Genomic DNA, 70,370 nt, shown 5'->3' with positions numbered 1-70,370 from the left:
AGGGCCTCTTGGACTGAGGGACAGACCAGCTCCCCTCACTCTGCTCTAATCCCAAGGCAATCCTCTTGCCTTGCAGGATTTGCTCTGTTCTCCCTGAGTGCAACAGAAATACTGAGGGTTTCTGACATCCCAAAACAATCCTCAAGCAAGAGAGGGGAAATTCTTTTTTAAAAAAATGCTTTCAGTCTGCCTTCTGCATTCCTCATTCCTTAGCACCGGGAGTGCAGATGCTGACAAGCCCTTCTGCATTAGGGATGGTTTCATCTGACAAAGCTGAATACCAGGACTGGACCCTGCTTCCACCATTCCCATGAACGCACTGCTGCACAACAGGGCTGACACCTCAGCAGCCCGAGGGCAGAGGCCCAGCTCCTCATGGCACATTCAACCAGCGCAAAGCACAGCTTCAGCCATGGAGCTGAAGGAAGGTCTCCTAAAAAAGGAAAATGTGTGTGTGTTTATGTGTGTTTGTGTGTAGCAAGGGGAGGGTCTGTAGGAAATGGCTTTTAGTTTTGCTCAGAAAAGTCTCCCCTAACTTGTCAATGACTTTTCCTCCTTGCACGGGTCCCCGTGCCCAGAGGCAGCAAATGTCCAACGCCAGCTCCATCACTGAGTTCCTCCTCCTGGCATTCGCAGACATGCAGGAGCTGCAGCTCTTGGACTTCTGGCTCTTCCTGGGCATCTACCTGGCTGCCCTCCTGGGCAACGGCCTCATCATCACCGCCATAGCCTGCGACCACCGCCTCCACACCCCGATGTATTTCTTCCTCCTCAACCTGTCCCTCCTTGACCTGGGCTCCATTTCCACCACTGTGCCCAAAGCCATGGCCAATTCCCTCTGGGACACCAGGGCCATCTCCTACCAGGGATGTGCTGCACAGCTCTTTCTGTTTGTCTTTTTGATGTCAGCAGAGTTTTCTGTTCTCACCATCATGGCCTATGACCGCTACGTTGCCATCTGCAAACCCCTGCACTACGGGACCCTCCTGGGCAGCAGAGCTTGTGTCCACATGGCAGCAGCTGCCTGGGGCAGAGCGTGTCTCTATGCTGTGCTGCACACGGCCAATACATTTTCACTCCCCCTCTGCCAAGGCAATGCTGTGGACCAGTTCTTCTGTGAACTTCCCCAGATCCTCAAGCTCTCCTGCTCACATGCCTACCTCAGGGAAGTTTGGGTTATCATGGTTAGTATCTTTGTGGAATTTGGGTGTTTTGTTTTCATTGTGGTGTCCTATGCGCAGATCTTCAGGGCCGTGCTGAGGATCCCTTCTGAGCGTGGACAGCACAAAGCCTTTTCCACATGTCTCCCTCACCTGTCTGTGGTCTCCCTGTTTCTCAGCACCGGAATGTTTGCCTACCTGAAGCCTCCCTCCATCTCCTCCCCATCGCTGGATCTGGTGGTGGCAGTTCTGTACTCAGTGGTGCCTCCAGCAGTGAACCCCCTCATCTACAGCATGAGGAACCAGGAGCTTAAAGACACATTGAAGCAGCTGATTCAATCAGCTCTTTTCAGCAACATTAACCTGCTTGTGTCTCTTCTTCAGAAGTGATTTCAAATTCATCTCCGGAACCTCCTGTGCTTTGGGCAATTGATCTGTGATAACCGTGTCTGTCCATGCCTGCATCCACTCCACTCCACCAGAGGCCTGAACCCAGCCTCTCTGACCCAGAGGCCTGTTCACATGTGGCCGGCACAATGGTACAGCTCGCCTCCCATGTCGCATCTCTGGAATAAAAGGGGATTTCCTCAGTGCTGGTGCCTGGAGGTTGGGCTCTTCTGCCAAAGCTGAGGTCAGGCTGAAGAAACTGCCCCCACAATGCCGTGCTGCTTTGCTTGGCTTCTCCATGGAATGGGGAGAGGAGGGCATGGGGCAATGTGTTAGAGAATGGGCCTGGGCTGAGCCTTCACCTGTGGGTGCCCAGTTCCCCCAGAGATGGTGAATGATCGACAGGGATCTGCCTGGGACATCACCCCATGGCTTTCAGGCACCACGGCCCATTCGCTCTGCAGAGCAGTACCAACAGCCTGGGGCCCTGTGGAGAGCACAGGGAGGGGGTAGGAGCGGCAGGTCAGGCCAGCATGGACAAACTTCCCTGGTGAAAGGCTCTCTGGGGGCAGGGACATGCCTGGAGAAGAGCAAAGAAGCACCTCTGTGCTTCCAGAGCGTTATAAATGACAAAGATAAATCTATTTCTGAATGCACCAGCTCGGGCAGGCTTTTCTATTGCTTGGGCAGCTGGAGGAGCCTGAGGGTTCCCTGGGCCAGGAGTCTTTTCCTGGGAGAGGGGCTGGCACAGAGTGGCTTGCTGGCAGTGGACAATAAGGATGTCTTGGAGACAGGAGCAGCCACTGGCTTCCATCTCCTCATGCCATGGCTGGTCCTCAGCCCTGCACCTGATGGGGAGGCTGAGACACCTCTCTGCCTCCCAGGAGCTACTGTGACCTTCAGGGGGGCGGGGGCTGTGGGGTTGAGTGTGCAGAGCTCTGCAGTACCCATCAATGGGCACTGCCATGGGGTCAGCCCAGAACGGGCTGCTTTTCTGGGCTGGACAGGGGGGAGATGGGTAGGGGGCGGGAAGTGATGGGGAGAGCCAGAGAGGGACTGGGCTGGGCTGGGAAGTGCTCAGGAGAGGAAGACACTGAAGTTAGCTGAGCTGTCCGACCTTGCAGGGTGAGGACTCACACCAGGGGTTGGTGGTACAGAGCCAGGGCTCGTGGAAGGGAGCTGAGACTTGCAGACGCAGGAGAGAGGAGGCTGCTCTGTGCCTTTGGTGCCATGGAGAGTTGGGGCAGGTGCCCCAGGGCATTTGTAACCCCCCAGCCTTTCTCCCTGGCCATTTCCAGCACTGGCAGCACACCCCAAGTTTATGGGTGAATTGTCCTGTTTGGCCGTTTCCATCCTCCTGCTGGGCTCAGTGCTTGAATCCCTCTGCTTGAAGCAAAGGACGTCCAAGATGGTCAGGGACTGGAGCACCTTTCCCCTGAGGAGAGGCTGAGGGAGATGAGCTAGTCCAGCCTGGGGAAATGAAGGCTGAGAGGACCTCACTGTGGCCTGCCAGTACCTACAACGACTTGATGGAGAATAGAGAGACAGGCTTTTCACCATGGGGCATGGCGGGAGGACAAAAGACAGGGGGTGGAAGGTGAAAGAGGAGAGATTAAGCCTGCAGATAAGGAAAGTCTGTTTCAGTGTGAGCTGAGCCAAGCGTTGGAGCAGGTCACCCAGAGATGCTGTGCAGACTCCGTCCTTGGAGGTTTCCAAACTCAGACTGGATCAAGCCATGAACAACCTGGTCTGACCCTTTTTTTTCTGACAGGTTGGACTGCAGAAGTCCCAAGGTCCCCTCCAACTTGAACTGATCCTATGGTGTCAGGCCCCTTCTCTGATAATCACAGAGCAAATGTTTATGGGGCAGGAATCTTCCTGTGCTGTATGTGACCACCTAAGCTAACATCTCAGCCAGCGAAAAGAGGTCGATACCCCAGTGTGACTCTCTCTCGGCAAAGACTGAGGGGTATCGCTGACAGTCCTGGGCAGGAACTGTCTTGGGGGCACAGGGCTCTGGGATGACCTTTTTTTTTAAATGTTGCTAGCCTGAAAAGAAAAATGTTTAGAAAATGTCAATAAACATAAAACAAAGAATTAAACACAAAGATGCAAAGCAAAGAAAATGTTTAAAAACACTTTTCAGCTTTTAGATCTTATTGTGGTTGGATGTAGGACACAAATGCCTTCAGCTACTGGGACACAGACACCTCCTGCCAGTGCAGATGCCCTGGGAACCCCCTGCCCAGCCTCTGCCTGCAGATTCTGAGGGGCTCTGCTCTCCCACACGCCCTGTCTGAGAGCTGCCAGCCCCTGGCAAACACCTCAGGTACACGGAGGCCTCTAAAAGCCGCCCTGGATGTTTTATGGTCAGGCAACCAAGGTCTGCCTGGAAAGGTGAACAAATCTGCAACACTGAGAAAAAAATAGGAGCCCATTTTCACCAGCTGAAACAATTGAGTACTTTTAATATAGTGGCAGCGTTTTCCCATCATGCCAGAGTGGGAATTTGCAGGGAGTGCATTAATCATAGGAGAAAAAATATTGATCTCCTGTACTTGCATTATGGCTGCTCTATCTATTATATTACGCTGCGTATTCAATCTCCCTTATCTTTCAGGTCTTCCCACCTCTCTTGATTAAATGACCATGTCTAAGGGCATCTTCTCAGCAGAGGTAGTGGGACATTTGCCCTTCGCATTTCTCTCCAGGCTCCCCCCTCCCCCTGCTTTTTGTTCATTCAGATGCCTCCCAATTATCTCGTCGCTGCTTTGAGCTTCAGGGACTTAGAAGCTCGCCCCATCTTTCAGGAGTCAAATTCACTCTTTCATCAGCTCCTTCCTTGCATTTATATCTATCCCTTCCTATCTCTCTGTCAAAAACAGTTCTTGTATGGCTGTCGTCGTTAGCCATCTCCACCCCAGGATGTCCTACCCTGTCCCACGCCTGTGCCTGTTTCCCTACAGGCTGTAGACACATGATCCACTTCCCCACCTTGCTCTCATCCTCCCATGTCCCTGCCTGTACCAATATCTCTCTCTGAAACAGAAAGCCATGGGCTGATCACAGACAAACACCACCACCACCAGTGACCCGTTGCACCACGCCACTACCCTTCAAGTGACATTTCATCTTCCTCATGCCCAGGCTCAGACTCCAAAGCCTTTCCTTCCTCATGCTGTTTCCTCTACAAAGGAAATCTTCATCCTCCCTGAAACCACCTTTCAAGCGATTGCAGGCTACTACAACCTTGCCCTTGGCCTCTATGCCATGAGGCCAAAGCAGCCCAGGTCCCTCGGTCTCTCCACACAAGCCATGTGATTCAGCCCCTTCAGCCCAGCTTGGCAGGCCACCTCTGGACCTTCTCCAGTTCCTCCCCACTCCTGCAGAACATGGAGCCCCACACCAGGACAGATTATTTCAGATGTGGCCACAACAGTGCTGAGTCAAGGTAACTCCCCTTGTTTGGGTGGTCTCGCTCATCCTAATTCAGCCCCGTGTGCAGCTGGCCTTATTCATGGTCAGCATGCTCCACTGGCTCCTATTGCATCCCTCGTAGAGACCACGGCCTTCTCCGCAGGCTCACTCCTCAGCTGGTCAGCTCCAAGCTTGCCCTGATACATAGGGTTATTCTGCCCCTGATGCAGGACTGGCCACTTCTCCTTGCCAAACTTGATGAGCTTTCTGTTGGCCAAATCCCAGAGTTTCCCAGGGTCCCCATGAACTGAATCTTCCTTGTATCACCTGTTCACGTGTGCGTGTAGGTGGCTCACCCTGTCCTGTGGTGCCTCTAACAAGATGACAGCATGAGGAATTGAAGGCCATGATGGATAAGAAAAGGAGGTAGTAGTTTAACGGCCTTGCTGACCAAGGTAAGAATTCCCAATGCTGCCAGCCCAGAAACACCAAAGGAGGGCAACAGGCAAGCAAAGCCAGGGCCAGCGGGTAAAGGGAAACCAGGGGTGAGCTTCTTGAATGAGAGGGATTGAGGATGACCAAAGGGAAGAACCTGGGAGGGGGGAAACAGGGAATAGGAAGGTTGGAGGTGAAGCAAAGGGTACAACCATGGCTGTTTGTGGGCACCTGTCAAGTAGCCCTCGGTCTCAGCAGGCAATCAGCATGTCTGGGCACACCTCTGATGGGCCTGCACAGGAATGCAGACGGCTTGGGGAGCAAACAGGAGGAATTAGGAGTCTGTTGGCAGTTATTGAGCTGTAATCTCACTTGGGTATCAGAGACATGGTCAGATAGCTCACACCACTGGAGCATGGCCATGGATGGAAGCTGCCTCTTTAGGAAGGATGGGGCAGGTCAGTGAGGAGGGGAAGGTGCCCTGTCTGTGGGCAAGCAGAAGGAAAGCATGGAGCTCTGCTAGTGACAGGTGAGGAGCCAGATGAGAGCCGATGGATCAGGATTAGTGGGCAGAGCAACATTACCATGGGTAATGTTGTAGTTGGTGTCTGCTGTGGACCAACTGTATTAGGAAGAAGCAACAGATGAGGCCTTCTTCCGACAAGTAGAAGCAGCTTCTCATTTGCAGGCCCTGGTCCTTGTGGGGGACATTACCCAGCTGGACATCTGCTGGAGGGGCAGCACAGCAGGGCACAAGACACTCAGGAGGTTTCTGGAGGGCACCAAGAACCTCCCGAGCATTCAGAGAGGGTGTTAGGAAAGCCAAAGCCCATCTCGATCTCAATCTGATGATTCCATCTGGACATGAAGGGCATCAAAAAAGGATTTAACAATGATGCCAGCAGCAAAAGGAAGGCTCAGGAAAATGTGGGCCTGCTGCTAGATGGGGTGGGATCCTGGTGACAGAGAACACAGAAGAGGCCAAGGTACTCCACACCTTCTTCCTCTCTGCGTTTACTGGTAAGACCAACCTTCAGGAATCCCAGGCCCCCAAGACCAGAGGCAAGGAGCAAGGAAGACTTCCCCTTGGTGCAGGAGTCTCAGCTTAGGGAACATGGAAACAAACGGCACATGCATAAGTCCTTGGGACCTGAGGGGATGCACTCGAGTGCTGAGGAAGATGGCTGATGTCCTTGCAAGGTGACCTGAAATCATGTTTGAAAGGTCAAGGGGATTTGGTGAGGTTCCTGAGGACGGGAAGAAAGCAAATGGAAACCTTATCTTGAAGCAGAGCAAGAAAGAGGATGCAGGGAGCTGTCAGCCTGTCTCCCATTCTACCCCTATAGACAAGCTGAGCAAGTATGGACTGGCTAAGTGGAAAATGAGAGGGACTGAAAACTGACTGAGTCCCAGAGGGTTGTGTCCAGTGGCACAAAGTCCAGCTGGAGGATAATCACCAGTGGGGTAGCCCAAGGGTTGATACTGGGTCCCATTTTGTTCAGCCTTTCATTACAGTCCTGGAGGATGGGACCAAGGGCATCCTGAGCAAGTTTGTGGATGATCTAAACTTGGGAGGAGTGGCTGATACACCGGCTGGTTGCACTGCTGCTCAGAAGGACCTGGGCAGGCTGGAGAACTGGGCAGAGAGGAACCTCATGAAGTTCAACAAAGGGAAACACAGAGTCCTGCCCCTGGGCAGGAAGGACCCCATGGACCAGGACAGGCTGGGGGACGGCTGGCTGGAAAGCAGGTTTCTAGAGAAGGATCAAGGGGTCCTGGTGGACAACAAGCTGACCACGAGCCAGCAGTGTGGCTGTGTGGCAAAGCAGGCCGACAGCCTCCTGGGCCGCATTCAGGAGAGGTTTGCCAGCAGGTCGAGAGAGGTGATCCTGCCCCTCTAGTCAGCGCTGGTGAGGCCACATCTGGAGCTCTACGTCCAGTGCTGGGCTGCCCCGTACAAGAGACACATTAACTTACTGGAGCGAGTCCAGCAAAGGGCCACAAAGATGATGAAGGCACACAAGAATCCCTCAGGAGGAAAGGCTGAGAGAGCTGGGACTTTTTAGCCTGGAGAAGAGAAGGCTCATGGGGATCTTATCAATGTGTATCAACACCTGATGGAAGAGAATGAAGAAGAGGGAGCCAGACTTTTCTCCGTGGTGCCCAGTGACAGACAATGGGTAGAAACGGAAGCACAGGAGCTTCCATCTCAACATAAGAAAACACTTTTCTCCTGTGAGAGGGGTGGATCACTGGAACAGATTGTCCAGAGAGGTTGTGGAGCCTCCATCCATGGAGATATTCCAAACCCAGCAGCACCCTGTATTGGGCAACCCCAGGAGGTGCCCTAGTCTAGACTAGACCAGGCAATCTCCACAGATACCATGAAGAAGAGTCAGAAGGAACCAATGGAGTTCTCTAGTGCCACAATCTGCTCTGAGTAGGGAGACCTTGTCCCTTAGATCAGGCTGGTCAGTGTTTTCTCCACTTGAGTTTTGAAAATCTCTGGGCCCCAGACCCAACACTAAGCAACTATAAAGGTGTGGCCTTTTTTCCTTAAACCTCATTTGAAAATCCCCCTCCTGCTTCTTGTCCTCGTTGTCTCTTGCCCTCCTCTTTCCCGCCTGACTGCTAGACAGATCCTGATGCCTACTCTGACCAAGGACAATCACAACCTTCTCTCCAGCAACACCGGGATCCCCTGCGACTGCACCGCCAGGCATTGGTGGACAGGTCCAAGGAGAGAGACACCCTGGGGATCCCTGCATGGGCTCAGAGGAGGGCATGTGGAGACACCCAGCACCTAACCGGGAGGGAATGTGGCAGTGCCTGTGGGCTGACACTGAGGCAGAGCTGGGGGCCGAATGGGGGAGCAGAGAAGACCTCCAGCAGCTCCTCTGCATACCTGCCAAGGGAGTAATGCACTTGGTGGTGCTTCTGAGAGAGGATGGTGGCACGGGAGGGGAGGTACTAAGAGCTGTGGTGCAGGGCACCGGGGCTCAGAACTAGGTCTGGGCTTCCCAGCAGGCAGTGCCAGTGGCTACAGCCCCCAAAGAGCCCTGAGCATGGAGAAAGCAGCAGCGCATCTCCTCCTGGCTGTGGAGAGCTGCTCTGGCTACAGAGAGGCTACTGGGAGTGCTGCGGTCAATCCTGGCTGCCCTGCATCTCCCAACCCAGCATGTCTCTTGGGTCCCCAGAGCAATTGCCCTGACTGGGGTGACAGCCCTGCCTGGCCAGGGACTGAGGGGAACTCTGGGTTAAGTCATGCTTCCTTCAGGGCAAGCGGGGTCCCAGCCTTCCTTTCGATGCCACACTTGAGGAGGGGCGATGGCACGACGGGATGCTCAGTCGTGAGCACCAGTCCTTCTTCATCCGCTTCCCAGGCCTGGTGGAGCTCCCGGACAGCAAGGACTTCTGGCTCTGCACCATGACCATGCTTTAGGGGACCCACACCCTGGGCATTGTCTTGGATTAGGCAAACGCTGGTGTTTTTGTCTCTGAGGCAATTTCCAGCCCAGGTCATCTCTGTTCTGATCTCTCCCTAACCCTCCTCTCATCTACCTGGCCATTCCTCGCCCCCTCCCCACCACCCCTGCAGGGCCCCGAGCTGGCGATGCTGCTCTGCAGGGTGATTTGGCTGTGGTGCCTGGGGTCACAGGGCGACTCCACACTGGCCTTGCTGCTCAGGGTGTGGGGCAGCTCCAGCTGGATGGGGATGGCTGCTGCTCATCTCCCCACTGCACGGGGGAGATCCCGTTTTATTACAGAGAGGCTATGGGGCAGTCAGCTCTGCCCCGGTGTTAGACACACTCTTACCCAGGCTCCAGGTGAGACAGAGCAGGTTCATGCCTCTGGAGAAGCGAGACAAATCCAAACATTTCTCTAGGAACACAATAACCACAAGTAACAATAATGGTAAAGTTAAATGATAATGACAAAAATAATGACAATACACCAAAGCACCAGGTTTGGATGGGATATCCTGGGAGTCGTTTGCAGAGAGAGATGGAGAGTTGATCACTATTGCAGAAACTTTTATGCAAGCCCTTTCCTAATTCCACCCTTGAGCTCCTGGTTCCTCATGCTGTAGATGAGGGGGTCACTGCTGGAGGCACCACTGAGTACAGAGCTGCCACCACCAGACCCAGGGATGGGGAGGAGATGGAGGGGGCCTTCAGGTGCTGATAAAGAGGGAGACCACGGCCAGGGGAGGAGGCACGCGGAAAAGGCTTTGTGCTGTCCCTGCTCCCAGGGGATCCTCAGCACAGTCGTGCACACTTTCCCACGAGACCCAGGAGGGTCCCGCAGCGTTTTTTTGGAGAAGGGTTGTGCAGCCTGGAAGCACAGGGAGGCGGGAAAGTTCTCACGTCAGGCGCAGACACTGAAGCTCTGACACCGCAGTGACCCGTTCTCTGACAGCGGTTCAAAGGAGCATTTTTACCTCACCACGAGCCTTCCTTGTGCTCAGTTGGGTCATGGCCCTGGAACACGCCAGGAGCACGGGCACCACCGCCACCGGAGGGCAGACACGCGCCATGCCCCGCCCACCAGCTGCCAGCAGAAGTCCCGCCCCTTCCCAGCTGCCTCAGGGGCCATTTGCCCCGGAAGGCACTCCCCTCTACGGGTCACGTGCTTGGTTGTGATTGGCTGGAAGGAGCAGCCAGCCCTTCTGGTTGACCCGGAAGTACATCTGACCCAGAAGTCTCTTCCCCTGCATACACCAGGGCTGCCATTTTGTTTTGGCCACCCTTTTGTTTAGGCTGCCATTTGGGGCGTGGTGGTGCCATTTTACAACATGGTGCCACCATTTGACGACAGTGAGCTGCCATGATCTTAAACATCACACTGCTCTGTGATTGGCTGACAACAATTGCTTGAGAGCATCAAACCCACGTCTTCTCAGGAAATCCTGTGACTGGCTGGCAAGAGGAGCCTCCCCTCCCGCTGCGCCCAGAAGCAGTCGGCAAGGGAAGCCCCCTGTCATTACGTACAGGGAGGCCGCCACTTGTGACAGCCTCATTCCCCACGTGATCTCATACTGCACTGTGGATGGCTGGCAGCCATTTCTTTGACACCGTCAGACCCATGTGTTCCCATGCAGCCCTTTGATTGGCTGCCTGCCTCCTTTGGACAAGGACATGCTCAGATAGAAAAATATGTACATTTATGTACAATATAAACATTTTTAGAAATATATCTAAAACTGAGTGTTCAAATAAGTATATACTATATTTTTATTTATTTATGATTAGAGACAGTATTTTAAATATATATACTTCTATACACATAGGCATGTGTATGCATTTATATATAGATATATGTTAACATTTATAAAGGCAGAGAAATTGAATCTATATAGCAATTGCAACATAGGTATCAAATGGATAAAACCTTCTTTAATAAGAGCTACTGGAAGGAATAATCAGAGTTTAAATGTGAATAGAAAGCAAAGTACAAGGGTGGGTCGAGGTCCCCCACTTTACCAGGCTGCAGAAGCAGCCCAGACATGTCTGGGGTGGGGGGAACCTCAAGAGGGTGGGGAGGACACAGCCAAGCTGGAACATGCCCGAGGGCTATGGCCCCCTCCCAGGAGGCCACCAAGGGGCCCTTGGCCCAAATCCTGTCAGCATACAAAGAAGAGCCCAATCCTGTGAATTGGCCTAGGAAGCTCCCACATCCCAGCCCGGCCCAGCAGGATGGCCATGCAGGGTGAACTGGGGAAGCCTCTCAGCTTTTCTCTCTGCTGCAAGACACAGGCAACGCTGTCTGCGAACATGAAAAAAACAGGACAAAATGCCAGCTTCAGAAGAATATGTGCATGGGGACCACATGGAAAAGACCCACAGAGGATCTGAGCAAAGCCCATGTGAACGAGAGGAACTAGCCAATGAGCCCATGAACAGCAAACTGGATTTTGAGGTGCCAAAGAGAGGGGAAGGGTGCTGGTGGGGAACTCCCTTTCCCCAGGGTTGTGGGGAATCTCACAGCTACCTGTAAGACCAGTGTGGGGTGTGGGCTGGTGATACATGTGATTCCGTGTCCTGAGGTTGATAATCTGACTGAATGCTTCAAAAAGCCTTGGCTGACTGAGTGAGGGGAGAAGTCAGGAGTGTGCTGGGACTTGTCCAGGTCCACCTGAGCCAGACCAGGCAAACCCAGTATGCTGTGTCTATGTCCTGTCAAAGGATGGGGAAGGGAGTGGTGGTGGTGGATGGAAATGTATTGAATACTGTAGGACCTGAGCGGGATGCACACGGTATGGAATAAGGGGTGGAGATTGTACTGGGTCCGGCTGGGATGAAGTTAATTTTCTTCTTAGCATCCCCTGTGGTGCTGTGCTTTGCCTTGGTGGCCAAAACAGGTTTGACAGCAAGCCGACATTGTAGCTACTGCTGAGCAGTGCGTGCACAGCATCAAGGCCTTCGCTGTTTCTCGCTCTGCCCCGACAACAACAACAAAAGCCAGGATAGCTGATCCCAACTGACCAAATCGATATTCCACACCATATGATGTCATGGTCAGCAATAAAACTGGGGAGGAGGGGGTGTTCTCCAAAGTGTCCTTTGCTCAGAGACTGGCCGGGCATCAGTCTCCTGCTGTGAGTGATTCCTCTTCCACTTATTAAACTGTCTTTATCTCGAACCATGAGATGTATTTTCTTGCTTTTGCCCTTCCAGTTCCCTCCTCCATCCTGTTGATGGGGAGTGAGCAAGTGACTGGGTGGGGGCTGCCACATGAGGTCACTCCACCATGTCAGCACACAGCAAATAGGTTGGTATGTGCTTGAGTAGATGATTGATAGGCTGAGAGCTGGCACATGGCTTGTGCAAGTGGTTGTGAGATTACTGATGCCTGAGTATCTGATAGGCCAAAAGCATGCATGTGGCTTGTGCCGGAGCTTGTGAGGTCACTTGTGCCTTTGTATCTCATAGGTGAGTGGATAGCAAGTAGGTGGATACGTGGTGGTCAGGTCACTGGTGCCTGAGTAGCTGCTAGGCAAGAGGGAGACACATGGCTTGGGTATGTACTTGTGATGTCACTCTTGGCTGAATAGCCGATAGGCCAGGGCCAGGTGCATGGCCCTGATAGGTGCTTGTGATGTCACCGGAGGCTGAGTACCCCAACAGCGAGTACATGGCAAATGGGTGTACATGTTCTTGTGAGGTCACGGGTGCCTGAGTAGCTGATAGGGCAGGAGCAGGCATCTGGCATTGTACTGATTTTGGCTGGGGTAGAATTACCTTTCTATTTAGTGAAATAGTGAGCGACTGTGTGGGACTTAGCTGCTGGCCGGGGTTAAACGACAACAGGTATGTGTAGGTTGTTTTGAGGTCACTGCTGCCTGAGTAGCTGATAGGGCAGGAGCAGGCCCACAGTTTCTGTAGGTGGTTTTGAGGTCATCGGTGCCCAAATAGCCGATAGGCCAGGAGCAGGCCAACATCAGAGGCAGATGCTGTGACATCATCTGTGGCTGAGTAGCAGATAAGCCAGGGGCTGTGTGTGAGCTTGCGATGTCACTGGTGCCTGAGTAGCTGATAGGCCAGGAGCTGGCACATAGCTCTTGTAGGTGCTTCTGATGGCACCAAAATAATATTTAGACCACGCCCAAATACGACTTTTTGAAAGAACTATCATCAGCAGAAGGCCATACACCGCACACACGTGTGACAGTGTAACTCATGCACACGCAGCATTGGCAGGAGGAGGGTGTGAGGTCACCGTCAGTATAACCCATGAGCACACAGAGGTGGCAGTAGGAGGGTGGCAGCGGTCACATCACCAATGGCACCCCATGGCTGTGGGGCTCGGTGCAGAGCGGCCGTGTGCTGTCCCAAGGGCATCACGGGGGCCGGGAGCTGCCCGGCCCCGTGTCTGCGAGGCCGAAGGAGCAGCCCCTGCAGCCCTGGCTGGAGCAGTCGGGGTGGGGGTGGCTCGGGGGCACCGCCGGGATGTGCCTGGGCACGGTGCCAGGAGGAAACCACAGACTTCCTGCCTGGGCGCTGCGCGGGGAGCGCGGGGAGCGCTGCGAGGCCACGTGGGCTGTGGTTTGTGCACCTGCAGGCTGGAGCTCCTGATCCGCCTGCGGGGAATAACGGCCCCTTGGTGACAGGCTGAGAGTCAGGGACATGTCTGAGCCTCTGGGCTGTGGGTCTGCTGCCAGGGCAGGGACATGAGGGACCTTCCATGGGGCTCTCCAGGGAAGGATGGGTGAGCCAGCACTCCTGGGATGGGGCTCTGGCCTGGGCTAAGGCCCTTTCCCAGCTGCTGCTCCCAGCACAGCGGGGTCTGTAGCAGGGTCAGGGGCTCCTTCCTTCCCTTCCTGACACAGACCCCGGTGCAGTCCCAGCCCTGTGGTTCCCATGGCATGGGGGCGGCTGGACACTCTCACCTTGGGCTCTTGGATGTGCCTGGCATAGGAGATGCTCAGTGCTCCTGGTCAACACAGCAGGGCTCAAGGGGTGAAAAAACCCATTTCCCCCTGCCCACAACCAGCCCTGTCCTGTGACAGCCCCCCACCACAGTGACGTGACACCTGCAGCAGAGCCGTCTCTCTTATATGGTCATGAATGGCACTGGAGAAGTTCATTGGAGGGCTGGGCTGTGTCGGAGGGGAGATAGCTCCCGATAATGTCTAAAAAGGTCCTGCTGCTTTGATTGGCTCGTCCTGTAGCTGGGCTGGGATCTGCAGAGATATATTGCCCTCCCGTTATCACTGTCCCCATGAGTCCCCAGGAGCTGTGGCAGGGAGTGTGGCGCGGCAGGGATGTGCTGGCAGGGCAGGAGGCTCCGGATGGGCACAGAGGGACTCCTGTCCCCTCAGATGCTGTGGCTGCTCCTCTGGGTACAGCTGTGCAGAGGTAAGTGCCAGTTCCATTGTCCCACAGCCCAGGGCCAGCGGGTACCCGCATGGTCATCGGGATCTGTCTGGGAATGGGGTTGCTTTGCAGGTGCTACTGAGATGAGAGTCAGAAGGTGCTCAAGTCCATGGACCCTGTGCCTGCCTGTCTGGGTGGGAGAGTACCTCCTTTTCCAGGGCTCCGGTGTTGAAGGCAGCCTGTGCCTGGCTGGATTTGTAGGCAGCCTGACCTGGGGCACCCTTTTGGGACCCCCTGTTGCCCAGCACTGTGCCTCTGGAGGCGGTGGTGGCCTAGCTGGTGACGGCAGCACCCAGAGATGCCCAGGGCACTGCCAGCCTCTGGGGTACCCCGGAGGGTTTGTGTGCTGCTGACTGCCCCCTTGTTCCAGGGGAGCCCTGACCCCATGAGGACAGTTTGTGCCCCGCAGAGAGAAGGGGACGGGGGCATCTGCATAGAGAGACATCCTTCCTGGGGGGCCCGGCCCAGTGCAGAGGCCGGGCTGACACCAGGGGCAAGGATGGGATGAGGGTGGGGGCATCATCGGAATCGTCTTGGTGGGAACACAGAAAGCCCTGGGGGTGGGGGTGGGGGTGGATGGTGCTGGGGCTGGCGGTTTGCATGGGAAGCTGCAGGCCTGGGTACACGGGGCTGTCGAGGGGGTGCTGGGCTGGGGAAGAGAGGGTGCCCTGTGCTGGGCACAGTGTGCAGGTGTGTGTGGACAGGGGGCAGGTGGCCGTTGGGGTGGGAAAAGGTGCCTTGTGTGATGGGATGGCGAATGACCCAGCAGGGCCAGAACTGCACACAAGCAGTCTTGCGCAGCCCATGGGGATAGAAGGGACCCCCACACTGCCCTGGGGACAGCCTGGAGGGGAGAGGGCTCCCACCCTGGCACCTCTGACATGGCCTGGGCAGGGGCTTCCCCCAGACCTGCAGTGCTGGGGCTTGGTGCTGTGCCTGACTGGTCCCATGTTTGTGTTTGAAGGTGCTGCGGAGGTGAGGCTGGTGAATGGTGGCAGGCGCTGTGCTGGGAGAGTGGAGGTGAAACACGAGGGCCAGTGGGGGACTGTGTGTGGTTTCTACTGGAGCATGAACGATGCGTCAGTGGTTTGCAAGCAGCTGGACTGTGGGTCTGCTGTTGGAGCTCCTCAGTATGGACACTTTGGGCAAGGATCTGGCCCCATTTGGATGTCTTATGTTGGCTGTAATGGCACCGAATCCGCCCTCTCTGACTGCCCACATGGAGGATGGGGTGAAAATAACTGTGTTCATCAGCTGGACGCTGGAGTGATGTGTTCAGGTAACAGAACAGCCTGTTCCTCCGCTTTGGGAATGTGACTGGGAAAGGGACCTTAGGTGTGCCCTCAGGGAGCAACAAGTGGGCACCGGATCACTGCCCAATTTAATCAGTCGCACTGCTGAACTGGGATTGTCATTGCTGGTGTTCCCAGTCCCTGGGAAAAGCCCAGAGGGAGCCAACCACAGGACGAACTTACCCAGCCACAGTGTCTCAGCCCCTCTTCAGTCTGTGTCTTGGGCTGCAGATGAATCCTCCATCCCTGCCCCGGGTTTTCCACTGATCTCCACTGGTCTCCACCCATTCTGCCAGTTCCCAGCCAACAATGCTGAGGGTCCCTGTGCTGGAGAAACCAGGGGGGACTTGCTTGGCACTCCACACCTTGGAGGAACGGCATGAGATGGCTGGTCCCCCAGCTCATTCCCCTTGACAGGCATGAGTACCTCAACTGAATCAAAAGGGCTTTTTGGAGAGCATGAGTGCTGGGCCCTGGGAGAGGAGCAGGGTGGCACACAGCCCTTCGCTGCCTGTCCCCGGGGCTCGGCTGTGTGGTCCAGCACTGCGAGGCTTAGGAGCTTGGCAGCTGCTTGACTCTGGCTGCTCCCTTCTGCATCACCGCATGCACAGGCTCGTACTGGGAGGTGCCTGGGGCTGTGACAGCCCCACAGGGGCACGGCCCCATGCAGGCAGCACTGACCTGCTGCCAGCCTTGCCTGCCTGCCCATGGTTCCCCACACTGCCCCATGAAACAGAGGCTTTGGCATCATTTACTGACTCTCATCTGTGCCTGCTGTTACCCTCTGAGCCAGCATGAGCCCAGGGGGGCATGCGGGTCTCCTGTCCCTCTGCCTGGCCGTTGTCCTGGGACCTGTGCACCTCTGGGCAGAGCACTGTGTGCCTGGCTGAGGACACCCCCTCCAAGCAGGCATCGGAGGGATCTGGACAGGCACCAGCCATGGTAGCAGCCGCACCATTTCTGTGCTCTGTGACATCTGCCCCTAACAGGAACCTCCCAATGCCCCAGAACACCCCTGGGAGAGGGGTGCATTTCTGGCTGCATCAAGGTGATGGTCCTGCCTGGTCCCAAGATCTGCAGGGGCTGAGCGGGCTGAGCAGGCTGAAGCCATCATTATCATCTAGACCAGTTCTCCCAGACCCAAACTGCTCACACCACTGCAGTGCTGGGGGGACCATGCCGGGCAGCACAGGGTGCCTTGTGCAGCAGCAGGTTGTCTGAGCAGTGCCTGGTGCTGTGACAGACACGTACCCTCTAGTGCCGTGGTGGTGTAGAGAAGGGGTGCAGGGGGGCCTGGATGTGTTTGTGTCACCAACACTCCCCCAACAGCTTCCCCTGGGATGTGCAACGGGCCATTTGGTCACGGCTTGCTTGGAGGTGATGCAGGATGTGGCCATGTATCTGTCAGAGGGCTCTGGGAACTCCCAGTTATTTTGGTTTTTTCCAGGATTTGTCCGGCTGGTGGAAGGGAAGAGCCGCTGCTCAGGACGGGTGGAGATCCATGACGGGCACCAGTGGAAAACTGTCTGTGACTCCCACTTTGGTCCCAAAGCTGCTGACGTGGTCTGCAGGGAGTTGCAGTGCGGCGTGGCCCTGCCTGTGGCTGGGGAAGCTCACTTTGGAGAAGGGATGAGTCCCATGTGGGATGGAGAGCTGCAGTGTGTGGGGAATGAATCCCTCCTCGCCTCCTGCCCCAGGGGTTCTCCCAGGGACCAGCCCTGCACCCACATGAACAGCGCTGTTGTCACCTGCACACGTAAGGACTCAGGGTGGGGTGCTGAGCACTGGGGTGAGCTCCAGCCTGAGGGGGGGCAGGTTGTGCCTGTGGAGACAAGGGACCTGGGGTGTCTGTTCCCATGGGCTGGCAGAGAGGTGACCTTCCTGGGGGATCCTAGACAAGGGCAGGGCTGGGCTGATGCCCAAGGACAAGGAGGGGGCATGGGTTGGGAGGGCTCACTGGGATCATCATATTGCACCAGGGGGGACACAGAAAGGACTGCGGGTAGAGGATGAGCTGGGAGATGCCCAGGGCAGGCTGTGGTGCAGGGGATCTCGGGGCCCTGGGGAGAAGCAGCAGTGTGTGCTTGGGGGAGCCCTGGTAGGGGCAGGTCTCTTCTCAGGGTGCTGTCTGGGGAGGGGTGGGTGCCCTGGGTGGGTGTGGGCCGGGGGCAGGTTGCAAGGGGCCATTGTGGTAGAAGGAAGTGCCAAAGTGTGTGGGGCCACAAATGACCCAGCAGGACCGGAGCTGGGCATCCCCAGCCTTACACAGCCCATGGGGATAGAAGGGGCCCCTGCAGTGCCCCGGGGACAGCCTGGAGGGGAGTGGGCTCCCACCCTGGCACCTCTGACTGCACCCAGGCAGGGGTTCCCTCAGACCCACAGTGCTGGGGCTTGGCGCTGTCCTGACTCATCCTATGTCAGTGTTTGAAGGTGCTGTGGAGGTGAGGCTGGTGGATGGCGGCAAACCCTGTGCTGGGAGAGTGGAGGTGAAACAACAGGGCAAGTGGGGGACAGTGTGTAGTGACGACTGGGACATGAACGATGCGGCAGTGGTTTGTAAGCAGCTGGACTGTGGGTCTGCTGTTGGAGCTCCTCAGTATGGACACTTTGGGCGAGGATCTGGCCCCATTTGGATGGATGATGTTGGCTGTAATGGCACCGAATCTGCCCTCTCTGACTGCCCACATGGAGGATGGGGTGAAAATGACTGTGGTCATGCTGAGGACGCTGGAGTGATGTGTTCAGGTAAGGGGACAGCCTGTTCCCCACCTCTGGGGCTGAGACAGGGAAAGAGATCTGGCTGTGCCCTCAGGGAGCACCAAGTGGACAGCAGAGCATTGCCCAATGTGGCCAGTCACACTGCCGAGCTGGGACTGTCATTGCTGGTGTTCCCAGTCCCTGGGAAAAGCCCAGAGGGAGCCTAACCTAAGGTGCCCACACCCTGCCTGGCCCCTGAGCTGGCTCAGGTGAATCCCCCACCCTGCCCTGCATTGTCTGTTGATTCCCATCTTTCTCCTCATATTCACCCAGGACCTGCCTGGCAGTGCCAGGGGCCACGTCCCTCCATGCCAGGGGCACCAAGAGTGACTCATGTGGCCACCCACAGTACTGGGGAAGGGCATGGGATGGTAGCTGCTTTGGGGTTGTGCTCCCTGGCAGGCACAAGTCCCTTGGCTGAAGCAAAGGGGTTGCTCAGAGAGGAGGAGTGCTTGGCCTGGCCTTTGGAGCAGGGTGGCATGTGGCACCTCATTCCTCTCCCAGGGTCACCCCATGAGAGCCTGCCCGTGGGGACATGGTCCCATCCAGGAGTGCTGACCTGCTGCCCAGCCTCATGTCTGTCCCAGCCCCTGCCTGCCTTGCACTTCTGGATTTGCCAGCATTGACTGGCTCTCCTCTGTGCCTGCCCTTGCACTGGGAGCTTGTGTAAGCCCAGGGCTGCTCTTCTGTCCACTCTCCTGCCCTCTGCCCGGCTGTTGGCCAGGGACATGAGCATCCAGCAGTGCACTCTGGCCAGGACTGAGGACCTTTTTCCCCAGCAGGCGCCAGAGCAGGGGGCTGGCACAGACATTGACCGCAGGTTGAGCCTCACTACACTTGTGCCCTGTGACATGTCCCATCTAACAGCAGTGCCCCAACAGCCCAAGACCCCCCTGGGAACAGGGCATGTTTCTGGTGGCACCAAGCGGTTCCTCATGCCTGGCCCTGAGCTCAGTGGGGCAGACCGAGCTGCAGCAGCCAAGAGCGCCTGGGCTCATTTCCCTGGACCCCAAGTGCTCTGGGTGCTGCAGTGCCCAGGGACCAGTGCCGGGCAGCCCAAGGTCTGTGGGGCAGCAGCAGTTTGTCTGAGCAGTGCCTGTGGCAGTGGGTTTGGGAGGGAAGCAAGCCCACAAGGGCTGGGCTGATTTCTGAGGAGCGGCAGGCGGGCCTTGCTCTCTTTGTGCCATCAGCACCCTGTGAGAGCAGCTGGGGTGGTCATGGGGCTATTTGCCTTTGGCCACCTTGGAGATGAGGTGGGACGTCGTCAGGGGAGTGCCAGAGGGCTGTGGGAACTCTCAGGGGTCTTTGGTTGCTAAGGGATCTGGCTGGCTGGTCAGAGGGAATAGCCCCTTCTAAGGACATATAGCGACCCATGATGGGGACCCTTGGAAAACTGTGTCTCACACTTTGTTCCCAAAGGCATCAACATGGTCCGCAGGGTCTGCTGCGGGTCTGCAACAGACACATACCCTCTAGTGCTGTGATGGTGTAGAGAAGGGGTGCAGGGGGGCCTGGATGTGTTTGTGTCACCAACACTCCCCCAACAGCTTCCCCTGGGATGTGCAATGGGTCATTTGGGCACGGCTTGCTTGGAGGTGTTGTGGGAACTGCCAGAGAGTTCTCAGTTGTTTTATTTTTTCCAGGATTTGTCCGGCTGGTAGAAGGGAAGAGCAACTGCTCAGGACGTGTGGAGATCCATGATGAGGACCAGTGGAAAACTGTCTGTGACTCCCACTTTGGTCCCAAAGCTGCTGACGTGGTCTGCAGGGAGTTGCAGTGCGGCATGGCCCTGCCTGTGGCTGGGGCAGCCCACTTTGGAGAAGGGATGAGTCCCATGTGGGATGGAGAGCTGCAGTGTGTGGGGAATGAATCCCTCCTCGCCTCCTGCCCCAGGGGGTCTCCCAGGCACCAGCCTTGCACCCATGCGAACAGCGCTGTTGTCACCTGCACACGTAAGGACTCAGGGTGGGGTGTTGAACACCTGAGCTGTGCCAGGGGTCGGGGAACAGAGCAAGGACCATGCTGGGCCAGGTGTGAGGACAGGAGGGGTGATGGGTTGTCTGCAGCATGAAAATAGTGCAAGAGAAGAAAGGCATGCTGTCCCTCTGGCCTCTGCGCCAGCTACTGAGGGTACAAGAGCACCAATCCACCCTCAGTCCTCCTTCTCTGTCCCCAGAGTACACAGGGTTCAGGCTGGTGAACGGCAGCACGGCGTGTGAGGGGAGGGTGGAGGTCCAGGTGCTGGGGACCTGGGGGCCCCTCTGTGCCTCCCGCTGGGATCTCTCGGATGCCCACGTTCTCTGTCGTCAACTCAACTGCGGGTTTGCTGAGTCCATTCCTGGAGGAGAGCGTTTTGGGAGAGAGACTGGCCCTGTCTGGAGAGACTCATTCCACTGTGACGGGACTGAAGCCCACCTGGGACAGTGCCCAGTGATCACCCTGGGGGCCTCACCATGCTCCCATGGGAACAACGCCGCTGTCATTTGCTCAGGTGAGTGCTGGGAAAGTGATGCATTAACTCCATTTGCCCTTTGTGTGCAACACGGCCACCCGAAGCAGGGGTCCCATGGCAGTACCAGGCTGAATTTCTCCCTGGAGAAACCCTTGCTTCCCCAGGAGCCTTCTGGAGGGCTTTGCCTGCTCAGAGTGACTGCTCTGCTGTGGGAGAGCAGGGGACTGAACGGAGGGAGGCATCTGCCCCAAGGGCAGTGGCTTAGGCCCTGGTGCCACTGGCAGGCCTGGGCTCCTGTGTTTTTCTGCTGTGGGATGAGCCCAGGACAGGGCTGCAGGGCTCTGCTCCGTCCCTCGAGCTGCAGACAACCGCAACCCATCCCCACAGAGAGCCCCGCAGAGCCTCCTCCCACCACTCAGGCAGGAGCTGCCTGGGTGCCCCCAGCAGCAGCAGACCTGGGTATGAGCTGCAGAGCGGGCCTGGGCTCTGTCCTTGCTTCTTGTCAGCACAAGGCTCAATCCTGTCCTGTTTGGTCGGAGAATTCCCCCTTGCCCTCCTCCCTGAAGGGTGCCATGTTCCCCGGTGCCTCCAGTGGCTGTGGCATCTCTGCTCTCCCCAGGCTCAGCCAGGTTTGCATCCCTGCGGCTGGTGGGTGGAGGGAGCCGGTGCGACGGGCGAGTGGAGATCTTCCAGCATGGGACGTGGGGCAGAGTCCTGGATGACCAGTGGGACGTGCGAGAGGCCAACGTGGTGTGCCGGCAGCTGCAGTGTGGACAGGCAGAGACAGCCTACAACCCCCCAAAGCCTGAGCGAGGGACGGGCCCCGTAGGGCTGCGAGGGGTCCGGTGCACAGGGCAGGAGACCAACCTGACCCAATGCAACACCTCCCTGCCCGAGAGTGCACTGGCGGCAGGGGTTGCGGAGGATGTGGGAGTCATTTGCTGGGGTGAGCGGCACTGCACAGGCCCCCCAGATGATGGGGTGGGTGGGCAGCCAGCCCCTGACAGCAACTGGGGTTTCTCCCCACTGCAGGGAGCCGGCAGGTGCGGCTGGTGAATGGGGCTGGGCGCTGCGCGGGGAGAGTGGAGATCTACCACCAGGGCAGCTGGGGGACCGTCTGTGATGATGGCTGGGACCTGTCTGATGCTGCCGTCGTTTGCCACCAGCTGGGCTGTGGAGGGGCAGTGGAGGCGACTGGCTCTGCTCGGTTCAGGGAAGGCTCCGGGCAGATCTGGCTGGATGGCATGAACTGCTCTGGGGCTGAAGCTGCTCTCTGGGAATGCCCTGCCAGGCCCTGGGGGCAGCACGACTGCGGGCACAAAGAGGACGCAGGAGTCATCTGTTCAGGTCCGTTGTGAGATCCTGGTTCCTGGGGAGGCGGGACGTGGGGAGAGCCTGGCACGTCCAAAGCTGTCCCTGGCTGCCTCTGAACTCCTGCCTGAGCCCATCCTGCAGACACCCATGCACGGGCACCCTCAGTCCCACTGGGGGACACTGGTGAGCTCAGCTGTTCCCCAGTGTTAGCGGGAAGGGCAGGGATGTCAGTGCATCAGGGACTTCTCTCTGCCCCTGGGTGCAAGAGGGATGTGCTGGCCATGCCCCTGCCTGGCTGAGGGCATGGGGTGTGCAGAGGCGTCCCCTCTCCCACAGCCCCAGACCAGCCTGTTTCCCTTGGTGCCTTTCCTTCCAGAGTTCGTGGCCCTGAGGCTGGAGAACAGCGACGGCTGCTCCGGGCGCCTGCAGGTTTTCTACAACGGGACGTGGGGGAGCATTTGCTCCAACTCGATGACTCTCGACACGGTGTCGCTGGCATGCAAGGAGCTGGGCTGCGGGGATGGAGGATCCCTGGAAACACGGCTGCCCTATGGCAGGCTCTCTGGCCCTGCGTGGCTGGATAACGTGCAGTGTGGGGAGAAAACAAGCTCCTTCTGGCAGTGTCCCTCCACTCCCTGGGACACGCAGTCATGTGAAGACCTGCAAGATGAGATCCACATCACCTGCAACGGTAACTCTGAGCCACTCGGGCACCAGTGTCACCCCAGCTCCTGCTCCCCGCTGGGCACAGCCAAAGGCAGAGAAAGAGTTTGGAGGGGCATTTCTTTCTATGTCAGACCCTACTCCTGCCGGTGGCACAAATGTGACCCCAGCCACACATGTCCAGCAGCGGTTGCCACCCAGGTTGCCAAAAGCGCCTGGGGAAGGCAGAGGCATCTCCAGGTGAGGTCTCAGAAGAGACCAGACAGGGTTCAGAAGAGCCTCCCCTCCATAGACAACACGACTGCTGCTCTGTGAACCAGGGACCTTTAGGGGCTGAGCAGTCAGGGTCCCCCTAGATCTGCGCGTGTCCCCTGAATGACTGGGATGCAGATGCTGCCATGACCAAGATGGCACAGGGAGGCACAAGTAGAGCTCAGCCTTGCTGTGTTCTGCACGATCCCCTGAACCAGCCCCCTTCACTACAGGGTTTCTTTCTTCCGAGCGACGCCCAGGAATGTCCCCGGCCCCGTTGGCCCCATGCCCCAACTCCACGAGCTGCACAGGTATTGAGCTGCTCCTCTGTGTACCCTTCTTGTCTGGCAGGGCTCTGCCTGGTGTCTGGGTGCCATGGGAGGTCTTTGCCTTCTCCAGACAGGGAGAAGATTCGTGCTGTGGGAGGCGAGGACGGGTGCTTGGGCAGAGTGGAGGTCTGGCACCGCGGCTCCTGGGGGACGGTGTGCGACGATTCCTGGGACATGCAGGATGCCGAGGTGGTGTGCAGGCAGCTGGGCTGTGGCCCTGCGGTGTCTGCCCTGAATGAGTCCGCATTTGGGATGGGGCAAGGCCCCATCTGGCTGGAGCAGGTGGAGTGCCGGGGGACAGAGCTGTCCCTGCAGGACTGCTGGGCCCAGCCTGGGGATGGCGGTGCTTGCCGGCATAAGGAAGACGCTGCTGTGCTCTGCTCAGGTGAGTGGCAGGGCTGGGACCTCTTGTTCAGGTGTTGGCAGGGAGCTGGAGAAGGCCGTTTGTCCACTTGGTCCTGGCATGGGCGCTGACCTCCCAGCAGTGAGACCATTCCTGAAGAGTGCAGGAGCCTGGCGCCAGGTGGGCAGCAGCCTCAGTGGAGCTGGGTGTCCTCAGGCCACTGCCTGTGGGGCCCTGCAGCCCCAGGGCTGTCCCCTGGGCTGCCTGTGCCATCCTGCCTGCCGCCCAGAGCAGAGGCCGTGGGCCCTTTCTAGCACTACTGGAGGGGCAGTTTGGGTGGGATGTGTCAGGGACATCTCCAGACACACCCAGGGCGTGTTGGGAAGGAGGCTCCCCAGTACCCGCACACCCGTCCTCTCAGCCCAGCTCTCCTTCTCCTCCTCTGCAGCTCCAACCAGGACAGCAGCATCCCCACCCCGAGCAGGTAACTCGTCCTCCCGCCTGAGGCTGGGTATCCCAGCACCAGGCTGTGACCCACAGCTGGATGGAAGGGGCTCCTTGCTGGGGTGTGAAGCTCCCAGGAGGAGGCACTGGGGTGGTGGTGGGAGAGTTGGGGAGGGCTGTAATTTCCTCAGCAGGGTGGAAGCTTCCCCATTACTCATCCCTGGGGTCTTCCACCCTCTGCTGCCTTTAGTGATGGGAGTCAGGACTGGTGCTGCCCCCACCTCTCCCAGGCCTGGTGTTTCCCTTCCATGTTCTTGCCCATGCAGATCCTACCCGGGGTCGTTTGACCAGCAGCGGGAGAGTCTCAGTGCCCGTCATCATCTGCATCATCCTGGGGGCCCTTCTCTGCCTGCTCCTGGCCCTCCTGGCTGGGCAAGTGCTAAGCGCCAGGGCTGGGCGCAGAGGTGGGTCCTTCCATAGCAGTCCCAGGGACCATGCCTCCTGGAAGGGCTGTGGGGTGCTGCGGGGTGTCACTGAGGGGCACAGGCAGAGCTGGGGGGATGAGACTGTGTGCTGCCACCTGTCCCATGCACCACCCCATTGACTGCCTGGCCATGGGGCACCAGCAGCAAGGGGTGGAGAGAGCTCAGAGGAGGGGGGAGGTAGTGATGGGGCGAGGAGAGAAATGGCAGAGTGGAGATGGCCAAGGCTGGCAGTGCTCTGGGTAGCGCTGGAGGGGGCTCTGGGGCAAGGGAGATGGCAGGAGGAGCATGGGGCAGTAGAGTCCATCTCCATGCTGTCAGGCCCCCAGGCTGTCCCTCTGCCCAGCCCTGCCCATCCTCGCCCATCCCCCGGCAGGGCAGGGGCCCTGCTATAGGCCCATGGGGCACATAAGGGGCAGCTCCAGGTAGCGAGGAAACATGGGAGCTGCTCCAAGGTCAGACAAGGGGGGAATGACGCAGGGGCCAGAGGGGCATGAGCGCTGTCTCCGAAAGGATGATGCGAGGGTGACGCTGCCCCAGATAATCTCCACAGCAATGTTGCCCTCACTGGGGATGTGGCAGCCGTGCCTGGACAGTGCAGTGGGGCTGTGCTGTCGGACCAGTCCTGGGCTGGCCAAAGGAACAGGTTTGGGGGAGCACAGTGGGGTCCCATCACCGCTCTGCCTGTCCCTGTGCCAGCCCTGCCTCTGTCCCCAGGCTCCAGGAGGGCTCAGGAGCTCTTCCCCGAGGCCGTGTATGAGGAGGTTGGTTACAGCCCGGTGTGGGAGAAGCAGGCAAGGTTTGGTCGCTCAGGTGGGTGTGGGTCCTCCCTGCAGGCCCATCTGCAGGACCCTTTCCCCTGGCCCCAACACAGGGCTGATCCCCTGAAGCCTCCCAGCCCATGGTCCCTGCAGCGCTGGGGCCGTGTGGTCTGTGGGGAGAGCATCCAGGTCCTGGGCCCGGGAGAGGAGCTTCCTCCCAACCAGCTTTGCCCATCCCAGCTGGACAGCCCCTCTCTTCCTGCTCCTGCACCCCATGTGACACCCGAGGAGTGAGGGAAGGGGCCACGCTAGGGCAGCTCTGGGAGCACCTTTGAGACGGTGTTTGTCCTGGGGGACCAGGGTGATTCCCAGCCCTCCTCCCCATGCAGCCCCGCCTCTGTGGGTCCCCCTTCCCCAGCAGCGCTGACCATGAGACAGGTCCGTGGGGCTCGCTCCATAACACCCTCTGTGCATCTCTCCAGGCTCCTATTCAGAGGAGTCCCTGACCCAGCTGCAGCCCTTCCCTGGGGACAGCGAGGAGGAGGATGGTGTGGGATCGGCACCAGGTAATGGAGGCAGGAAGGGGCTGATCTCCCTGAAGCCATGTGGTGGATACAGGTGTCACTGAGTGTCACCATCACAGATGGGGAGGACATGGGGGTCTCCTGTGGTGCTGCCACCACCAGTGTCTCATCCCTGTGTCCCTGTGCATCCTCCTGTCCTCTGCTCTGCAGGATGTGTATTCTCACTGTCACCAGCTGCCCTCTCCTTTCAGATGTTCTTGTCCTGCCTGGAGGTGACCCAGTGGATGGCTATGATGATGCCAGGGAGGTTTCTGACCCTGGGGATGATGCTGCCCCTGGGCAGGGAGCTTGGGAAATGCCCAGGGCACCAGAGGAGAGAGCAGGGCCCAGGGATGCACTCGGAGGTGAGAGGGAAAGATAGTGTTGCTGGTTCCTGGGGTACCATCCCTGGTGCCACCCAAGTTGCTACCGTACTGACACCCAAAGCTCCTGGGAAGGGGGAACCTGACCCAGGAGTTGTCCTTGGAGGGACTGGGGGTGGGAGAAGGAGCTGAATGTGGTGAGGAGTGGGGAGGAAGGTGATGCACAGACCCCATGGGGCAAACTGCAATGCCCTGCCTTGCTGTTTGCAGGGAGCAGCCTGCGCTCCCGGAGAAGTGCTGGGGTCCCTGGAGCTGAAGGAGACACCTCGTCCGTGTCCCTGGGGAGCATGGGCTATGATGATGCTGAAGAGGTGTCTGTGGCACATCCCCGTGAGGACACAAAGGCTGTGACAGCGGAGCTTGGTACCCAACAGTCCCTGAGCCCCAGGCCAGGAGAGCCCATCCCTGCTGTGCAGCTGGGTGCAGGCAGGAGGGAGGAGAGGCCTGTGCAGCTGGGAGAGCTGTGAGCACCAGGGAACCGTCTTCCTTTACCATGGGCAGCAGAAATGGCTGGGAGTTCCCTCTATTTTTATTCCCATTTTCACACTGTGCATCCATATTTGTTCTTATTAAAAGTCTCTGGGGGCTTTGACCCAGAGCTGCTGCTTGCCTGCCCAGGTGTTGGGTCATCTCCCTGAGGCTGATCAGGGGAGCAGAGAACAAAGACACAGTGGTAGGGAAGAGGCGCATCTCAGGGACAGCAGGCTCGGGGTCAGGCTGTGGGGCTGCGAGAGCCCCTGGTGCCTGGGGAATAATCCTGCTGACAGAGCCATTTCCATCCTGCTGGCCACAGGCAGTTTCTAGTCAAAATGGCTCTAACAATGGTTAGGAGGCAGCTCTGCTCCACACTGCCCCAGCACAGGGTGCAGAGCCACTTTCTGGGACACACAGGGCTGGAATTCCCTCTCCTCATGCTCTGCCAGGACCCCAGTCTCCATGGGCTGTTCCTGCTCTCTTGGGCCCTCACAGACCCCCGAGCACTCTTGTCACAGGCACAGAGCTGCCTCCTTCCTGAGCAGGGGCTGTAAAGCCCCACGGCAGCCCTGGGACCCCCTCCTCCTGCTCCCCTCCAGCCCCCACCCCTGCCCTCCTGCTGCCTCGCCAGGGGTGTCAGTTTGGATTTGTGTCGGGGCAGTACTTGTGTGCAGGTACGGGAGGGATGGGAGCAGGGGGGATGGGGGCACCTTTCCCTCAGCGCTGTTGGAGGGCCGGGGGATGGAGAAAGGATCCCCATGAGATGTGTGCTGCAGCCAAAAGCCGTGGTCTGGCCCCTGGGTTGGAGAAGGACCCATCCAGGAGGATGCTCATGTGGCCACATTCCCATGGCAGAGGAGATTTTGTGTCCCTCCCCTAAAACAGGTGGTGCCGGGAGCTGAGCCAGGGTCCCTCTCCCTTGGCTGGGGCTTTCACCAGCCCCAGTACCCATGGGCAGAAAAAACCACAGAAGACAGGTGGGGAGAAGAGTTTAATACTTGTGCAGGACCTGGAGCCCAAACTGCCCTCCGTGCTCCCACTGGTGGGTGTCCACACCCCTCCAGCTCTTCCCTGAAAGGCTCCTCTGCTGCAGGCTGGAAGGTGTGCTGGCTCCCTATGGGGAGTTGCTGCAGCTCAGTACTGCTGCCAACAGCAAGATCTGGCCCTAGAGGAGAAGAGGGGAGGGGGTGGCTGTCGCCAACATCCTCTCCCACTTCCACATTGCCCCATTCCCTGCTGGGAGCTCCTCCACCCCTGGGGGGACCCTGGGGGGATCTGGAGGAAGCCCAGGCTCACACATCCCTCTGCTCCATACCCTGGAGCCTTCCTGCTGGCAGCCCCCATGGGAGAGCAGCGTTCCCAGGGCGAGACTCCCACGGTAATGGGTGACATAACATGGGCATTGCAAGCACAGCCTCCATCCCCTGGAGAACTCCCACTGGGATAAGCTCCAGCCCTGGCATTCTTGGACGTGAACAGCCTGGCCCTGTGGGCTGGGTCTGTTCTCTGCAGCAAAGCAGGATTGTCACTGTGCCCCAGATCTGTGCTTGCTCCTGCAGCTCCCAAGGACCTACCTGAGGGGGGGTCACAGTGAGACCCCCGACTCTCAGCACTGCTGCCTCACACTGGGCAGAGCATGGCTGTGGAAAGCCCCCGGGAGAGCAGCCTTATTTCTCTTAGTTTGGGCTCACTGTTCCCGGGGGCTGAGCACCCTGCAGTGAAAGGCCGTGTCTCACACACCAGTTTGGTTGCGGGTGTTTTAGCTGGGGGAGCAGCCACTGCACCATCTGGCCCTTCCCGCCTGTGCACAGCTGTGGACAGGCCTGTGCCTCCCTGATCCCACCAGCGCAGCATCGACAGAGACACCAAACACCCCAGGAACAAAAGGTGGGCACCAGCCCCGTGTCTGTGGGCTGTGTCTGACCTCAGGAGCTCCACATGCCCTGAGCTGAGGCTCTGCTTAAGCCAGTGATGATGGTGGAAGGAGAAGGACCTGGAGACAGTGTCAGGATAAGAAATGTCATTCCTCCAGCTGGGAATCCCACAGCCCTGCCCAGGCTTGTCCAACTCAGCAAGCCCTACCTGCTGGCACAGAGGAGCGCTTCCCTATGCGGTATGGGATCTCCACCTGGAGACAGGGCAATCTCAGACCCTTATCCCTGGAAAGCCACCAGGGCAGTGTGGCCCTGATGCCAAAGGACGCCTGGACTGGACCAGCACCCTCACACCACATCTCTCAGTGCAGCCAGAAATGATTCCTAGTGTGCTGCTGACACCTCTCCCCTCCCTGAGGTCTCCCCACACTCTGCTGCCAAGCATTGTCCCTGGGTGGTGGGGTGGGTCTGTGGTGCTGGGCAGTGACCTGAGCTCAGGTCCAGCACAGCTGCCTGCTTCTCCTCCAAGAGGGGGCTCAGCAGAGGCAGCACACACAGCCCTCCCACAGCCCTCCTCACCTCACAGGCAAGCCCTGGGTGGGCAGGGCAGGCCCACAGGGCCTGGAGAGGACCAGTGCCCGAGCTCCAGCCTGCACCTGCCTGAGGTTGGGGAGTCAGGGCAAAAGTACCCCTGGAGATGCTGGGGATTGAACCCAGGACCTCCCACATGCGAAGCAGGTGCTCTGCCACTGAGCTACATCCCCTTGACACCTGCCAGCAGGAGAGGCACTCTCCTCCCGTGATGTGCCTATGACAAGTCCTGTATTCCCCTGGGTGCCCAGGGACCCTCTGCAGCAAACAGCACTTGAATCCTTCTGATGTGGGGCAAGTTGGGACTGCCTCTCTGCTGGGGCCTGATCCTGGCACAGGGCTGCACTGCAGAGCACTGCCCCTTCAAGGTCTCTGCAGGGCAATGGGGCAGAAGGAGGCTCTTGCTGCAGGTGCTGCTCCCACACTCTGGCCCACTCCGCGATGGGGCAATGGAGAGGAGCCTCCTCTGCCACCCAGAGCAATAGCTGTCTGTGCCACATCTGTCCCCTGCTCCACAGCAGCAGCAGTGCAACAGGGTGAGGGAAATGCCCTCCCTGGGCTGATGTGCCCCCAGGCTCCAATGACATCCTGTGGAGGGCACATGGAGGCAGAAATCTTATACCCCCTCCTCCAGGCAGGTGAGGTGAACAGCAGGCTTCAATCTCCATGGGGCTGGGGATGGGCGTTGGGCTCAGGGACCTTCCCATTCCTTCAGCACTGATGTCTGTCCTGACAGCAAAGCAGTGCCCGGGGACAGCCCTGGCTGGGGTCCCTGTGGCAGGGTGGGTGAGCGTGCTCAGCTGTTAACCCAAAGGTTGATGGTTGGACCACACGCAGGGATGGTGTCCTCAGGGTGGTACAGCTGGGGCAATTGTGTTGCCCAGTGCCATAGATTTTTCCCTGCTGAGCCCCTGCCTAGCAGAGAGGGTTTAGGGGAATCAAAACCAGAGCACAGTCACTGTGACCTTCTGGAGTGGTTGAGTGGAGTTAAGGGGATGGGCTGCTCATCTATTGTGCTCTGCACACATGGCCCCAAAGCCCATCCTCAGCAATGACTCTCCCGTTCTTGCTCAAGAAAGACCTGGAAGGACTGCTCTTTTGGAGCACTGATAATCCCACAGGCACTACCCCTGCAGCCAAGCATTTTCAAGCTCGCGCTCAAAGCTGACAAGACAGTAACTGTGCTTGGACAGACAGTCTCTGCCAGGTGGCATGGACACTGCTGATTCCCCACTCCAGAGTGGCAGAGGCTGGATCCCCTTCTCAGGACAGACTTCTTGCCAGGAAGCCACAGCCAGGGGGGTGCCTCACCTGGTTCTTACTGGCACTTCACTCAGCATCCGTTTTGGTGGCTATTTCTTTCTTTTCTGTGTCTACTCTTTCCACACACAGGAATGACAGAAAAACAAACATTTCATAAAAGCTTGTCAGAAAGCCCTTGTTATATAAAGGAAGTCCATCAAACCTGGAGGGAGCCAGGAACATTGCCATAAGCACCGAGAAGATTCAAGAAGCTCAAGGCCTCCTCTGAAGTGCAACCATGATTTGAGCCTGGAAGTGGGAAGGGATTTACGTCTGTGGGTGGAGGAGGAATAAGTGTGTTGTGGGAGTATGTCAGGGCTGAAGGCCCTTGCGCAAATCAGGGATGATGGAGACATTTCCATCTTGTGTGCATGCCTCAGCTTAGGAGATGGGGAAAGCCCGCTGCTGGGGGTGGATGTTCTCAGTCATGCCCCATGAGCATGACCTCACTCTCTTTTGCAAGAAAGAAGAAAACAGGAGGACTCAGGTTGCAATATCTAAGTCAGCCAGTGGGAAACAAATAAGTAATTACATTGGGGGAGGGGGGCTGGAGGGGGGTCAGATTAGGAGAAGGAAAGAAGTGGGAAGTAATGATTTCTGTGTTAAAAATTTGGGAAGCTGAGATCCAGCTTGTGTGTACCTTTTTTCTGAAGAAGGATCTACTTTTTTTTTTTTTTTTCAGAGGGGCTGGCCCTATCAGACTAGCTTTCACAGTTCTCCTCTGCTAGACAGTGCAGAGAACAGGAGGGATGGGATTCATCTACTCAGATTTAGACATGTCCAGTGGAAGGGCTTGATTCAACTCCCCCCTTCTCACTGTCAATATGAAGATGTCCTGAGGAATCCCAGACACGCAGAAACCCCACCCCTCAGCTTGGCTGGCTAACGGAAGAGAAAACAGCATGTTTAGAGTAAGTTTTCTGCCAGTCCTGGGCAGGTGTGGCATTTCAACAGCTCCCACTTGCAGGATCACAATTGTGGTTACTTTAAAGCAAGAAGAAAGCCAGGGAAGTTTTTTACACTCTTCAACACCAGACCTGTATTTCCTTAAGACACAAATTCTCTTTTCCCGCTTCTCATTCCCCAAACAGTCCCCAGATTCTGCACTTCTAAAGATATACCTGGTACACAAAATATGCACTTCTGAGTTGTCCACACTTGACACAACTGCAACCTGTTTATTCCTGGTGGGTCACAACTGGTAGGAGCTCTCGATGCAGGCCACCGTCTTTCTGAGGGCATTTCCAAGAGCCCCCTTGACTTGCCTGTTCCGCAGGCTGTAGAGGAGTGGATTGGCCATGGGCGTGAGGATGGTGTAGAAAAAGGATGGCACTGTATTGAGCTGCCTCAGTGAGGCTGTTCTGGGTATCATATAGGCAACGATGAGGGTACCATAGAAAGCAGTGACCATGATGAGGTGAGAGGAGCAGGTGGAGAAGGCCTTCTGCCTCCCCGTGGTGGCTGGGATCCTCAGGATCACAACTATGATGCAGATATAGGATACCAAGGTGAACACAAAGGGGAAGACCACATCCAGAAAGCAGATGATGAAAGTAACCAGTCTAAGCACCATGGTGTCACTGCAGGTGAGCTCCAGCAACAGGGCAAAATCACAGAAGAAGTGATCAATTGCATTGGGACCACAGAAGTGTAAGTTGGAAAGTAGCCCAGTGACTCTGGTAGACATTAGTAATCCTGCTAGCCAAGACCCAGCCGCCAGCTGGAGACAGAGCTTCTGCTGCATGAGGCTGGCATAGAGCAGGGGGTGGCATATGGCCAAGTACCGATCCTAGGACATGGTGGCCAGCAGATGGCACTCAGTACCTGCACAACAGCCAAAGAAAAAGAATTGTGTCATGCAGCCTTGAGCAGAAATGGTTCTGTCCCTGGTTAGGAAGCTGGCCAGCAGCCTGGGCAGGATAGTGGAGGTACAGCAGATTGCCACACTGGAGAAATTAGGCATCTGCTCTGAGGCCCATGAAAGAAGGAGGAGGAAACCTAAGAAAAGGGAAGGGAATGCTGACAAAGCTAACAAGATGAATTTCACCAAGCACGATATTAGTTACCCTTGCCACGCCTTCAACTGACCGGGTACCAAAATGGATCCTCACAACCATACCAGAGCAAGAATATTTTTCTTGAAGGCCTTTTCAGTCCTTCACGAGTTAAAAACCCTCCTCTTCACACTGCTGCTGGTGATTTCTCTGCTCGCTGTCATGGGGAATGCAGTCACCATTGCCATCCTTTGGCTCCACCACTAGTGCCACACCCCCAGGCATCCCTTGCGCAGCACCTTGTCCTTCTTGGATATTTGGTTCACTCTGGTCATTCCCCCTGACATGTTTGTCAGTCTCATGCTGGAGATTAAGATATCTCTGTGGCTGGAAGGTGTGGAAGGAAGCAGGGGATTACAAAAGAGATGCTGGATATTACTTATTTTGAAAACAAGAGACTCTCAGGGATTCCTAGTGCAAAAAGGTGAGTACCTCTGAAAAGTAGAAAGAATAGCTTTCAACATACACATTTGATTTGATTTGATGGTTTAGCATTTGTGCAATAGAAGAGATGAGTTTGGCACGTAGGTGTGACAGATGTTTGCAATAGGTCTGAGTGAATGTGGAATTTGCCAGGAATGGGGTGAAATAGCTCGCAGCCTCTTTAAAATCTTCTGCTCTGGAGAAAGAATCCTTTGGGAGTGTTTGAGAAAGGTAGAAAGGAAGAAAGACGACAACAAATTCTCTGACTCAAACTGAAATGCAAACCAGAAAAATCAGGGGGTGAGAAAGGCTTGAAGGACTCTCTCTCTCTCTGTGCTGTATAGGAGGAAGACTGCAAGCAAGGAAAGAAGCAGAGAAGGAAGGATTCCTTTCATCCAGACTGTGAAATAATCACACTTGGGTTTTGCCATCTTCCTGTCTCGGCAGGATGAACTGAAATTCAGCATGGGAGCAGAAAATGAAACTGCAGTTACTGAGTTCATCCTAGAGGGTTTCTCAGGGCTTGATCAAAGCCTACAGCTATTTCTCTCTCTTCTCCTTCTGCTCATATACCTGACAACAGTGATGGGGAACGCAACCATCATTTTCCTCGTGTGTGTGGATCACCGCCTGCAAACCCCCATGTACTTTTTCATCAGCAATCTGGCCTTCCTGGAAATCTGGTTCACATCCTCCACAAGCATCAAATTGTTTGTGATCCTGAGTTCTGGTAGGAGAACGATCTCACTAAGCAGCTGCTTTGCCCAGTCCTGTTTCCATTTTGCCCTGGGCTGTACAGAGTTGGTTCTACTTGCTGTCATGTCCTTTGACCGCTATGTTGCCATCTGCCAGCCTTTGCGTTATGCTGCCATCATGAAGCCTCAGCTCTGCATCCACCTGGTTGTTGCTGCTTGGGTCATAGGCATCCCAGTCTTGAGTTACCGTCTGGTCCTCCTCTACAAGCTGACTTTCTGTGGCTCGAACAAGATCCACCATTTTTTTTTGTGACAGCTGCCCCTTGTTCACATTGTCCTGCTCTGACCCCAGCCTGCTTTGGAAAACAGACTCTGTTTTGTTATCGTTTATCCTACTGGGTTCCTTATGTTTAACTCTGGCATTTTCCATGGGCATCCTTTTCTGTATTCTGCACCTGCCAGCAGCCGCTGGGAGGAAAAAAGCTTTTACTACATGTTCTTCCCACCTCACCACCTTGGCCATTGCATATGGGAGCTGCATTGCTCTCTATGTGCGTCCTTCCAGAGATGTTTCCTTGGAGACAAACAGAATTGTGGCTTTGCTGAACACTGTCCTGTACCCAGTCTTAAATCCATTCATCTACAGTCTTAGAAACAAGACTGTGCTACTGGCCCTGAATGAAGCCATTGCCCGTGCAATAACACAGCTTTTCCCCCAATCCTGATGCATTTCTGGACAGCAATTCCAATGAGCTGCTATGTTAAATATGCTAAATAATACCAGTGCATAGGTATGTAACCTGCAAATACAGCTGCCTCAGGAGATGCATGTTCTTGTTGGGTTGTGTTAGGTTAAGTGAGAAGAAGCTCATCTGCACACACAAAGAAGGCACTACCAATGGCAGGAGGAGTAACCCAGTCAATACCCTGCCCCAGCTGCTCCCAGAGCCATCACAGGAGAGCCACCAGCTCATCAAGAGCCCATCTCCACAAAGCGAGAAGAGCACAGAGGCACCGTGGCAGGTGGGAACCCAAAGGACAGGCTCCTGAGGAAGGAACATCTTGTCCCACCTCCTTCCAGGGCTGCCCTGGGAGAGCTGTCAGCCCCGTTGTCCAGGTGTGAAACCCACCAAGAGGAGTCACTGCGAGCAGCTCTCTGGATCACCATTTGGACTAAGGGAATTGTTGCCTAGGGGCATAGGACACATTATGGGATGCAGGGGAAGAGCATTTTTGGATTGCACAGGATTTATTATGGGAAGTGTAGGGGAGGACCCCGACCAGTGCAGTCTGTCCTGTTTTTCTCATTAAACTTAATTTCTAGCTCATTCCTGTGAGGGGGAATCTCTCTTCTGCGTGAACATGTGAGCACAGGGGGATGAGTGCAGCAACTGGAGAAGGACCAGGGGGTCAGACAGCCTGTATGTCATTAGTGCCAGCAACTGAGAGACCAGAGTGACTGGACTTAAGAGAGAGTGTGTGTGTGTGTGTGTGTGTGTGTGTGTGTGTGTGACTGGGGTGGTCTGTAGCAGCATCTGGAATGGGGTTGCAGCCTCAGGGGGCTCATATGTCCAGGTGTGTGCACCTGGGGAGGCTGGTATCCAGGGCAGCTACTGAGGAGACTGAGCGTCTGAGCCCAGCTGCTGGAGGGATCCACCCTGTACAGGTATATATAGAGAACAGAACAGAATAGAACAGAACAGAATAGCATAGAATAGAATAGTTCATTTGGAAGGGACCTACAAGGATCATCTTGTCCAAATACCTGGCCACTTCAGGTCTGACCAAAAGATAAATCATGTTATTAAGGGCATTGTCCAAATGCCTCTTAAACACTGACACGCATGGGGCATCGACCACCTCTCTAGGAAGCCTGTTCCAGTGTTTGACCACCCTCTTGGTAAAGCAATGCTTCCTAATGTCCAGTCTAAACCTCCCCTGGTGCAGCTTTGAACCATTTCCCCACATCCTGTCCCTGGATCCCAGGTTGAAGCAATCAACACCTCCCTCTCCACTTCCCCTCCTCAGGAAGCTGTAGAGGGCAATGAGGTCAGCCCTCCGCCTCCTTTTCTCCAAACTAGACAAGCCCAGTGCCCTCAGGAGCTCCTCGGAGGACATTTCTTCCGGCCCCTTCACCAGCTTTGGTGCCCTCCTCTGGACGCATTCAAGTACCTTACATCCTTCTTCAGTTGTGGGGCCCAGAACTGCACACAGTACTCCAAGTGAGTCTGCACCACTGCAAAATACAGCGGGATAATCCTCTGTCCTGGTTTCAGCTGGGATAGAATTAATTTTCTTCCTAGTACTTGGTATAGTGCTGTGGTTTGGATTTAGGATGAGAATAATGTTGATAACACACTGATGGTTTACTTGTTGCTAAGCAGTCTTTATCCTAGTCAAGGATTTTACAGCTTCCCATGCTCTGCCAGGTGCACAAGAAGTTGGGAGGGAGCACAGCCAGGACAGCTGACCCAAACTGGCCAAAGGGATATTCCATACCGTATAACATTATGCTCAGTATATGTACTGGAGAGAGTTTGCCAGGGGGCAGCGATCGATGCTCGGGGACGGTCTGGGCATCGGTCAGCAGGTGGTGATTGTACATCACTTGTTTGGTATATTCTTTTTTTTATTATTAGTAGTATTAGTATTAGTATTTCCCCTTCCTCTGCGGTCATATTAAACTGTCTTTATCTCAACCCACGGGTTTTCCTTTTTTTTCTGATTCTTTCCCCCATCCCACTGTGGGAGGGAGGGTGAGCAAGCGGCTGGGTGGTGCTTAGTTGCCGACTGGGGTTAAACCACAACATCCCCTCTTTTGAGCCCCTCGTTATACTGCACCCCAGGGTGCGGTTTGCCCTCTTGGCTGCCAGGGCACACTGCTGACTCCTGTTGAGCCCCCTGCCAGCCAGCACCCCCAGATCCCTCTCTGCAGGGCTGCTCTCCAGCCACTCCTCTCCCAGTCTATACTTGTGCCCGGCCTTATTTCATCCGAGGTGCAGAATCCAGCATTTGTTCTTGCTGAACATGGTGAGAGTTGCCTCCTCTGGGTCATGGATACAGCTTTTCAATTGCACAGGGCCCAGGAGTGTTCCCTGTGCTGCCCCATGATGCCCCAGTATGTCCCACTGGCCTCCAGGTAGGGTATGACCCCTTCACCACTGCTTTCTCAGCCCGATCATCCAACTGGTGTTTCACCCATCTGTTTGTCTACCCTTCCAGAATGTAATGTCCTAACTAGGGTACAAGAATAGTGAGGGAGAACATGTCACAAATCTTGCTGAAGTTGAGGTGACCAACATCCACTCTTGTCCCCTCATGCACAAATGCAGTTACTTCATCATGAAGGCAGTCAGCCTGGTGAGGCATGCTTTACCCTTTGAAAGTCCATGCTGACTGCTTTTGGACACATTCTTCTCTTTAATGGTCCCAGAAGTACCACCCAAGAGATATTGATGGCTTACTCCTCACCAAAGTGAGCTTGTACAGCCTGGGGTTCCCTGGGTTGCTCCTTTGGCTTCTTTCAGAGATGGGCGCAACATTGCTTTGTCCTCGCTCACAAGAGACCTCTACCAAAGCCATGACCTTTCCAAAGGGATATTCCACAGAAATATGTCTTCCCCTGTAACTTCATTACCACTATTCTGCCTGTTATATGCTGTATTTATTTTCTCTAATTGTTCGTGTGTTTTCATCTGTCCTGATACAATGACCATTTCTAAAGTCATCTTACCAGTAGACTGTCTAGACAAAGGCCCTTTCCATTATTCTCCAGTTTTCTCCTCCCCTTACTCTTTGTTCATTCAGATACCTCTCACGTATGCTGCTGCTTTGGGTTTCAGGGAGTTAAAGCTTTCATGTCTTTCAGTAGGACAATTGCCTTTGTAGCAAACTCTTCTCTTATGTTTATCTTTACCTTTCTGTAGCTATCTATGTAAAACATTTCTCATAAGATTATCCCTTGTAGAAAGGCAACCTCATTAGAGGTAGCTTGTCAGTAGCATATGCTTGAGGAGTGTATTGTATTGTTTCTGAAACTTTATCATGCTTTACTTTTCTTTGCTTGCAAATAGGAAAAATCCTTCTGTGCCTGTGTGCAGCCAGTTGTCTAAGGAGATGAGGTGGGAGATGGCGCGATGGAGCTGTAACACCCAGTTGCAGACTTCCCTGGAGAAGTCTGATGTAAGGAAAAGTGATATTATTGCAGCCTTTCAGTACTTAAAGGTAAAGTACCAAAGCTCAAAGCTCAAGGACAATAAAAAGGGCTTTTTAAAATAAATAAATAGCAAAAGGCAGGCGAGAAAATGTGTTGGCCCATTACTTGATGAGCATGGCCACCTCACAAACAGGGACACAGACAAAGCAGAGATGTTTAATGCTTTCTTTGCCTCCGTCTTCAACACCGATGAAGTGTTCTCTGGGCTAGAGAACCATGACTGCAAGAACGACAAACTCCCAACCAACCCTGAACTTGCGCGGGATTTGCTGCTCCAGCTGGATCCCTACAAGTCAATGGGGCCGGACGGGATTCATCCGAGGGTACTTAAAGAGCTGGCTGATGTCATAGCGAGACCTCTCTCAATGATTTTTCAATCCTCTTGGGAATCTGGGGAGGTCCCAGTTGACTGGAAGCTGGCAAACGTTGTCCCAGTCTTCAAGATGGGCAACAGGGATGACCCTGGTAGCTACAGGCCTGTCAGTCTCACCTCTGTGCCTGGCAAAATGAGGGAGAAAATTCTTCTGGGAGTTATTGAAAAACACCTGAAAGACAACGCAGCCATTGGTCCCAGCCAGCACGGGTTCACAAGGAGAAAGCCCTGCTTGACAAACTTGATTTCCTCCTATGACAACGTTACCCACCTAGCTGACCAAGGGAAGCCAGTTGATGTCATCTTTTTGGACTTCAGTAAAGCCTTTGATACCGTCTCTCACAGTATCCTCCTGGACAAAATGTCCAGCATACAGCTGGATAAACACCTAATGCAATGGGTGAGCAATTGGCTGATGGGTCAGGCTCAAAGGGTTACAGTAAATGGAGTTACATCGGGCTGGCGACCAGTCACTAGTGGGGTTCCCCAGGGATCTATGTTGGGGCCAGTGCTCTTTAATGTCTTCATAAATGACTTGGATGCAGGACTCGAAGGTTTGTTATCAAAGTTTGCCGATGACACAAAATTGGGAGGAGCCGTTGACACTCTTGAGGGCAGAGAGGCCCTGCAGAGGGATCTGGACAAATCAGAGAGCTGGGCAATCCCCAAGTGTATGAAGTTTAACAAGGGCAAGTGCCAGATTTTGCACTAGGGACATGGCGACCCTGGATGTACATACAGACTGGGGAATGAGAGACTGGAGAGCAGCCCCGTGGAGAGGGATCTGGGGGTTCTGGTCAACGGCAAGTTGAACATGAGCCAACAGTGTGCCCTGGCAGCCAGGAGGGCCAACCGTGTCCTGGGGTGCATCAAGCACTGCATTGCCAGCCAGTCGAGGGAGGAGATTGTCCCGCTCTGCTCTGCACTGGTGCAGCCTCACCTTGAGTACTGTGTGCAGTGTTGGGTGCCACAGTACAAAAAAAACCCCAAAGCTACTGAAGAGTGTCCAGAGGAAAGCCACAAAGATGGTAAAGGGTTTAGAGGGGAAGGTGTATGAGGAGCGGCTGAAGTCACTTGGTCTGTTCAGCCTGGAGAAGAGGAGACTGAGGGGAGACCTCACCACGGTCTACAGCTTCCTCACGAGGGAAGGAGGAGGGGCAGGTGCTGATCTCTTCTCCCTGATGACCAATGATAGGACCCGAGGGAACGGCAGGAAGATATGCCAGGGGAGGTTTAGGTTGGACATTAGGAAAAGATTCTTTACCCAGAGGGTGGTGGAGCACTGGAACAGGCTGACCCTGCAGGCAGTCACATCGCCAAGCCTGACAACATTCAAGAAGCATTTGGACAACACCCTCAGACATAGGGTGTGAATTTTGGGGTTGTCCGATGCAGGGACAGGAGTGGGACTCAATGATCCTTGTGGGTCCCTTCCAACTGAGGACATTCTATGATTCTATGATTCTATGATTCTTATAAGGTAGATGAGGACAGACTTTTTAGCAGAGCCTGTTGCAATAGGACAAGGGGTAATGGTTTTAAACTAAACGAGGCTAGCTTTAGACTAGATATAAGGAAGAAATTTTTTACAATGAGCATGGTGAGACACTGGAACAGGTTGCCCAGAGAGGTGGTAGATGCCCCATCTCTGGAAACATTCAAGGACAGGTTGGACGGGGCTCTAAGGAACCAGATCTAGTTGAAGATGTCCCTGCTCAGTGCAGGGGGGTTGGACTAGATGACCTTTAAAGGTCCCTTCCAACCCAAAGCATTCCAGGATTCTATGACTCTATGATTCTATGAGAAGGTGAATCGAGTCAATTTGCAGAGGTGAAAGCCATCCAGCTGGCTTTGGATATTGCTGAAGGAGAAAAATGGCCGGTACTTGATCTCTATACTGACTCATGCATGGTGGCAAATGGCCTGTGGGCGTGGTTGTAGTAATGGAAGCAGAGTAACTAATAGCGCAGAGGCAAACCCATCTGGTCTGCTGCACTGTGGCAAGATATTGCTGCCTGGGTAGAAAACCTGGCTGTAAAAGCATGTCACATAGATGCTCACGTAGCCAAGAGTCGGGCCACTGAAGAACATCAAAACAACCAGCAGGTGGATCAGGCTGCTAAGATTGAAGTGGATCTGGACTGGCAACAGAAGGGTGAATTATTTCTAGCTGGGTGGGCCCATGACACCTCAGGCCATCAAGGAAGAGATGCAACATATAGATGGGCCCGTCATCGAGGGATGAACTTGACCATGGACACTACTGCACAGGTTATCCATGGATGTGAAACATGCACTGCACCAATCAAGCAAAGCGGTTCAAGCCTCTCTGGTATGGAGGACGATGGCTGAAATATAAATATGGGGAGGCCTGGCAGATTGATGATATCACACTCCCACAAACCTGCCAAGGCAAGTGCCATGTGCTTACAATGATGGAAGCAACCACCGGATGGCTGGAGACATATCCCGTGCCCCATGCCACTGCCCGGAACACTATCGTAGGCCTTGAAAAGCAAGTCCTATGGTGACATGGCACCCCAGAAAGAATGGAGTCAGACAACGGGACTCATTTCCGAAACAACTTCATAGACACCTGGGCCCAAGAGCACGGCATTGAGTGGATATATCTCATCCCCTATCATGCACCAGCCTCCGGGAAAATCAAACAGTACAATGGAGTGTTAAAGACTACACCGAGAGCAATGGGTGCTGGGACGTTCAAACATTGGGACACACATTTAGCAAAGGCCACTTGGTTAGTGAACACTAGGGGATGTGGTGATCGAGCTGGCCCTGCCCAGTCAAAACTTTTACATACCATAGAGGGGGATAAAGTCCCTCTAGTGCACATAAAAAATATGCTGGGGAAGACAGTCTGGGTTACTCCTGCCTTGGGCAGAGGCAAACCCATTCATGGGATTGCTTTTACTCAAGGACCTGGGTGCACTTGGTGGGCGTGGCAGGAGGATGGGGAAGTCCAATGCGTACCTCAAGGGGATTTGATTTTGGGTGAGAATAGCCAATGGTTTGAATTGGATGATGTTAATTGCTACGTAATACTTCTCACACTGCCCCACCAGCGAGTACATTGGGAGGGGCACAGAAGTTGTGAGGGGACACAGCTGGGACAGCTGACCCCAGCTGACCAAAGGGATATTCTGTACCATATGATGTCATGCTCAGCATATAAAGGTGGGGGAAAAGCTGGCTGAGGGTCCGCTGCTCAGGAACTGGCTGGGCATTGGACAGCATCACTTCTTTTGTATATTCTTTTAGCATTGTTATTCTTTTCCCTTTCTTTTCTGTCCCATTAAATTGCCTTTATCTCAACCCACGAGTTTTACCTTTTGTTTTCGATTCTCTCCCCCTTCCCACTGTGGGGGAGTGAGTGAACGGCTGTGCGGGGTTTAGCTGCCTCTCAAGTTAAACCAGAGAAGGCCTTGACACTGTGCAAACACGGTTCAGCAATAGCCAAAACACGGGTGTGTTATCAATGCTGGTTTGGGCACAAGTGCAAAACAAAGCACCATATGGGCTGCTCTGAAGGAAGTTAACCCCATCCCAGCCAGACCCAGTCCACTTGAAATGGGGGCCCAAAAATGGACGCAGTTGCTTACAGGTGGCCTAACGAGTGACGAGCAGGGGGAGACAATCTCTTCCCTCGCACTTTTGGTGAGGGTTCTCTTTATGCACTTCAGGACACTGCTGGCCGCCTTTGCTGCCAGGTCGCACTGGATCAAGTGGATAAATGCTGGATGGTGTTCTGTATTTAATTTCTCTAATCTTTCCTGTATTTTCACCTGTCCGGATACAATGACCATTTCTAAAATCATCTTTTCAGCATGTTGTGCAGACAACGGCCCTTTTCCATTATTCTCCAGTTTTCTCCTCCCCTTACTCTTTGTTCATTCAGATCCTTCTCACCTATGCTGCTGCTTTGAGCTTCAGGGACTAAAAGCTTGCCTGTCCTTCAGTAGGACAAGTGTCTGTTTAGCCAATTCTTTAATTATGTTTATCTCTACCTTTCTGTAGCTATGTATCTAAAACATTTCTCATAAGATTATCCCTTGTAGAAAGGCAGCCTCATTAGTGGTAGCTTGTAGAGTAGCATATGCTCGAGGAGTGTATTGTATTGTTTATGAAGCTTCATCATGCTTAATTTTCTTTGTTTGCCAACAGGAAGAATCCTTCTGTGCCTGTGTGCAGCCAGTTGCCTAAGGAGATGAGGTGGGAGATGGTGCAATGGAGCTGTAACATTCAGCTCCCAGAGGTCAGTGAAGCCTGATGTCAGGAAACTGATGTAAATCCCAGGTGGCCAATGAGAGAAATGGTGAGGTTGAGGAAGGCAGGAAGCAAGGGGCAAGGCTGTCACTACAGTGCCAGACCTCAAGGGACTGCTTTTCCTAGCTGTCCAGACCTCCCGAGGAGACCCTCTGCATCAATATCAATTGGAGAATGCTGCTATCACCTCTGCTCTCAACTGAAATGAATAAAATACAACCTTTAAAAAAAGGATTTTGATTAGGTGCACTTGGAAATCTTCCTCCTTAACTACACTGTGAAATGACTCTACAATTAGCTGGACAAGTCTTGAAGAGTTGAAGAAAATTACAGGAAGAGAAATAGCTCGTTAGGGCTTTCTGTATTTTAATGAGCCCCCATGCTGTAGTTGGCCCTGTGTCCGTGAACCTCAGATACTGAGAGGAGACTGAACAAACCTCTCAAGAAGTCAAAGGCAGAAGCAAAACCTTGAAGCATTGATTGGCCCCCCTGAGGGCCATTACTGACAAAGCCTCCCCAAGGACTCGTTAGAGCAGCTAACTGGAGGCTGTGATTGCAGGTAGGCAAAGGCACTGTGCAGGGGGCTGTAATGCTGAGAAAACCCTTGGTTTGTCTGATGAAGCAGCAAGGCCAAGTCCTAACCTGCAGGCCCTGGGAAGGCAGATCCTGTCCCTCACGTCTGGCTCAGGGCTCTTCCTGGGGGCAGTGGGATGTGAGGATGAGCAATGCCAAGTGCAGAAAAACTGTGCAACACCTCCCGGCCTCCCCAAGCAGGGATGAGGAAGAAACAAAGTCCAGAGCCTCAAAATGAAATTTTGTGGCAGGCATCAGCTGCTGCCATAGTCAAGAGGAGAAAGACCTCAGTCCTGTTGGGCTCAGGGGGAGGGTGTCTAGTTAGTGTCAGGGCATGGGCTCGCTTTGTGGATTAGGGTTTTGTGTAGGGCTGTTGTGAGGGTTAGGGTCAAGGCTAGCATTTTAGTGTTCGGGATAAAGGCTAGGAATTAGAGTGAGTAATAGGGTGAGAGTAAGTGTTTGTGGTTTGGGGCTTTGGTTTAGAGGTAAGGTTTGAGGTTAGGAATTGGAGTAGGGGATTCCTGTCAGGGGGAAGGCTGCCATGTAGGGGGAGGGTTAGGGCTTAAGCTTACTGGTTAGAAATAGGGTAGATGCCTAACATGAATGTTTTCTCAGTCAGTATCACGGTGGCATCAAAATTACCCAAACACATCTTTCCTCTTCAAAATCTTTCATCTCTATTGGCCAAACCTCTCTTCCCTCCACCATATCATGTCCCTGATGCCCCTGACCTCCCCACATCTTTCATATTGTTGGGGGGAGCATTGTGATGGCTTTCAAGACCTCAGAGTATCTCTCTCCCCACTGCTGCCTGGTCAGAAGTGACCTCACAGCCAGCATCCAAAGGGACACAGTGTGCTGCTGTGCTGGAGAGGCCTCTTCACAGCCTACCCAGCAGCCTGGAAGGCAGGTGATGTCTTCCACCACCCCAAAGGTACCTGCTTGCCTACAAGCTCATGCTGCAGAAGCCTCCCATATGGCCTGTGACACAGTTCCCATATGGGTACTTCAGCTACATAGGGCAGTGGCCACCTCTTTGTGGACGACTTAATCGAGCCCTGAATGTAAATTTTTAGGAAAAAGTTGAAACCTCTGCAGAAAAGAACTCAATGTAATAGCTGAGAAAGTCTTCATTTCCAGCATGGCTAGCTTGTTATGAATTTTCAATATTTTTTTCATCAATGTTTATTAACAGCAGGAAGGGCACGTACTGGCAAGCTGATTATACTCCCTTGCTCTGTATGAGTAGCTTTATGCAGCCACTTATCAAAAGAAATTTTACCATCATTCATATGGAGAAACATTGCTCAGAAGAACTACTCTATTTCTGTTGGAACCCTCTATGTCTCTGCTTCTGCATCTTTGTCTTTTCTCCTTCCTCTGCTTATTCTGTCATCAAAAATCTCTCCAAGCGGAAGACTGATTGAATCGTAGAATAGCTCAGGTTAGAAGAGATTTGAATGTCATCTTTCCAACACTCCAGATTGAGGCAGGGTGAACTAGGTGAGGTAGCTCCAGAGCTCCTCTCAGCTTGCCAAGGGAGCTGAAGGTGAGCTGCATCCCATCGTACTGGGAGATAATAAAGATGTTCAACAGTGTTGTCCCAAGTGCTGGTAGCAGAGAGGTGACGATAATGACTGGCTGCAAGGAGGAATCTGTGCCAGTGGTGACATCTGAGACGGATCGTGCAGTCATCCTCCCGTCTACCTCATCGTCTACTTCTTTAGTCCAGATATCACCAATCTAGCTAGAAGGAGACTATGGGAGGCCATGTTAAGGCCTTGCTAAAGGCCAGCTATGCAACCTCTCTGATGGCTCTTGCCTTTACAAGGCGTTTTACAGAGGTCTCACAATGAAACCAGCCAGCCCCACTTGCACCTCTCTGCACCAGAAACCTTCTCCACATCTCACACTTCCAGGAGAGTGCCCAGGACACAGCACACACCTGTCTGGGTTTTCTGGGCCTGTTCAGAAGAGAGCCAGAAGTCATTGCTCCCAGCAGGCCCACAACTCCAATTGGCTCTTTGTGCAGCCCACAGCTTTTCTGAGCACTTCTCTCCGTGTCCCACTCCCCTCCAAACTTTCTGATCCTCAGGCTGCAGATGAGGGGATTGAGCGGGTGCCTGAGGATGGTGTAGCAAAAGGGCTTTGTCCAGCTATCTCGGGAGGGCTTTTCTGGGCATCTGACAGACAAAGATGAGGATGCTGTAGAAAACAGTTTCACGAGTGAGGTGAGAGCAGCAGGTGGAGAAGGCCTCCCACCTGTCCATGCTGGGTGGGAGAGCTGCCCCGGGGTGGCAGCTCTGGTGCACGCACAGGATGCCCCTGTGAAGAGGAAGGGAAGGCCCAGATCTAAAAAGCAGGTTATGAGAGCAAAGAGCATAAGTGTCCTGGTGTCACTGCAGGAGAGCTCCAGTGAAATCACAGAAGAAGTGGTGCACTGCACTGGGGCCACAGACCTGTATCTGGGACAAGAATGAAGTGACTATTGTAGATGAGAGAAACCCCCCCTAGCCAAGGCGTAGCTGCCTTCCCAAAACAGACCTTCCAGGTCATGAGTGTTGCAGAGAGAAGCAGGTGGCACACAGCCCAGTACTGATCGTAGGATGTAGCCACCAGCAGGAAACACTCAGTACATGCAAAAGGTGCAGCAAGTACTACTAACACCGCTGTCAGCAGAGATGGTGGTGTGTCCAGTCTGGTCAGCAGTGGGGTCAGGTCAGGGGCGTGGTGGTGGAGCTATAGCAAGTCTTCAAGCTGTCCACCACCAGCACAATGATGAGGGTGTTCCCAACACCAGTCACAGGGCAGGTCATGAGGGAGAGGAGGATTTCTCTAAGGCTTAGGGATATTCCCTATTTGCAGTACAGGTAACTCCGTTGATGAGCTTTGATTGTCCCCTTCCCCTTTCTCCATTGAAGGTTTTATGTCCTTCCTGTCCCCTCTCTCCTGGCAGGACACCTAGGAGGAAGAACATTCCTTTTTCTATGCTAGTTGCTTAAAGGAATTGTGAAGGAAGTCCAGAGAGGTGAAACATGAAGGCGTGTGTGCCTCTGAGTGTATTCGTACTCCCCAGATGTGTTCTGTGCCTTTTGAAAGGTGAGAAATGCCGCCGTCTAGATGGCAATGCTGCTCATGCTAGCAGGAATACTTCTGACTGCACAGGTGAGATACTCCACAGGCAAGCTTCTTTCATACTGTGTATTTGAAGGCACAGGCCAGAAAGGCCAGGGAGGGTAATGTAGAAGACCAGGAGCATTTGCAATGAACCTATCATCTGAGGCAGGTGAGATGGATCTCACTGGGACAGTGGGAGTTGTTCCTGGAGTAACACACAGAAAGTTCAGGGGTCTGTCAGGTGTCCACATCTGAGCTGGCCTCGTGCACTCCTCATACACACGTGGGTGTTCAGAGACAGGAGTCCTTCCTTTGCAGACGTAGAGGCAGTGAATTGCAACAGTGGTAGTGCCTCCCTAGCCTCCTGTTGCCACTCCCAGAGGCTGGGAAGCACCTAAGCGCTGCAGTGTATCAGCTTGCTTTGCACTCCTTTGAGATGCCCCAAGGCATGAGGAATGGACACAGGAACCTCGGGTCAAGGCAGCACATCCCAGTGCTGCATTCAGGTGGTTTCCCAGGGGACATTCCTCTCAATGTGAAGTGACCTCAAGACACTGTCTTTCCCACAAGCCTCCACAGCAACCCCAATAGCTGATGGCATTTGTGCTCCCTCAGGTTCATCTCACCACACGCACCCCATGTCTTTAGTCTCATCCCATAGAATCAAAGAACAGTTTGGCTTAGAAGGCACCTTTAAAGATCATCTGGACCAAACAGACTTCCATGGACAGAGACATCTTCCACTAGATCAGAGAGCTCAAAGCCTCATCCAGCCTGACTTTGCACACTTCCAGGGATGGGGCAGCCACAACTTCTTTAGGAAACCTCTTTCTCTGTCATAGAATCATAGAAGGATAGAATCATAGAATTGTTAAGGTTGGAAAAGACCCTGAAGATCATCGAGTCCAACCGTTAACCTAGCACTGCCAAGTCCACCACTAAACGATATGCTCAAGCACCACGTCTACCCGTCTTTTAAATACCTCCAGAGATGGAGACTCAACCACTTCCCTGGGCAGCCTGTTCCAATGCCTGTCTACCCTTTCGGTGAAGAAGTTTTTCCTAATATCCAACCTAAACTTCCCCTGGTGCAGCTTGAGGCTGTTTCCTCTTGTCCTATCGCTTGTTACTGGAGAGAAGAGACTGACCCCCACCTCACTACAAGCTCCTTTCAGGTAGTTGTAGAGAGCAATAAGGTCTCCCCTCAGCCTTCTCTTCTCCAGGCTAAACAACCCCAGCTCCCTCAGCTGCTCCTCATAAGACTTGTGCTCTAGACAACACCAACTTTGTTGTCCTTCTTTGGACAAGCTCTAGTACCTTGATGTCCTTCTTGTAGTGAGGGGCCCAACACTGAACAGACTACTTGAGGTGCGGCCTCACCAGTGCCCAGTACAGGGGCACTATCACCTCCCTGGTCCTGCTGGCCACACTATTCCTGATACAAGCCAGGATGCCATTGGCCCTCTTGGCCACCTGGGCACACAACTGGCTCATGTTCAGCCGGCTGTCAACCAACAGCCCCAGGTCCTTTTCCGCCAGGCAGTTCTGCAGCCCCTCCTCCCCCAGCCTGTAGCATTGCATGGGGTTGTTGTGACCCAAGTGCAGGAACCCGGCACTGAGCCTTGTTGAATCTCATACAGTTGGCCCCAGCCCAATGATCCAGGCTGTCCAGATCCCTTTGTAGTCCCTTCCTACCCTCCAGCAGATCAACACTCCTGCCCAACTTGGTGACGTCTGTAAACTTACTGAGGATGCACCCAATCCCCTCATCCACATCATCGATGAAGATATTGCATGGGATGGGCCCCAACACTGAGCCCTGCGGAACACCACTCGTGACCGGCCGCCGACTGGATTTGACTCCATTCACCACCACTCTCTGGGCTCGGCTGTCCAGCCAGTTTTTAACCCAGTGCAGAGTGCACTCATCCAAGCCGTGAGCAGCCAGCTTCTCCAGGAGAATGCTGTGGGAGACTGTGTCAAAGGCCTTACTAACGTCCAAGTAGACAATGTCCACAGCCTTCCCCTCATCCACTAAGCAGGTCACCTTGTCTCACCACCCTCATAAAAAAATTTCTTCCCTATGTCCAATCTAAACCTAACCTCCTTCAGTTTAAAACCATTGCCCCTTGGCCTGTCACTACAGGCCTTCATAAAAATTCTCTCTCCATCTTTCCTATAAGCCCTTTTAATATATTGAAAGGACACAAGAAGGTCTTGCCAGACCCTTCTCCAGGCTGAACAACCCCAACTCTCTCAGCTTCTCTTCATAGGAGAAGTGTTTCAGCCCTCAGATCATTTTCGTGGCTCTCCTCTGGACCCGCTCCAACAGGTCCATGTCTTTCTTGTCCTGGGGAACTAAGAGCTGGACGCAGTGCTCCAGGTGGGGTCTCACAAGACTAGAGGGGGAGAATCACCTCCCTCAACCTGTTGGCCATGCTTTTATTTAGGCTGCCCAGCATACGGCTGGGTTTCTGGGCTGCAAGAGCGCATTACTGGCCCATGTCCAACTTTTCACCCACCAATATCCTGAAGTCTTTCTCTGCAGGGCTGCTCTCAATCCATTCACCTCCCAGTCTTTACTGACAGTGGGGATTGCCCCGACCCAGGTGAATGGCCTTGCACTTGGCCTTGTTGAACTTCATGAGGTTTGCACGGACCTCCTACTCAAGCCTGTCCAGGTCCCTCTGGATGGCATCCCTCCCCTCAAGTGAATCAGCTGTCCCACTCAGCTTGGTGTCCTCTGCAAACTGGCTGAGGGTGCACTCAATCCCGCCTCATTGTCACTGATATTAAATATTACTGGTCCCAGTACGGACCCTTGAGGGACACCCTGTGTTATTGGTTTCCGTTTGGGCATTGAGCCATTGACTGTAACTATTTGCATGCGGTTATCTAGCCAGTTCCTTGTCCAGGAAGTCCATCCATCAGTCCGTCCGTCAAACCCATACCTCTCCAATTCAGCAGCAAGAATGTTGTGGGGGACCATACGAAAGGACCTAGAGAAGTCTAGGTAGATGACATCCATAGCTCTTCCCTTCTCCACTGAGGCAGTTACTCCATGGCAGAAGGACACGAGATTAGTCAGGCTCAATTTGCCCTTTGTGAAGCCATGTTGCCTGTCTCTAATCACCTCCCTCTCTTCCATATGCTTTGACACGTCTTCCAGGAGGATCTGCTCCATGATCTTACATCTGTACAACACAAGCATGGACTTCCAAACTAGTCATTCGGTGTCCCACTGTGGAGGGATAAACAACCTGTATGAGCAGGGGTGGGAGTGCAGTGCTGGAAATGGTGATTGTTATTGGCTGGTCTGTGGCGGTTGCCGTCGGGCAGCTTCCCTGGGGTGTCCAGTGAACACGGGCACAGACCAGAGCCTGCTCTGCTGGTCCTTCCTATCTCCCCCAGGAGGTCTGCATGTGCAAGGGCACTGCCACATGCTCCCACCCTGAATACTCAAACCATTTAGCTGTTCAATCGTGTTTTCCTCTTGAGGGCACTTTCCTGAGCTTGTTCTTGAGAGAAACTTTGGAGAAAACCTGAGCTTTCAGGCACTGCCATCAGGAGATCCCCTTGTATGGTGGAAGCTCGATTATGGAGGTCAGCTCTGCCAAAGAAGTGCCCATTGCCTGTCACTGCGTGCAATCACGGGACTGCCACACAAAAGGCCTGTGACCAAGCTGCAAGAGCAATCCTTCCTTACAGCAACACAGGGGCTCAGAGAGAGAGTGTGGAATTTAAAAGAGAACGGCTCCAGAAAGACCAAGCGCTGGTGCTCCCTGGCAGTGCTGCTGTGCCAGGACTCTTTTCCCCTCCACCTCTGCACACAGGCACTGCTACTGCAGCACCAGAAGACGTCTCAGAAAAAGGATCTCAGATAAAGAAGTTGCTGCAGGCTTTTTTTTTTTTTATTGCACAAAGAACATGGCTCTTTTTTCAACAGTCTTTTCAAAAGTCTCTGGGTAACACTAGAAAGGTAGATAAGGAATTAGAAATGGTATGAAGAATGACATTAATTTCTGCACAACATTATCACATGTAAAACAGAGCAAAAAACCCTCCACCACCACCACCAAAACCTCCAGAAGACAGGCTGAGCTTGTAATAAGCTACACTATGAGTGATATGCATAAGAAGATGGACAGTTTATTGCTTCAGAAAAGCATCCAGTCATCAGTTTCCACACTGCATCCTTGAGCTCCTGGTTCCTCGTGCTGTAGATGAGGGGATTCACTGCTGGAGGCACCACTGAGTACAGCACTGCCACCACCAGATCCAGTGATGGGGAGGAGATGGAGGGGGGCTTCAGGTAGGCAAACATGGCGGTGCTGGTAAACAGGGAGACCACGGCCAGGTGAGGGAGGCACGTGGAAAAGGCCTTGTGCCGTCCCTGCTCAGAGGGGATCCTCAGCACGGCCCTAAAGATCTGTACATAGGACAGCACAATGAAAACAAAACAGCCAAATGCTGCTAAGAGACTAACCACAATAAGCCCAACTTCCCTGAGGTAGGAGTGTGAGCAGGAGAGCTTGAGGATGTGGGGGATTTCACAGAAGAACTGGTTTATGGCATTGCCTTGGCAGAGAGGTATTGAAAACGTATTGGTGGTGTGCAGCACGGCATGGAGGAAACCACTGCCCCAGGCAGCTGCTGCCATGTGGACACAAGCTCTGCTGCCCAGGAGGGTCCTGTAGTGGAGGGGTTTGCAGATGGCAACGTAGCAGTCATAGGACATGATGGTGCAAAGAGAAAACTCTGCTGCCATGAAAAAGACAAACAGAAAGACCTGGGCAGCACATCCCTGATAGGAGATGGCCGTGGTGTCCCAGAGGGAATTGGCCATGGCTTTGGGGACAGTGGTGGAAATAGAGCCCAGGTCGAGCAGGGAGAGGTTGAGGAGAAAGAAATACATGGGAGTGTGGAGGTGGTGGCCGCAGGCTACGGTGGTGATGATGAGGCCACTGCCCAGGAGGACAGCCAGGTAGATGGCCAGGAAGAGCCAGAAGTGCCCGAGCTGCAGCTCCCCTGTGTGTGCGAATGCCAGGAGGAACTCGGCAATGGAGCTGGCGTTGGACATTTGCTTCCTCTGGGCATGCGGCACTGTCTAAGGAGGAAAAGGTGGTGAGACGATACGGGAGACTTCTCTGAGCAAAATCAAAGCCATTTCCCATAAACCCTCCCCTGCTGCACACACCCACCCTTTTGCCTTTCTAGGAGACCTTCCTTCAGCTCTGTGGCTGGAACTCTGGTTGGTGCTGGTTCAGTGTGTGGTGAGGAGCGCGTGCTGTGCCCGCTGATGGCTGAGGAGTCAGCCCTGCTCTACAGCAGTGAGTTCATGGGAACGGTGGGGGCAGGAGCCAGTGCTAGTTTTTGACTTTATCAGATGAAACTGCTCCCAAAACAGAAGAGCTTGTCTGCATCTGCACTGCCAGCGCTAAGCAACGGGGATGGCAGAAGGCAGTTTGAGAGGTTATTTTTACATCTCCCCTCATTCTCCCCTGGGGAGTGTGTTTGCGTGTCAGAAACCCTCAGCATTTCTGCTGCACTCAGGGAGAACAGAGTGAGTCCTACAAGACAAGAGGATTGCCTATGGTTTAGTGAAGAGTGAGGGGAGCTGGTCTGTCCCTCCGTGTTGTTCCCAGCTGCCCAGTGCTTGCACCTTTCTGAGATGGAGGGTGATCACACTCCCACGTTTTCCTGAAAAGTCGCCAGACAGTGCTGAGAGCAAAGGCATCCACTGCAGACCACTAAATGTCTTCCCGTTTCCCAAGGTCTTAGCACCCCATTTCTAGCCAAAGACACACATGGCTCATTGTGCATCCTGGAAGGCATCTGGCAGTTTGGAAGGACACCCCAAGGAGATAGCCAAGTGTGCTAATGATGACATCTGATTAAGGGAAAATCAGCTCATTTCCTAGCCTCACAGACTGCATTGCCCAGAGCTTCACAGGTTAGAGGAAAGCTGGACACCTCATTGCCTTAAACACATCTGAATGGGAGGACCCACAAGATCCATGCCCGACTGCAGCTGAAACTATTATTCTCAGAGAGCCTGACATCAACACCAAGAGCAGCTGAGGGAGGCACTGGGAGAGGCAGAGGGACACTCAGGAAAGCCTTTCCCTTACCCAACACTGCACAGCCCCTCTGTCCTGGTTTCAGCTGGGATAGAGTTAATTTTCTTCTTGGTAGCTGGTATGGGGCTGTGTTTTGGGTTTAGGATGAGAACAATGTTGATGATACACTGATGCTTTGGTTCTTGCTAAGTAGTGCTAAGCTGTTGCTAAATAGGTGCTAAGTGGCGCTCACACTGGTCAAGGACTTTTCAGCTTCCCCTGCTCTGCCGGGGTCACAAGAAGCTGGGAGGGGGCACAGCCGGGGGGAGGGCTGACCCAGACTGGCCCAAGGGCTATTCCATACCATATGATGTCGTGCTCAGTATATAAGCTGGGGAAAGAAGAAGGAAGGGGGGACATTGGGCATGATGGTGTTTGTCTTCCTGAGTAACCGTTATGCGTGATGGAGCCCTGCTTTCCTGGGGATGGCTGAACACCTGCCTGCCAATGGGAAGTAGTGAATGAATTCTTTGTTTTGCTTTGTTTGCGTGCACGGTTTTTGCTTTGCCTATTTTAACTGTTCTAATTTATTTTTCTTCAATTATTAAACTGTTCTTATCTCAACCCACGAGTTTTCTCCCTTTTACCCTTCTGATCCTCTCCCCCATCCCACTGGTGGGGAGTGAGCGAGCGGCTGTGTGGTGCTTAGTTGCTGTCTGGGGTTAAACCACGACACCCTCCCAGATGCTGATAACCTTCAGCCCCTGGTCAGTGGGAAATGCACTTCATCTCTCCTGCTGGCAGAGGGACGAGGAGGTGACTAACACCCTAGACGTCATGGGCTGGCTGAGGGCTTTGCTAGGTGGGAGAGGAGACAAGAAGGGTGTTGCTCAGGGAAGGCATCTGTACTGCAGGGCATGGCTGGCAGGCACCCATATCTCCTCTGCAGCAGGGTTTCCCTTAGCATTTCCCTCCCTCCCTGCCCATGTCTCTACTGCCTGTGCTGTCCCTGCTGGGATCTGTTTCTCTGGCCCCACATCTCTTCCCTACCAGCCCCTGTGTGCCCAGCTCTGCCCTGCAGCCTCTGTGTGTGTGTGCAGGGGCCAACGAGCAGGTCATGCAAACCCTGATGAAACTGGAAAGGTGATACCAGTTTTAGCTCTAGGCTGGTGGGGGGTGAAGGTACTTGCTGAGCTTCCTAGTAGACCCCAGGGTGATGGTTTAGGAGTCTCAGCCCCTTCTCTAACCTGCACAGCTGAGTTTCCATGCCCATCAAGCCAAGCCAGAGAAAAGTGGAAGCATAGATTCAGGAAAGCACAGACTCAAGCAGGAAACCCTGACCGTACTCATGAAAAGTCCCCTTGGAAATGACCTGGGCATGACCAGGGTCTGAGAGCAGCGTTGTCCCATGCAGTACCCTCTCAACAGCAGAAGAGCCCTGCCTGGCCAGGGGTCACTCCTTCCATGCACAGCTTCTCCCCACAACGCCGTGGGGAGGCAGGCTGAGTGCTGACCCTGGCAGGCAGCAGAGTCCCTGCCCTGGCACACAGCCCCCTGGCGTGCAGGGACCCTGCTCTGCAGGACAGACTTGGGCATCCCTGGCTGCACGCCGAGATTCACACCTTGCGTCTGTCCCTGGGAGAAGGCAGCAGCCATGCCCCGTCCCTCTGATGGTGCAGCAGGGAAGCCCTGCTCTGGAGCACATCCTCCTCCTCTCCAATAGAGAAACTGTGAGAGTCCTCCTGAAAGATCCCATAGGCTGTGGGATGTGCCAGTTTTTGGACATCCCTCCAGGAACACAAGGTATGTTACCCTGTATCCAGAGACTTACCATGTAGAGGGCTTTGAAGATCTCTCCCTCAGCGAGGTCTTGGCCATCTTCCCACTCATGCCTGCCTTTAACTTGTCTCTGCCTCACTCATGTCCCCTCCGTGCCTGCAGGCAGTGCCCTCAGCCCTGCTGCGCTTTGCAGAGCTGCTGCTCCTGGGCAGAGCTGTCTCTCTGCAGTGCTGCCCACTTCCCACGAGCTCCCTCTGTCCCAGGAGCCCGGCCCAGCTCAGCAGCAGAGGACCAGCCCAAGGCAACACTATCTCTGCCCCTCTGGGCTCCCTCCAGATGTCCCTGGGGCTCCAGGGGAACCTGCTGTGAAACAGGCTGAAGGAATCACTGATGTTCCCTCCCTCAGCTCGGGAGAGACACTACTTTCCAGCAGTGTCATTTCTCCTCTTGGGAAAAGAGTTGGCCATGAGAATCACCTTTTGTTGTTCCATCATTAGACAGGACACCTGGCAGGTGACAGGCAGGGATCTAATTTCTGCAAGCTGGGGAATGTCTTCAGTTGGGTGAATTTAGGCATTTCATTCTGGGTTTGTGGTCCTAGGAACAGAAAGACATTCAGAATTCTTCTGTCCATGCCGTGTCTCTGCTCTGAAGCAAAGCCTTTGCACATTCAGGGTCTTGGACACTGGGTAACAGGTTTCCTTATGGCAAGTAGGAGCTTGCCTGCTGCCAGAGCTGGGGTGCTTCAGCACAAGTGTGCACCAGTGCCCTCAGACAGGGGCACAGACAGGACGAGCTGGAGCCAATACTGTGGGAGACAGAGCTGTGACATGGTGGCAAAGCTCAGTACGGCTGGTCTTCAAGGACAGCATCCTCCAAGCTCAGCAATAGTCCAGATCGCAACACAATCTAAACTTGAAAGGCAATTCAAGGGCACCATCTGCGTGTTTACTACTTCTGGAACTGTTAAAGAAGAAACAAAGATACTGTGTGGCCACTGCTGAGTTTTCTAAGAGGAGGTGTAGGTAAATATGAGAGTCTCTGTTATCCTCTTTGCCTCAGTCTTCCCCAGCAAGGTCTCTCAGGCCTCTGTGACTCAGGGCGGGGCTCTGGAGGAGATCAAGCAGTGGTGGATGTGGATCAAGTCAGGGGGCACTTGAGCAAATGCAATCCTTGCCAGTCTACGGGAAAGGAGGGCTGGCATCCCAGGGAGCTGAGAGGGCAAGCCAGTCTCACAGCGATGACACTCTCCATCATCTTTATAAGGTCATGGAGACTGGGGGCACTCCCTGACGACTGGCAGCACCCAACCATTGCATGCACCTTTCAAAAACACCCAAGGGATGAGCAGGAAAACTCAAGGCTGCCTGTGAGTGTGTCTGAGTGTGTCCATTCAGACCCCATTTCTGGGTGTCTGAAAATGAAGGTGACTGGCTTTCCCCAGGGTAGCTTGTGTCTTGCCATCCTCTTTGCTTTCCGGGATGAAAGGGCAGGATTGCTGGACAGCAGGAGAAGAGTGGCTGTCTTTTAACCTGCAAGTCAGTGAAGAGTTCAGCATCATCCCTCACAATATTCTTGTGCCCACGTTAGGATATTATGGCCTGCATGGGTGCATAAGTAGAGGGGAAAAGAACCAGACGGCTGGTCAGGCTCAGAGGGATGCGGTCAATGTGTGGTACTCTGCCTGGAGGCATCTAGCTAGAAGGGTCCTGCAAGAGTCTGTCTCACCACCTACCCTGTTTCACATGTTTTTAATGACCCGGAGGAGACGAGAGAGCTCTTTTTCATAGCATTTGTAGATGAAACCATATTGAGGAGAGCTGACATGACACTGGAGGGCAAGGCTGCCATCCCAAAGGACATTGACAGGCCAGAGGGATGGGCAAAAAGGAGAATCATAGAATCACAGACTCGTTTAGCTTGGAAAAGGCCTTTGAGATCAATGGGTCCAACTGTTAACCTAACACTGCCAAGTCCATCACTAAACCATGTCCCTACGTGCCATGCCTACATGCCCTTCCCTGGGCAGCCTGTTCCAATGCTTCACAACCCTTTTGGTGAAGAAGTTTTTCCTAATATACAACCTAAAGCTCCCCTGGCACAACTTGACGCCATTTCCTCTCATCCTATCACTTGTTACTTGGGAAAAGAGACTGACCCCCAACCCACTGCAACCTCCTTTTAGTTAGTTGTAGAGAGCGACAAGGTCTCCCCTCAGCCTCCTTTTCTGTAGACTTAACAAAACCAGTTCCCTCAGCCACTCCTCATAAGACTTGTTCTCTAGACCCTTCACCAGCTTCATTACTCTTCTTTGGACACGCTCCAGCACCTCAATGTCCTTCTTGTAGTGAGGGGCCCAAAACTGAACACAGGATTCAAGGCACGGCCTCATCAGTGCCCAGTACAGGGGTACGATCACTCCCCTATTCCTGCTGGCCACACTGTTTCTGATACAAGCCAGGGTGCCAGTGGCCTTCTTGGCCACCTGAGCACACAACTGGCTCATGTTCAGGCGGCTGTCGACCAACACCCCCAGATCCTTTTCCGCCAGGCAGCTCTCCAGCCACTCTTCCCCAAGACTATAGCGTTGCACGGGGTTGTTGTGACCCAAGTGCAGGAACCCGGCACTGAGCCTTGTTGAATCTCATACAGTTGGCCCCTGCCCATCGATCCAGCCTGGCCAGATCCCTCTGCAGAGCCTTCCTACCCTCCAGCAGATCAACACTCCCACCCAACTTGCATCCCAGAGTCCTGGGGGAATTGGCTGATGTAGTTGCTAAACCACTCTCCATGGTATTTGAAAAGCCATGGCAGTCAGGGGAAGTCCCTGGGGACTGGAAAAAGGGAACTATTGCAGCCATTTTTAAAAAGGGTAGAAAGGAGGACCCTGGGAACTACCAACCTGTCAGCCTCACCTCTGTGCCTCAGAAGATCATGGAACAGATCCTCCTACAAGCTATGCTAAGGCACATGGAGGAAAGGGAGGTGATTCGGGACAGTCAGCATGGCTTCACCCAGGGCAAGTCCTGCCTGACCAACCTAGTGGCCTTCTATGATGGAGGAACTACATCCGTGGACAAGGGAAAAGCTATGGATGTCATCTATCTGGACTTCTCTAAGGCTTTTGACACGGTCCCCCACAATCTCCTTCTCTCTAAATTGGAAGGCTATGGATTTGATGAGTGAGATGTTTGGTGGATAAGGAATTGACAGGAGGGTCGCATCCAGAGGGTAGTGGTCAATGGCTCGATGTCCAGATTGAGAACAATGACACGTGGTGTCCCTCAGGGGTCCGTACGGGGGCCTGTGTTGTTCAATATCTTCATCAATGACACAGAGACCGGGATCAAATGCACCCTCAGCAATTTTGCGGATGACACCAAGCTGAGCGGTGCAGTTGACATGCCTGAGGGATGGAATGCCATCCAGAGGGACCTGGAGAAGCTACAGAAATAGGCCTGTGTGAACCTCATGAGGTTTAACAAGGCCAAGTGCAGGGTCCTGCACCTGGGTCGGGGCAATCCCTGGTATCAGTACAGGCTAGGGGATGAAGGGATTGAGAGCAGCCCTGAGGAGAAGGAGTTGGGGGTACTGGTAGATGAAAACCTGGACATGAGCCTGCAATGTGCTCTCGCAGCCCAGAAAGCCAAGCGTCTCCTGGGCTGCATCAAAAGAAGCGTGGCCAGCAGGTTGAGGGAGGTGATTCTGCCCCTCTACTCTGCTCTGGGGAGACCCCACATGGAGCACTGCCTCCAGCTCTGGGGTCCTCAGCACAGGAAGGACATGGACCTGTTGGAGCGGGTCCAGAAGAGGGCCACGCAAATGATCAGAGGGATGGAGCACCTCTGCTATGAGGAAAGGCTGAAAGAGCTGGGGTTGTTCAGCCTGGAGAAGAGAAGGCTGCAGGGAGACCTTATTGTGGCCTTTCAATACTTAAAGGGGGCTTATAAGAAAGATGGGGACAGACTCTTTAGCAGAGCTTGTAGCGATAGGACAAGGGGGAATGGTTTTAAATTGCAAGAGGGTAGATTCAGACTAGATCTAAGGAAGAAATTTTTTACAATGAGGGTGGTGAAACACTGTAAGGGGTTGCCCAGAGAGGTGGTAGATGCCCCATCCTGGAAATATTCAAGGACAGGCTGGACAGGGCTCTGAGCAACCTGATCTAGTTGTAGATGTCCCTGCTCATTGCAGGGGGGATGGACTAGATGACCTTCAAAGGTCCCTTCCATCCCAAAGCATTCTATGATTCTATGGACTTAGTGTCATCTGCAAACTTACCGAGGGTGCACTCAGTCCCCTTGTCCAGATCATTGATAAAGATATTAAACAGAACCAGCCCCAATATTGAGCCCTGGGGAACACCACTTGTGACCGGCCGCCAACTGGATTGAACTCCATCCACCACAGCTCTTTGGGCCTGGTCATCCAGCCAGTTTGTTACGCAGTGAGGAGTACACCTGTCCAAGCCATGAGCAGCGAGTTTCTCCAGGAGAATGCTGTGGGAAACAGTCTCAAAGGCTTTACTAAAGTCCAGGGAAACAACATCCACAGGCTTTCCCTCATCCACTAAGTGGGTCATCTTGTCATAGAAGGAGATCAGGTTAGTCAAGCAGGACCTGCCTGTCATAAAGCCACGCTGACTGGGCCTGATCCCCTGGTTGCCCTGTACGTACTGTGGGATGGCACTCAAGATCATAGAATGATGATCTGCTCCACAACCTTTCTGGGCACTGAGGTCAGACTGACAGGCCTGTAGTTCCCTGGATCCTCCTTCTGGCCCTTCTTGTGGATGGGCATCACATTTGCTAACCTCTAGTCAACTGGGACCTCCCTAGGTAGCCAGGACTGCTGATAAATGTTTGAAAGTGGCTTGGTGAGCCCTTCCGCCAGCTCCCTCAGTACCCTTGGATGCATCCCATCCAGCCCCATAGGCCTGTTCTTGCCTAAGTGGTGTAGCAGCTTGCTAACCATTTCCCTTTGGATTATGGGGGCAACAGCAGGACATTTGTCTGCTCATTCCCTCCATGGTCTCTTCAGTGATGGCTCTCAGTGGGGACTGCTAACACCCTCAGAAATCTGGAGGTTTGCTGCTGACTTTTACTTCGCTAGAGGCCGGTTCATTGCACTTTCAGTATCTGCAGTTCAGGAACTTGGCACCAGAGGGCTCATTAACATGCAAAATTCCCTAACGAGACAAGTCTCTGGGCATAATTTTCTTAATTCCTCAGTTCTTATGTGGTTAATTAGAGAGATTTCAGAAGTGAAAAGATTTCAGTAATCAAAAACAACACGAAGGCATTTCTTCCGCTTTTCTTCATTCGTCTGCTTACACGTTGAGTGATATCAGCAATCTCCAAATGGTGTTGAAACCAAACATAGTCAAGACTGAATACATAGACAAGTCAAGACCCTGTATGTTAGACACTCCATGGGCAATCTTTGTCCCTACCTCCAACTCTACATGTCTCTCGTCAGGCACCTGGGATCTACAGCACCTTTGTTCAAATCTGACCTTTCTCTACTACAGTCTGTAGCTCCATGTTTCATCGCATTGGCACTGGTTTCCACCTCTTTTATTTGGGGAACGAGCTGCACCCAGACACAGAAGGATGTTTCTTAATTGCCAAAAAAACAAAAGCAAAGGCAGGCATGGTACAATAAAAATAAAATACACTCCTCTGCTGTATATTAAGTCCACTTTACCTCCTCTGAAGTCCACTCTCCACAGTGGATAGCCTTAGCCCAATAGAAAGCACGTTTTTGCATCAAGCATAGATCCCAAGAACTGCCAAAGCACTCCCTGCCTCGGACTCTGTTTGTCCATATTCAATCTTTGCACACAGCGAGTCCCACGCTGCAGTCACAAGCTCCCTCAATTCACAGAGGGAAGCAAAGAGACAACGTGAATGGAATGTTCTCTTTTGAATAGCCAAATCTGCATTAATCCCAACATAGCTGGGTTACAGGAGCATGTTCTTTGTAGACTCCGCAGCATCTAGACCCACTCATTTCTCATCCTCCTCCAGCGCTGGACAGCCTGGATGCAACAGTCCAGGCTTCCTTTTCTACTCAAAGGAGAGATATCAGTTGTCTCAACTGAGATGCTTTGGCCTACCCTGCCTGTCTGCCAGCTCCTGCTCCAGAAATGCTCCCATCAGCCCTGGGTCACATTTCCTAGTACCATGTTGGGGCGTCGGGTACTCCCACGTATCCTCGCCACCTCTGTGTGGGCAACTGTATCAACCCTTGAATGAAGATGTTAAGCAGAAGTTGAAACGTAGGCAGAAAAGACCTCAGTGTGATAAGTGTATAAGAAGCCTTCATTTTCAGAACTTTGATGCTCGTCTGTAAATTCTCGTTATTTTTTCATAGGCCATGGACATGGACCAGCAAGCTGATAGCACTTTTTCTCCCACTATTTAAATACAGATATATACATCCAGTCCCTTCTGACTGGTAACGTTTGAGTTTGCTCAAGTAGCCCCTGATTTGATTCCCATCCACCATTGGCTGTTTTCATCCAGACTCCTGCCTTGAGGCACAAAGGCCTGGGAGACCTTGCTGGTGATAACTGAGTCAAAGAGCACACTAAATATCTCAGATCAATCTACACCTGCTCTTACTAAACTTGGGGGTGATTCCATATTATCTTTGCTTCTTCTTTCACTGTCCCTGAAGTAGTAACAGCTCATTATGGTGCCCTTGAATTTACTTTCAGCTTTCAGCCGACATTTGTTATAGACCATTGCTATGCTTGGAGGATGCTGGCCTTGAAGACCAGCTGTACTGAGCTCTGCTGCCATTCAGTGCTGCTGACCATTGGATCCCCACTAGAACTCCCCAGCATAGGCCAAAGTCTGCCCTTCTAACATCCAGCATCTGCAGTCTCCTGTTTTCCTTCCCCATTCCCCTCAGGAACTGGGACCCCAATATTTCAGGGTGATGACAACCAAGACTTACAATGATCTTCACATCTCGGACAAGCTCTTCCTTGCTGGCAAGTACCAGATCCAGGTTTGCATTACCTTTGTTGGCCCATCTGGCAGCTATGCTCAGAAGTTGTCCCAAGAAACTCCAGAAACTGCCTGGACTGTTTGCATGCTGCTCTGCTCCCCTTCCAGAAAATGCCAGGGTCATCAAAATCCCCGGTGCGGCCCAAGCTTCTCCATCCAGAGACTTCCTTGGGGTGCTTAGAAAAGACTATGCCCACTTCTCCACCCTGACCGTGGGTTCCTCATCTCCCACCACAATGTCACTTTTACTGGGCCCTCCTCTGATCCTCACTCACAAGGACTCACCAGAGTTTTCACTGGCCCCACAGAGGATCCCCATACATCCAAGTAGCTTCTTCACTTTGAGAGAAACCCCACTCCTGATCCTTCCAGCCTGTCTGTCCTGAAAAGCCTGTACCCATCCATTGCAGCACCCCAAGCTGTGTGACTTGTTCTACCACGCCTTGGCAGTTACTCCATCGATGTCAAAAAGCACAGGCTCCAGCTCGTCCTGGCTATGCTCCTGGCTGGGGGCATCGGTGCACATTTGGGCTGTAGCACCTCAGGTGCAGCACCAGGCCAAGCTCTGACTTGTCTTGGTAAAACCTGGTACCACGCATCCAAGACCGCATGTGTGCAAAGGCTTTGCTTCAGAGCAGAGACATGCCAGAGTGGAGAGCAGATGGAAAAATAAAGTTGAAACTGGATGCCAAGAGAGTGAGCAAACCCTGCTGTTGCAGGGACAGAGAGAAACAGGGCTGGGAAACGCAGCCCTGGAAAGAAATGGGTTTACTTCAGTGGTATCTCTGCTGCCCCTGAGGGCCTTCAGTGGACGTGAAGGTGATCTCCATGAATGACAAGGTGCTGCTGACAGACCCACTGTGAAAACTGTTGGTCTGTTCCTTGGCTGTATCATCAAGAGGGTGAGTAAAGGTTGATGCAGAGCAAAACCAGCAGTCTGAGAATGTAGGCACCCAAGTGGAGAGCCCAGTGTGATGTGCCTTGTGTTCCTGGACTGCCCTACATCTGCTGGATAGAGAAGGGACAGACCCTGCCACAGTGCAGTGGTGGCTGTCAGTGGCCTGCACAAAGGCACCGAACCTGTCTGCAGTGCTGTCCGGGGCATCTGTCACACTCTTGCTCTGACTGAGGATGGCTTTCCTGTGCTGTACCTGCCAGCCGCATGTAGTTCTGTGTGAGAGCCTTGACATCTCATACAACACTACAGGCCTCAATTTGGACATTAAAAAGAGTAACTGTCCAGGATGTGATTAGGCAATATGGGGATGAAAACCGCCATTATAGTCAATGGAGATCTAGTCAAGCCAGCTGATGGAAAAGACAGAGAAACATAGCTCTCCCTGTGATACAGGACAGTATTTGGTCAGATGGCAGCGCAGGCTGCCAAGGAAATAGTAAATAGGGACAGGTGCAGCTGTGTTGCACATGCCTTGGACAACCTCTGGTACCTCAAACATCACCAGCTATTTCACCTGAACAGCCAACTCCTGACCTACATCTTCAGCAATTACCATGGGAGCTGAGACAAGGAACTCACATGCAGGTGCCTATTTAACCCTATTGCCTGAACTGAGGCAAGAGGAATCCCACGTCCTGTGGGTTTGTGACAGGCAAGGGAGGGAGCTCAGTCCCCTTCCAGCGCTCACAATAGAAACGCAGGATGAGATGCCTCGATTGACTCAGCTGAATCCCTTCCCTCAGCAGGAGTAAAGATCCCTGCCTGTCTTTGTCTGGGTGTCCTGCCTAATAATAAGACAACAAAGGTGATTTTTAGACCTAACTCTGCCTCAGATAGGAGAAATGACACTGCAGGAAAGAAGTGTCTCTCCCCAGCTGAGGGAGGGAACATTCAGCCTGTTTCACAGTAGGTTCCCCTGGAGCCCCAGGGACACCTGGAGGGAGCCCAGAGCGTGGAGACAAAGTGCTGCCTTGGGCTGGTCCTCTGTTGCTCAGGTGGCCCAGGCTCCTGGGATGCAGGGAGCTCATGGCAAGTGGGCAGCACTGCAGAGAGACAGCTCTGCCCAGGAGTGGCTCCTCTGCAAAGTGCAGCAGGGCTGAGGGCACTGCCCGCAGGCACCGAGGGGAGATGAGTGAGGCAGAGAGAGGTTAAAGGCAGTCTGGGGTGGGAGGACAGAGCTGAGCTTGTTCCCAGAGAAATCTTCACAGCATCTGACACGGTAAGTCTCTGGCAGCAGGGCAATGCAGACGAGTATCCTGGACAGGTCTTCCAGAGCTGGCACATCCCATGACTGCTAGGACCTGTCAGGATGTCTGTCTTGGCTTCCCTGGTGTGAAGACGGAGGACGTACTCCAGGGCAGGGCTTCCCTGCTGCACGGTCAGAAGGACAGGGCATGATGGCTGCCTTCTCCTGGGGATGGCTGCAGGGCTGTGAAGCCAGTTGTGCAGCCAGGGTGTGCAGGGCTGTCGTTCAGAGGAGGGTCCCTGCACCCCAGGGGGCTGTGTGCCAGGGCAGGGACTCTGCCGCCTGCCAGGATGAGCACTCAGCCTGCCCAGGGAGCTTCCTTTGCCTGTCAGCACCCACAAGGTTTCACCTGGAGTGCAACAGGAATGCCAAAGCTTTCTACCTTAAAAACACTCCTTGGTTTCGGTGAGGCAACTAGAACAAAATACACAAACCAAAATCCCCACAGCTCTGCTCTGCTGTTGGGTGAAATGAGAACAACAAAGCTGAAAAGTTCACTGGCATCAGAGGTGGATTTAATCTGAGATCACCCTGTGTTCCTGTTTACCGGTTGCTGTAGGGCAGGAGTGACACTTCAAGAGTCCACAGCAGAGCTCCCTGTTCCCAGTGGCACCCTCTGCCAACACCATGCAGAGCTCATAAAAGCAACATGACAAAGGTGTACCTGAAAGGGGCAAGGAAGCCTGGGGAGTTTCCATGAGAACTGGAGTAGGTTTTGCTCAAAGAACTCTGCCTTAACTTCTCACTGCCTTTTCCTCCTTGGACAGGTTCCCATGCCCAGAAGCAGCAAATGTCCAACGCCAGCTCCATCACTGAATTCATCCTCTTGGCATTCGCAGACACACGGGAGCTGCAGCTCGTGTACTTCTGGCTCTTCCTGGGCATCTACCTGGCTGCCCTCCTGGGCAACGGCCTCATCATCACCACCGTGGCCTGCAACCACCACCTCCACACCCCCATGTACTTCTTCCTCCTCAACCTCTCCATCCTTGACCTGGGCTCCATCTCCATCATTCTCCCCAAAGCCATGGCCAATTCCCTCTGGGACACCACGGCCATCTCCTGCCAGGGATGTGCTGCCCAGGTCTTTCTGTTTGTCTTTTTGATGGCAGCAGAGTATTGTCTCGTCACCATCATGTCCTATGACCGCTACGTTGCCATCTGCAAACCTCTGCACTATGGGACCCTCCTGGGCAGCAGAGCTTGTGTCCACATGGCAGCAGCTGCCTGGGGCAGTGGCTTTCTCAATTCTCTGCTGCAGTCTGCCAATACATTTTCACTCCCCCTCTGCCAAGGCAATGTCATGGACCAGTTCTTCTGTGAAATCCCCCAGATCCTCAAGCTCTCCTGCTCACACTCCTACCTCAGGGAAGTTGGGCTTATTGTGGTTAGTCTCTTAGCAGCATATGGCTGTTTTGTTTTCATTGTGCTGTCCTATGTGCATATCTTCAGGGCCGTGCTGAGGATCCCCTCTGAGCAGGGACGGCACAAGGCCTTTTCCATGTGCTTCGCTCACCTGGCCGTGGTCTCGCTTTTTCTAAGCACTGGCATGTTTGCCTACCTGAAGCCTCCCTCCATCTCCTCCCCATTGCTGGATCTGGTGGTGGCAGTTCTGTACTCGGTGGTGCCTCCAGCAGTGAACCCCCTCATCTACAGCATGAGGAACCAGGAGCTCAAGGATGCAGTGTGGAAACTGATGACTGGATGCTTTTCTGAAGCAGTAAACTGTCCATTTTCTCATGCATATCGCTCATAGTGTAGCTCATTACAGGCTCAGCCTGTCTTCTGGAGGTTTTGGTGGTGAGGTGGAGGGTTTTTTGCTCTGTTTTACATGTGATAGTGTGCAGAAATTAATGTCATTCTTTACACCATTTCTAATTCCTTATCTACCTTTCTAGTGTTACCCAGAGACTGTTGAAATAAGAGCCATGTTCTCTGTGCATTTAAAAAAACAAAAAGACCCTGCAGCGACTTCTTCATCTGAGGTCCTTTTTCTGAGACTTCTTCTGGTGCTGCAGTGGCCGTGCCTGTGTGCAGAGGTGGAGGGGAAAAGAGTCCTGGCACAGCACCACTGCTGGGGAGCACCAGCGCTTGGTCTTTCTGGAGCTGTTCTCTTTTAAATTCCACACTCTCTCTCTGAGCCCCTGCGTTGCTGTAAGGAAGGATTGCTCTTGCGGCTTGGTCACAGGCCTTTTGTGTGGCAGTCCTGTGATTGCACGCAGTGACAGGCAATGGGCACTTCTTTGGCAGAGCTGACCTAAGTCATTTGATATGGTCCCCCACAACATTCTTGCTGCTAAATTGGAGAGGTATGGGTATGACGGATGGACAGTTAGATGGATAAGGAAATGGCTAGATGACCACATGCAAATGGTTACAGTCAATGGCTAATGCATAAGTGGAAACCAATAACAGGGGGTGTCCCTCAAGGGTCCGTACTGGGACCAGTACTATTTAGTATCTTCATCAATGACAGAGAGAGTGGGATTGAGTGCACCCTCAGCAAGTTTGCAGAGGGCACCAAGCTGAGTGGGACAGCTGATTCACTTGAGGGGAGGGATGCCATCCAGAGGGACCTGGACAGGCTTGAGTAGGAGGTCCATGCAAGCTTCATGAAGTTCAACAAGGCCAAGTGCAAGGCCATTCACCTGGGTCGGGGCAATCCCCACTGTCAGTAAAGACTGGGAGGTGAATGGATTGAGAGCAGCCCTGCAGAGAAAGACTTCAGGATATTGGTGGGTGAAAAGTTGGACATGGGCCAGTAATGTGCTCTTGCAGCCCAGAAACCCAGCTGTATGCTGGGCGGCCTAAATAAAAGCATGGCCAACAGGTTGAGGGAGGTGATTCTCCCCCTCTAGTCTTGTGAGACCCCAGCTGGAGCACTGCGTCCAGCTCTGAGTTCCCAAGGACAAGACAGACATGGACCTGTTGGAGCGGGTCCAGAGGAGAGCCACGAAAATGATCTGAGGGCTGAAACACCTCTCCTATGAAGAGAGGCTGAGAGAGTTGGGGTTGTTCAGCCTGGAGAAGAGAAGGGTCTGGGGAGACCTCCTTGTGGCTTTTCAATATATAAAAAGGGCTTATAGGAAAGATGGAGAGAGAATTTTTATGAAGGCCTGTAGTGACAGGCCAAGGGGCAATGGTTTTAAACTGAAGGAGGTTAGGTTTAGATTGGACATAGGGAAGAAATTTTTTTATGATGAGGGTGGTGAGACGCTGGAAGAGGTTGCCTGAAGAAGTTGTGGCTGCCCCATCCCTGGAAGTGTTCAGCGTCAGGCTGGATGAGGCTTTGAGCTATGTGATCTAGTGGAAGATGTCTCTGCCCATGGAAAGGGGGGTTGGACTAGATGATCTTTAGAGGTGCCTTCTAACCCAAGCCATTCTGTCTCATTCTATGAGATGAGACTAAAGACATGGTGTGCGTGGCACAGATGAACCTGAGAGAGCACAAATGCCATCAGCTATTCTTGGGGTTGCTGTGAAGGCCTGTGGGAAAGACAGTGTCTTGAGGTCACTTCACATTGAGAGGAATGTCCCCTGGAAACCACCTGAATGCAGCACTTGGATGCACTTCCTTGGCCCAAGGTTCCTGTGTCCATTCCTCATGCCTTGGGACATCTCTAAGGCGTGCAAAGCAGGGTGATACACTGCAGCGCTTAGGTGTGAATAGGGAATGTCCCCAACGCTCCTCTCTACCATGACCTGCCCTGTGACTGGTGTTGGGCACTTGTCATCATTGTGCTGGGGGTGGACAACTTGAAGACTTGCTATAGTTCCACCACCACGCCTCTGACCTGACCCCACTGCTGACCAGACTGGACACACCACCATCTCTGCTGACAGTGGTATTAGTAGTACTTGCTGCACCTTTTGCATGTACTGAGTGTTTCCTGCTGGTGGCTACATCCTATGATCAGTACTGGGCTGTGTGCCACCTGCTTCTCTCTGCAAGACTCATGGCCTGGAAGGTCTGTTTTGGGAAGGCAGCTACACCTTGGCTAGGGGGGTTTCTCTCATCTACAATAGTCACTTCATTCTTGTCCCAGATACAGGTCTGTGGCCCCAGTGCAGTGCACCACCACTTGTGTGATTTCACTGGAGCTCTCCTGCAGTGACACCAGGACACTTATGCTCTTTGCTCTCATAACCTGCTTTTTAGATCTGGGCCTCCCCTTCCTCTTCACAGGGGCATCCTGTGCGTGCACCAGAGCTGCAACCCTGGGGCAGCTCTCCCACCCAGCATGGACAGGTGGGAGGCCTTCTCCACCTGCTGCTCTCACCTCACTCGTGAAACTGTTTTCTACAGCATCCTCATCTTTGTCTGTCAGATGCCCAGAAAAGCCCTCCCGAGATAGCTGGACAAAGCCCTTTTGCTACACGGTCCTCAGGCCCCTGCTCAATCCCCTCATCTGCAGCCTGAGGATCAGAAAGTTTGGAGGGGAGTGGGACACGGAGAGAAGTGCTCAGAAAAGCTGTGGGCTGCACAAAGAGCCAATTGGAGTTGTGGGCCTGCTGGGAGCAATGACTTCTGGCTCTCTTCTGAACAGGCCCAGAAAACCCAGACAGGTGTGTGCTGTGTCCTGGGCACTCTCCTGGAAGTGTGAGATGTGGAGAAGGTTTCTGGTGCAGAGAGGTGCAAGTGGGGCTGGCTGGTTTCATTGTGAGACCTCTGTAAAACGCCTTGTAAAGGCAAGAGCCATCAGAGAGGTTGCATAGCTGGCCTTTAGCAAGGCCTTAACATGGCCTCCCATAGTCTCCTTCTAGCTAGATTGGTGATATCTGGACTAAAGAAGTAGACGATGAGGTAGACGGGAGGATGACTGCACGATCCGTCTCAGATGTCACCACTGGCACAGATTCCTCCTTGCAGCCAGTCATTATCGTCACCTCTCTGCTACCAGCACTTGGGCCAACACTGTTGAACATCTTTATTATCTCCCAGTATGATGGGATGCAGCTCACCTTCAGCTCCCTTGGCAAGCTGAGAGGAGCTCTGGAGCTACCTCACCTAGTTCACCCTGCCTCAATCTGGAGTGTTGGAAAGATGACATTCAAATCTCTTCTAACCTGAGCTATTCTACGATTCAATCAGTCTTCCGCTTGGAGAGATTTTTGATGACAGAATAAGCAGAGGAAGGAGAAAAGACAAAGATGCAGAAGCAGAGACATAGAGGGTTCCAACAGAAATAGAGTAGTTCTTCTGAGCAATGTTTCTCCATATGAATGATGGTAAAATTTCTTTTGATAAGTGGCTGCATAAAGCTACTCATACAGAGCAAGGGAGTATAATCAGCTTGCCAGTACGTGCCCTTCCTGCTGTTAATAAACATTGATGAAAAAAATATTGAAAATTCATAACAAGCTAGCCATGCTGGAAATGAAGACTTTCTCAGCTATTACATTGAGTTCTTTTCTGCAGAGGTTTCAACTTTTTCCTAAAAATTTACATTCAGGGCTCGATTAAGTCGTCCACAAAGAGGTGGCCACTGCCCTATGTAGCTGAAGTACCCATATGGGAACTGTGTCACAGGCCATATGGGAGGCTTCTGCAGCATGAGCTTGTAGGCAAGCAGGTACCTTTGGGGTGGTGGAAGACATCACCTGCCTTCCAGGCTGCTGGGTAGGCTGTGAAGAGGCCTCTCCAGCACAGCAGCACACTGTGTCCCCTTGGATGCTGGCTGTGAGGTCACTTCTGACCAGGCAGCAGTGGGGAGAGAGATACTCTGAGGTCTTGAAAGCCATCACAATGCTCCCCCCAACAAGATGAAAGATGTGGGGAGGTCAGGGGTAGCTGGGGCAAGGGAAGAGATATTTGGCCAATAGAGATGAAAGATTTTGAAGAGGAAAGATGTGTTTGGGTAATTTTGATGCCACCATGATACTAAGAAAACATTCATGTTAGGCATCTCTAACCAGTAAGCTTAAGCCCTAACCCTCCCCCTACATGGCACCCTTCCCCCTGACAGGAATCCACTACTCCAATCCCTAACTTCAAACCTTACTTCTAAACCAAAGCCCCAAACCACAAACACTTACTCTCACCCTATTACTCACTCTAATTCCTAGCCTTTATCCCGAACACTAAAATGCTAGCCTTGACCCTAACCCTCACAACAGCCCTACACAAAACCCTAATCCACAAAGCGAGCCCATGCCCTGACACTAACTAGACACCCTCCCCCTGAGCCCAACAGGACTGAGGTCTTTCTCCTCTTGACTATGGCAGCAGCTGATGCCTGCCACAAAATTTCATTTTGAGGCTCTGGACTTTGTTTCTTCCTCATCCCTGCCTGGGGAGGCCGGGAGGTGTTGCACAGTTTTTCTGCACTTGGCATTGCTCATCCTCACATCCCACTGCCCCCAGGAAGAGCCCTGAGCCAGACGTGAGGGACAGGATCTGCCTTCCCAGGGCCTGCAGGCTAGGACTTGGCCTTGCTGCTTCATCAGACAAACCAAGGGTTTTCTCAGCATTACAGCCCCCTGCACAGTGCCTTTGCCTACCTGCAATCACAGCCTCCAGTTAGCTTCTCTAACGAGCCCTTGGGGAGGCTTTGTCAGTAATGGCCCTCAGGGGGGCCAATCAATGCTTCAAGGTTTTGCTTCTGCCTTTGACTTCTTGAGAGGTTTGTTCAGTCTCCTCTCAGTATCTGAGGTTCACAGACACAGGGCCAACTACAGCATGGGGGCTCATTAAAATACAGAAAGCCCTAACGAGCTATTTCTCTTCCTGTAATTTTCTTCAGCTCTTCAAGACTTGTCCAGCTAATTGTAGAGTCATTTCATAGTGTAGTTAAGGAGGAAGATTTCCAAGTGCACCTAATCAAAATCCTTTTTTTTAAAGGTTATATTTTATTCATTTCAGTTGAGAGCAGAGGTGATAGCAGCATTCTCCAATTGATATTGATGCAGAGGGTCTCCTCGGGAGGTCTGGACAGCTAGGAAAAGCAGTCCCTTGAGGTCTGGCACTGTAGTGACAGCCTTGCCCCTTGCTTCCTCCCTTCCTCAACCTCACCATTTCTCTCATTG

At 53.5% G+C, this 70,370-nt stretch overlaps 2 protein-coding genes and 1 pseudogene across 3 annotated transcripts; 2 read left to right on the top strand and 1 right to left on the bottom strand.

Annotated features, from left to right (window-relative positions):
- Window positions 1–20,500: 20,500 nt before the first annotated feature.
- LOC309603880 (scavenger receptor cysteine-rich domain-containing protein SCART1-like) lies at window positions 20,501–23,323 on the top strand (the record flags this gene model as incomplete). Its single annotated transcript, XM_082338764.1, has 5 exons — window positions 20,501–20,819; window positions 21,406–21,722; window positions 21,809–22,123; window positions 22,467–22,536; window positions 23,239–23,323. Coding segments are annotated over 5 exons (1,106 nt in total), but the record flags the coding sequence as incomplete, so codon positions are not given.
- An 8,420-nt stretch (window positions 23,324–31,743) lies between these two features.
- Window positions 31,744–54,223, bottom strand: LOC309603879 (olfactory receptor 11A1-like; annotated as a pseudogene). The gene is made up of 3 exons: window positions 54,177–54,223; window positions 51,173–51,250; window positions 31,744–32,497 (listed from the first exon to the last, which is right to left on the bottom strand). The product of its transcript is annotated as an olfactory receptor 11A1-like (transcript).
- A 10,079-nt stretch (window positions 54,224–64,302) lies between these two features.
- LOC309603878 (olfactory receptor 14C36-like) lies at window positions 64,303–65,100 on the top strand (the record flags this gene model as incomplete). Its single annotated transcript, XM_082338763.1, has 1 exon — window positions 64,303–65,100. One exon carries the CDS (start codon window positions 64,303–64,305, stop codon window positions 65,098–65,100), a length of 798 nt encoding a protein of 265 aa, XP_082194889.1.
- Window positions 65,101–70,370: the final 5,270 nt, after the last annotated feature.

Source organism: Platalea leucorodia (genome assembly GCF_965183815.1).
Source record: "Platalea leucorodia genome assembly, contig: HAP1_HAP1_SCAFFOLD_229, whole genome shotgun sequence".
NCBI classification, from domain to species: domain Eukaryota; kingdom Metazoa; phylum Chordata; class Aves; order Pelecaniformes; family Threskiornithidae; genus Platalea; species Platalea leucorodia.
Note: the sequence above shows the minus strand (reverse complement) of the source record. Positions and strands in the feature narration are given on the sequence as shown.